At 46.5% G+C, this 62,350-nt stretch overlaps 8 protein-coding genes across 13 annotated transcripts in view; 6 read left to right on the plus strand and 2 right to left on the minus strand.

Moving 5' to 3' along the window:
* Positions 1-1,423, minus strand: part of fkbp11 (FKBP prolyl isomerase 11) — a 1,981-nt gene extending 558 nt beyond the window's left edge. The window contains exons 1-5 of the mRNA XM_060068560.1: positions 1,035-1,423; positions 833-895; positions 287-374; positions 164-197; positions 1-29 (exon numbers count right to left, since the gene is read on the minus strand). The exon at positions 1-29 is cut by the window's left edge and continues 42 nt beyond it. Of these exons, the coding sequence (XP_059924543.1) occupies positions 1-29; positions 164-197; positions 287-374; positions 833-895; positions 1,035-1,136 (316 nt within the window). The 5' untranslated portion in view covers positions 1,137-1,423. The remainder of the gene's footprint in view (positions 30-163; positions 198-286; positions 375-832; positions 896-1,034) is intronic.
* Positions 1,424-2,171: 748 nt separating this feature from the next.
* On the plus strand, positions 2,172-6,550 carry arf3b (ADP-ribosylation factor 3b). 2 transcript variants are annotated; one of them, XM_060068555.1, is made up of 5 exons: positions 2,172-2,275; positions 3,527-3,737; positions 3,815-3,925; positions 4,302-4,426; positions 4,628-6,550. In XM_060068555.1, the coding sequence occupies exons 1-5, from the start codon at positions 2,255-2,257 to the stop codon at positions 4,787-4,789; spliced, it is 630 nt and encodes a 209-aa protein (XP_059924538.1). In that variant the 5' UTR covers positions 2,172-2,254; the 3' UTR covers positions 4,790-6,550. The 2 variants fall into 2 exon arrangements, with proteins under 2 accessions (XP_059924538.1, XP_059924539.1); XM_060068556.1 differs by having other exon boundaries at positions 2,173-2,275; positions 3,545-3,737.
* A 2,030-nt stretch (positions 6,551-8,580) lies between these two features.
* Positions 8,581-26,427, plus strand: erbb3a (erb-b2 receptor tyrosine kinase 3a). Of its 2 annotated transcripts, XM_060068242.1 has the most exons (29): positions 8,581-8,943; positions 12,695-12,852; positions 13,194-13,380; positions 14,618-14,743; positions 15,174-15,239; positions 15,694-15,812; positions 16,131-16,272; positions 17,600-17,716; positions 17,819-17,936; positions 18,033-18,106; positions 18,208-18,298; positions 18,459-18,476; positions 18,597-18,814; positions 19,603-19,735; positions 19,875-19,968; positions 20,257-20,411; positions 21,137-21,190; positions 21,718-21,859; positions 21,954-22,073; positions 22,164-22,262; positions 22,360-22,545; positions 22,640-22,795; positions 22,996-23,071; positions 23,235-23,381; positions 23,495-23,592; positions 23,699-23,884; positions 24,017-24,085; positions 24,607-24,871; positions 25,204-26,427. In XM_060068242.1, exons 1-29 carry the CDS (start codon positions 8,859-8,861, stop codon positions 25,989-25,991), a joined length of 4,287 nt encoding a protein of 1,428 aa, XP_059924225.1. In that variant the 5' UTR covers positions 8,581-8,858; the 3' UTR covers positions 25,992-26,427. The 2 variants fall into 2 exon arrangements, with proteins under 2 accessions (XP_059924225.1, XP_059924226.1); XM_060068243.1 differs by lacking the exon at positions 18,459-18,476.
* A 6,337-nt stretch (positions 26,428-32,764) lies between these two features.
* LOC132470199 (THAP domain-containing protein 6-like) lies at positions 32,765-38,703 on the plus strand. The gene is made up of 6 exons (XM_060068551.1): positions 32,765-32,929; positions 33,453-33,645; positions 33,752-33,859; positions 37,058-37,268; positions 37,383-37,571; positions 37,703-38,703. Exons 1-5 carry the CDS (start codon positions 32,850-32,852, stop codon positions 37,499-37,501), a joined length of 711 nt encoding a protein of 236 aa, XP_059924534.1. The 5' UTR covers positions 32,765-32,849; the 3' UTR covers positions 37,502-37,571; positions 37,703-38,703.
* Positions 38,704-41,755: 3,052 nt separating this feature from the next.
* Positions 41,756-46,556, plus strand: crbn (cereblon). Its single transcript, XM_060068503.1, has 11 exons — positions 41,756-41,914; positions 42,278-42,381; positions 42,569-42,771; positions 42,902-43,051; positions 43,265-43,427; positions 43,576-43,638; positions 43,732-43,816; positions 43,915-44,030; positions 44,449-44,513; positions 44,835-44,966; positions 45,255-46,556. The coding sequence occupies exons 1-11, from the start codon at positions 41,848-41,850 to the stop codon at positions 45,436-45,438; spliced, it is 1,332 nt and encodes a 443-aa protein (XP_059924486.1). The 5' UTR covers positions 41,756-41,847; the 3' UTR covers positions 45,439-46,556.
* Positions 46,557-46,972: 416 nt separating this feature from the next.
* On the plus strand, positions 46,973-51,039 carry vhl (von Hippel-Lindau tumor suppressor). The gene is made up of 3 exons (XM_060068564.1): positions 46,973-47,418; positions 49,724-49,846; positions 50,217-51,039. The coding sequence occupies exons 1-3, from the start codon at positions 47,217-47,219 to the stop codon at positions 50,417-50,419; spliced, it is 528 nt and encodes a 175-aa protein (XP_059924547.1). The 5' UTR covers positions 46,973-47,216; the 3' UTR covers positions 50,420-51,039.
* A 4,296-nt stretch (positions 51,040-55,335) lies between these two features.
* On the plus strand, positions 55,336-60,277 carry tatdn2 (TatD DNase domain containing 2). 3 transcript variants are annotated; one of them, XM_060068458.1, is made up of 7 exons: positions 55,336-55,483; positions 55,925-55,967; positions 55,998-56,124; positions 56,262-57,484; positions 57,672-57,799; positions 58,554-58,737; positions 59,068-60,277. In XM_060068458.1, the coding sequence occupies exons 4-7, from the start codon at positions 56,327-56,329 to the stop codon at positions 59,206-59,208; spliced, it is 1,611 nt and encodes a 536-aa protein (XP_059924441.1). In that variant the 5' UTR covers positions 55,336-55,483; positions 55,925-55,967; positions 55,998-56,124; positions 56,262-56,326; the 3' UTR covers positions 59,209-60,277. The 3 variants fall into 3 exon arrangements, with proteins under 3 accessions (XP_059924441.1, XP_059924442.1, XP_059924443.1); XM_060068459.1 differs by having other exon boundaries at positions 55,925-56,124; XM_060068460.1 differs by lacking the exon at positions 55,925-55,967 and having other exon boundaries at positions 55,354-55,483; positions 56,045-56,124.
* ghrl (ghrelin/obestatin prepropeptide) lies at positions 60,270-61,664 on the minus strand. 2 transcript variants are annotated; one of them, XM_060068570.1, is made up of 5 exons: positions 61,243-61,664; positions 61,047-61,161; positions 60,634-60,708; positions 60,453-60,561; positions 60,271-60,348 (listed from the first exon to the last, which is right to left on the minus strand). In XM_060068570.1, exons 2-5 carry the CDS (start codon positions 61,152-61,154, stop codon positions 60,344-60,346), a joined length of 297 nt encoding a protein of 98 aa, XP_059924553.1. In that variant the 5' UTR covers positions 61,155-61,161; positions 61,243-61,664; the 3' UTR covers positions 60,271-60,343. The 2 variants fall into 2 exon arrangements, with proteins under 2 accessions (XP_059924552.1, XP_059924553.1); XM_060068569.1 differs by having other exon boundaries at positions 60,270-60,348; positions 60,453-60,708; positions 61,243-61,661.
* Positions 61,665-62,350: the final 686 nt, after the last annotated feature.

Here is a 62,350-nt window from a genome sequence, read left to right on the forward strand (position 1 = left end):
GGGATGGTATAGTGGCCTTGATCTTTTGTCTACATCATAAAAGACAAAAGAATGACCAAATTTAAAATACAATTAACATTCCAATGCATAAAATATTAGTTTTAATTCACTCAGTGATTTACAGGGATTCTTGCGCAGCATTTTACAGCCATGTCGGACTTACCCTTCACAAACTCCAATCAAGCTCTGCTCCAGCCCTTAAAAAGATAAGATAAAGTAAAGTCAACAGGCTGCTTCATGTAAAGCCTGGAATTTATGAACACTGTGAGAACAGCTCAGTTGTTACCGGGAATAACGGTCTTCTTTCCCAGCTCCACAAACAGAGGGTCGCGGGTCACGGAGGTGTCAATCACCTTGCCATCCATCAGTTTACCCTGTCAAATAAAAAAAAAACATTAAAATAACGTTCAATTTACTTTGCTTTACATTAACCCTAACCATAAGGACCATTGTATTGGTGAGAAGGACAAGTCTAATCTCATAGTAAAAGTTGCTTCGATGGTAGGGTCTCTAGTAGAGTCTAGTAGAGCCTCGGTTCGAGCTTGTCTCGGACTGCTGACGTGTTGCTCTCATCTGGCGCGTGAAGAAGCGCTTTGTCCGCGAGCACACAGAATGATCCGCGGAGAGAGCAGGCGCTCCCCGCCGCCGGAGAGGGGTCTCCCTCACAGGGGGTCTTAAACCGGTTTAAATGTGTCACTGCAGATGCACGTCATCCAGATGTTGACCCCAGTTCAGGCTGCGCTGCCACATACACAACCAGGGGAGCTGAGAACTTCTCCGCTCGATCCCCCTTCCCCTCAGCAGAACTCGGAGCGTTCAGAGAGTGGCTCACCGTGTAGTGGATCTGCAGTGTGTCCCCCATGGCCGACCGCACCAAGCAGCTCTCAGGGCTCACCTAGGATCGAAAAGTAAAGAACGGAGTGGGAGCTGGATTTATGAATGAACCGAGACTTCCTCCAGATGTGCGGGTCCTCCAGAACCTCAGCCGCCGACCGAGGTGTCGGCTGAGGTTCCAGATGTTCGAGGCTACTCACCAGGGTCTCCACGAGCAGTTCCTCCACAGCATTCTGTTCCTCTTGTGTGAACACGCAAGTGACGCTGGCCAGCAATACTAATATGATCGCCGCTGACTTCATTTCGAAAGCGTAAGTTGTGGAAAACGAGGAGCGTGAAAGTTGGGTGAATCGGTTCTGCAGCAGCGACCTCCGAGCTCCAGCTCCTCTAATGGACTGCGGTTAGAGAGGAACGCTGATGTGGTGTTAGATCTCCCTGATAACAGGTAGTTCACCGCGGACGTTATCCCGATCCCTGAATCGCCTCGACGTGACCGAGTCCAACATCTCACCAGCAGCACCCACAGGCTGTGCTGGGTAACCTCGCTCCCAGGCGTTCTCCTCTCACGACCCCACTACGGGACGGGATGCTCCAAAGGAGCGTTATTGGCGAGAGAGGGAGGGACTTCGGAAAGAAGGATTTCCGTTTCCGTTACATGTGTCTGTTATTGGTTTGCTAAATTATTGTAAAAAAAATCTTCCATATTTATTTCCCTTGTCGACGTTATTGTTACTATAATTTGGATGTTTTTCTCGCTACAGGGAATATCAACTGGCTTACACAGCTCCGGAAGTAAGGGAACTGAAATGGCATTGAAAATACCGGGATAACGCGATTAACCAGGACCCCCTCTCATCCTCTCTGATGGGTGGAAAACGGAAACCTAACAGTTACCTTTCATGAGCTCATAGCTAATCCAAATCTTTAAATGCCGACGATGACACTACGATATTCTTGGGAGTATGAATCTTGCAATGTTCAGATATTTCCTTCCATTCTAGGCTATAACCCACAAGCTTTATCCCCGTGTTTGTGTCTTAGACTCTATTATAGAACATATTCTAACATTAATCAATTGTATCCAATGAGTTGGATTTCAAGTCTCCTAACGAAATTAGGTAGTGTACTCACTGGTTACTAGTAACTACTAGTATACTGGTACTTTAAACGGAGCTATCGGTGGAGGCTTAGCTGAACTACAAACTAAGCACTAATAAATAATAATACGAATACGAATTAAAATAAATGAACATTCTTTCAGAGTGTCGAACTATTTTGGACATAATAATAATGATAGATATTAGTTAACGTTATCAGCCTACCGTCCAATCAGAGCCGCCTCTCAGACAAAAGGGGCGTGTCAGACACGTGCTATCGCGAGATCACCGCCATCATCCGCTAAATATCGCGATATCATCGTATGCGGCTTATTGCAGCCAAGGTAAGTGAGCATCATTCGAATAATAAGGGTTCGGTTAATCAAAGGTTATGATCAAGATACAAAGTAGTACACATTGTTCACATGTGCGCCAGGTGTTTTAGAAGGCTTGGCGGACGGCCTGCTGGGATTAACGTGTCATCATGAGCGGATGAATCGCAGGACATGATGGGCTGATCGCACTGTCAACAATTTTTGCAAATAAATTCTCGGATGCGATGTGGATGTGTGGGTCGCAGTCAATAATGTGATTGATACTCATAAATATGATGCACATCCATATTTAAATGTGATGGAGAGTGCTGCTGACCGCAGTCATCATCATGGTACAACGCATCCCACCTGTCAGGGTTATGCTGGGGCTCAGTCCGCTCAAGGAGGGGTCCGGACGGAGGCCCCTCCTGGGGCTCAGACGGCACCATGGGGGGGGGCCCCCCCGGGCTCTGAACCGGAGTGGTTCTCTGGTAGTGAACCCTTTCAGGACCATGGAAAGGTCTTCAGGCGGGGGAACATGTCTTCATTCACAGCAGCTGCTGCTTGGACCGTTTTGACATTAATGTTTAGCTCCCTGTTGTATTGTTTAAATCCATTTGTTCGAAGAGCCTTCACTATAAGGTATTCACCACTATCACCAAGAGTGGAGACATAGGCCAACAGTCATATGCATAGTTGCCCTACTTATGGGTATCAGCCTGGAATCATGGAACAATCATACAGGATCATACATCTCTCTCTCTCTCTCTCTCTCTCTCTCTCTCTCTCTCTCTCTCTCTCTCTCTCTCTCTCTCTCTCTCCTCTCTCTCTCTCTCTCTCTCTCTCTCTCTCTCTCTCTCTCTCTCTCTCTCTCTCTCTCTCTCTCTCTCTCTCTCTCTCTCTCTCTCTCTATCCTGAGAGTATGTCCTTGGAGGTATAAGACAGAGCCTATACAGACGTGTGGAATATGTGGTCCTATCAGTTCAGCATTATAACTATACATTATTTAATGATAAATTATGTTAGTAACACTATTCATGTAGTAACACTATGCATGTAGTCACACTATTCATGTAGTACCACTATTCATGTAGCCACACATCACTCCATTCATTTAGTCATACCATTCATATAATCCCACTATTCATGTAGTTGTACCACTCATGTAGTCACACCATCCATGTAATCACACCATTCATGTAATCACACCATTCATGTACGCACACCATTCATGTCACTACATGTTGTAGCTGCTAGTTTCCGATTGGTCCTGCTCTTCAGTCCTTCCTGTTCCTTCAGGTCGATTGGAGAAGAGAACCCTTCCAGGAGAACTGCGTGTTGATCATGGGGAACCTCTTTGGGAATCTGCTGAAGAGCCTGATAGGGAAGAAGGAGATGAGGATCCTCATGGTGGGGCTGGACGCCGCCGGGAAGACCACCATCCTGTACAAACTCAAACTGGGGGAGATCGTCACCACCATCCCCACCATCGGTACGTGAACACATGGCCCGTGAGAGGGCGGTCCCCTGGGTGGTGGGGGCGGTGCGCTCACCTGTCTCTCCTGGCAGGGTTCAACGTGGAGACGGTGGAGTACAAGAACATCAGCTTCACCGTGTGGGACGTGGGCGGGCAGGACAAGATACGCCCCCTCTGGAGACACTACTTCCAGAACACCCAGGGTGAGCCTGTCTGTCTGTCTGTCTGTCTGTCTGTCTGTCTGTCTGTCTGTCTGTCTGTCTGTCTGTCTGTCTGTCTGTCTGTCTGTCTGTCTGTCTGTCTGTCTGTCTGTCTGTCTGTCTGTCTGTCTGTCTGTGTCTGTTGGTCTGTCTGTATGTCCGGCTCTCTCACTCTCTCTATCTCTCTCTCTCTCTCTCTCTCTCTCTCTCTCTCTCTCTCTCTCTCTCTCTCTCCTTTCTCTCCTCCCCTCTCCCTCTCTCGTTCACCCTCACTCCCCCTCTCTCGCTCCCCCGCGCTCTCTCTCTCTCTCTCTCTCTCTCTCTCTCTCTCTCTCTCTCTCTCTCTCTCTCTCTCTCTCTGATCCCTCTGTTTGTTCAGGTCTGATCTTCGTGGTGGACAGTAACGATCGTGAGCGGGTGAACGAGGCACGGGAGGAGCTCATGAGGATGCTGGCCGAAGATGAGCTCAGAGACGCCGTGCTCCTCATCTTCGCCAATAAGCAGGTAAAACACACACAAACACAAACACACACACACACAAACACACACACATGCATATGCTGCATAGGGTCAGGGTTAGGGTCAAAGCCAGGGTTAGGGTCAGGCTTTGAGTTAGAGTTAGGGTCAGGGAGAGGGGTCAGGGTCATGTTTAGGGGTTAGCTGGATCGATGCCGTTCACTTCATCCAACTCTCCTCTCTGGACAGGATTTGCCGAATGCCATGAACGCTGCCGAGATCACGGACAAGCTGGGTCTGCACTCCCTCCGCCACCGCAACTGGTACATCCAGGCCACCTGCGCCACCAGCGGGGACGGCCTCTACGAGGGCCTCGATTGGCTGGCCAATCAGCTGAAGAACAAGAAGTAAAGGTCTTAACGAGGAGAAGCAGCAGGAGTGGACACTTGAGGTTTTTGGAAGTCCATGGGGGGGGGGGGGGGGGGGGGGATAGGGGGGGTTGTGTGTAATAAGTATGAGGGTGTGAGAGAGTGGGCACATTTCTACTTGTTTTCGAAGCTTTGATTTTTTTGCGGTTCTTAAGGAAACGAAATATCATATCTGTATTTATTTATAGCCACATTAACGCAGACACACCCACAGACACTCGCTCCTCCTGAGTGGCGTCTCACAGCTGTGATGGAGGAGCTGCTCTCTTGCTCTGTGGTCACAGGGTTCAGAAGAGCCCTCATAGCTTTGTGTCTTCATCATTCCTCCAGCGCTCATGCTCTCAGTATTTGGTGGGCAGTGGTGATGCACTTTGATACCCAGATGCACGTGTGAGTGGCCGTTAATTTCTGTGCGCTTATTAACAAGCTTTTGGCCACTTAACCACGACTCGTGACAGGGAACAGCCCTGGTTGCTCAGTCTGGACTGACGGAACCGCCATGGGCAGCGTGAGGTCCTGGTTCCTCAGAGCAGCGCGGGAACCTGGTTCCTCAGAGCAGCGCGAGAACCTGGTTCCCTCAGAGCAGTGTGAGAACCTGGTTCCTCAGAGCAGTGCGAGAACCTGGTTCCTCAGAGCAGCGCGAGAACCTGGTTCCTCAGAGCAGCGCGAGAACCTGGTTCCTCAGAGCAGTGTGAGAACCTGGTTCCTCAGAGCAGTGTGAGAACCTGGTTCCTCAGAGCAGTGTGAGAACCTGGTTCCTCAGAGCAGTGTGAGAACCTGGTTCCTCAGAGCAGCATAATGTACTCAGAATATAATCTTTCATCTTGTCATCTATTTAAGGTCTTGTGTGAAGATATTCGTGCACATGCAAAAGGTATATGATCGCAAAGAGATACCACACGCAATCTCACACGCACACGCACACTCATACCAGCAATATGTCCACACGCGCAATCTCACAAGTACACTCATACCAGCAATATGTCCACACACAAACTCACACGCACACACACACTCATACCAGCAATATGTCCACACACGCGTCATGTGTCATTAAGTATGCGTGGAATCACGTGGTCAGCTTAGGTTCATTATCTGGCGAGAATAATTAATCCCTCTTGACAGTTTATTGTATCTCTGAATGTTGATATATTTGATTAGTATATAAATGGCTGTTAACTTTACTTTGCCATAGATATGGTTGGTTGTTACAGGTGTGCCTGGTACGTAGAGCCAGCAGAAGACATAGCAGGGGGCATTGCAGTGTTAATACCAGATCTCACCACTTCACCACCGGACGCAGAGCCCCACTCAGACACCACAGACCTCCTCAGTGGAGAGATGTATCGGTGTCCTGGTAGATGGTAGTGTTACTGTATATATATCAACTTGTTACTGTAAGCCTACTGTATACAGCTCAATCAATTCAACCGCTACTGGGTTTTGTTGACCTTCAGACTGTTTTCAGTGGCTAAACCAGATGTCGTTCCTTGGATCTTGTTTCGGAAAAATCTGTTTATTTATATTTGATTGTAGAAGCGTTGTTTTATTAACATATGTTAACATAATGGAGGTGGATGTGTATTAAACAATTCTCCTATCATCTCTCGGTTCCTTCTGCTCCTAAAGGCCCACTAGTAGGTTTGGTGGTGGAGGTGGTGGGGAAGACACTGGATGCATGTTCAAATATGTATGTGATGTAACAGAATCCTGCTGTACTGAGAAATAAACCTCTTTTCTTTAAGATGTGTTTGAACGTGTGTCCGCTGTAGCGCTCTGTCGCCACCAGAGGGCAGGCTACAAGCATTATCCAGTACAAATAGTGAGAAGAATATTAGTGTCATTATTCAAATTGATGGAAACTTTGATTTAAAACTCTTAACTATTTATAATACTTTTTCGATGGCATTTTCATGGTTTTCATTTGTGTTGTCTATGCCATTTGTGCTATCTATGCCGATAGGCCTATATCTCAAAGTTGAAGAAACACAGGTTTAAACACTGGTTAATAAATAATAATAAATGAATAACATACTCCACATTGTGTTTAAGTGTGTGGCTCGCTATTTATCCAGGGCACATCAAACTGAAAATATGTCTACTTCCTTGAAGTGTAGTGAAAGATTAACCCTTTGATTTTGGCACACTCAAATTGTATTGTCTGGAAATCAATCACTGTTTATCACTTTATTCTTTCATAGTCTGCTAGACCTAAGATGTCATGAGGCATGCTGTAGACCTAGAGGTCTTTGAACCCTGTCGACCTAGGACCTGCAGGGTCTAGTTGAACCCTGAAGACCAAGGTCCTAGCAGTCTAGATGAACCCTGTAGACTTAGGTCCTAGAGGTCTGGTTGGACCCTGTAGACCTATAGGTCCCCGAGGGTCTAGTGGAGCCCTGCTGTGGTCCCAGGGCCTGCTTGGGTCCCAGGTCTGAGGAGGCTTTGTAAGAGGCTGACTGGGCCAGCCGGCCGGTCCAGGTTCCTTGGGCGGTCCACCCGGTTCCTCCACTTCAGTCAGGCTGTGTTTGTGTCACGGCTCCAGTGACAAAACAACCCCGGACAAAAGACTCAAACATTTCTCCTTAAGTACCTGGCCAATCATCTATCTTCGTTTGAAATGGGAGCACACGTTTGTTTCTCTTAAGACAGTGTGTTCCTGAAATAGGAATCCATGTTCTTAAGACAATGCGTTCCTTATCCGACTGTTCTCTCGGGCTGGAACTATATATCATTAGGCCTGCAGATTAATTAGGTTCATGGTTCAGTTTCGTTGGCACTACCTATAAGTCGTTATCTGTTGTGTCAAAGACATTTTACTGAAGTGATGGTGATGATACGCAATAACACTACTTGAATGACCTAACTCCTGACTATTTATTCATATATAAACGTAAATATATATGCATATATTTTTGTATTTAGTTCCACTTACTTTACATTAAATCACATTTGCAGAAAGCGACTGATTTCAATGGCAGTAAGTGACAGCCTGTTTACAATTCCGAAATCTGTGGTGCTGCTACTTATTTGAATTTAACTACACTTGTAGTAACTGTTGGTTTACAATTGTACTAAGTAACTGCCTGTTCACATTCCCAATTCGGTGGTGTTCCGTAAGGTTCATAATCAACCAACACTGGTTGAGTCCATACAACTCCTGTGACCGGTGACCTTGGGTGTCTTGAAAGGCGCCTCTAAATTAAATGTATTATTATTATTATTATTATTATTAACTCCCTCAAGATCACTTGGTCTAGTTTTTGCTTAGTAAGTACATTTTATATTAATGATAATATGTCATTCCATTTGATTATCTGATTTAACTCCAATTAGAGTGGATTTAAAATACAATGTGATTAATCGTGAGTTAACTCACCAATACTATGTGATTAATCGCTAGGTTACATTTTTACCGTTTGACAGCGCTCATATGTATATATATGTATGTGTTTATGTATATGTATAGATAAATGTATATGTATATGCATATATATATATATGCTGGCTTGCACATAAAACAATACCGTTTTAAGAGAGAATAAAGAGAGAGATAAAGATAAAATTGTCAACAAAAAAAAGACAGAGTGGCTCTGTTGTTGTTGTTGTTGTTGTTGTTGTTGATCTCTAAACCTGTTTTGCAGCATCGTGTGTTCTTCATAGTGAGGCTCTAGTTCAGAGTCCTGTGAGGTCCATGCGAGCCAAGCCCTGTTGTCACGTCTGTCATACCCTTCAGTTAAAAACACGCTCGGCCTGTGATTGGTTGGAGGCGTCGCGCCAATCAGTGTGAGCAGTAGTGATTTTACGCACGCACCCAGAATGCGCTGGACTAGTATCCAGTCTCCAACCGGACCTCTCCCGAGGATTTATTTTACAGCGAGGTAGGATTTTCGTATTGGAATTTTAAAAACATTAAAGAAAATTGAAGAAGGAAGCGTGAACACCAGAGACGACATGGACTGCCTCTGAGCAAACGGATCACACTTTTCATCGAGAGAAGATAACCAAGAACTCATGGTTGGACTTTGCGTACAACCGCATTTCTTCGGATAAGAATGACCCCATTCGACTATAAGCCTCTACTCCTACACATCGTGCTGCTATGGTTCATCCAACCATCCTCCCCTCAGACGCAGGAAGGTAGGTTCGAAATCCACCTCCAAATAGTGGAGACAGCGTCATTCAAAACGTCTAAATAACACAAACAGTGAGCGACCAGTTATATGAACTCCACATATGACCCGATTTGTTTCGCACATTTTCCCGATCTTACGGGAAATAGTCTCCAAATCATTGCTGGGTTCAAAACCAGTTCTCCCTACGGAGAACCTGTTTGCTGTGCGTCAGCCGCACCTCTCCGTGTTTGCCCCGGTGATCCGTCTCTGTCTCCGGCTCACTTATCTCCACCCACCGGTGGTATCGGCTGATAACCAATCTCGGAGCTTTTTTGTTCAGAAAATAGCAAGCCGGGAGACTTGTATTCATAATTTCTTGACTTTACGTGTTTCTGCTGTGCCAATAAGAAGAATATATCCATAGGCACATGGAGGTGTGACTCATGTCTCGGTGACTCGGTGACTCGGTGAACTCTGCCTGTACAACGTGGCTCCGGTCACCTTCGGTAAATAAAGCGGTGGGCATTGAGGGAAATAACAGGGAGAATTCAGTTCCGAGCGCATTCCAGTTAAATGAGGAACACCTGGAAATAACAAAAACGATGTATTAGATCGAATATATGTGATGATGATTAACTTCAACATATTTATATATCTGGTCATTTAAATGATGCATCATTATGCTGCTTGCAGTATTCAGTACGAACTACTGCGGTACCGGAATGCAAAGCAGGTTGTGTACATGTATACATATGTATTCATGTATACATGTACACAACAACAGCTGGAGAAATCCATGCAGGTCCTTCCTGGTTCGTATTATTTTCAAAACAGGTGTGATGGAAATACTGCTGATCTGTAAACGGTCAATGGATCTGTCCATCACCGTGCAGAGGAGGTCCTGACAGCAGGTGTCCCCTTAAGGTCAGGGCTCTCTAGATCTCGTCGGGGTCCGGCTTTATTCTGGGACTACACTGTAATGATTATGAAATAAAGAAACAGCAGTTTGAATATCATATACCTTTATAAACAATGCATAAGCAATATGAGCAATATGTAATGATATATTTCCCGGCCCCCCTGAGACCCCTGGGGGGTGTGAGGTGGGGGGAGGGCGGGGTACCGTACTAACCTGGGCTGGTCCCCCAGGGAGACCGCCGCCTCTCATCCACACAGGACCGGTCCGAGAATACTTTAATGCACATCACTACCTGTCGCCAAATAAACAGGTGGGCTCATCAAAGAGAGAGGCAGGGATTAATGATGACATCGACGTGTGATACATTCTACTATGATTCATCTCTCGTCACCATCGTGTCCGATGTGTTTGTATCCTTCAGGATAAATCACTGTGCTTTTTGTGTGATCTCGGGGGAATCTGCCAATCGTGGTTATTATTGGTGTGGCTTTGTGTTTCAACACACACAGTCATGCGTCAGAACGTAAAAATGCCGTCGGGCCTGTTGACTCAGTAGGCCGGCGCGGAGTGAGGCGATCCCTGATCTCTCCCCCACACGGCTCGGAAAACAAGCGTCTCCCCTCCAGGCAGCCCAAGGTCCAGTCCGCCGTCCGAACCGGGCCCTGACGGCAGGCGTCCTCTGCCTCTCTCTCTCGCTCTCTCTCTCTCGCTCTCTCTCTCCATTTAGCACAGGTGTGCAGGTGTCGCTGGGTCTGTGCACGTCACAGCGTGCACAACACGGCTGTGTGTGTGAGGGACAGGTATGCGGTAATCTCTTGCCCCCCCCTGTGCCAAGTTTCTGTTTACGTCCCGTCTCCTTTATGAGTTGTTTGTTCCCTCCTCCGTCGCTTTCGGCTGAATCTCAACGCCGCTGAACCTGAGTCTCATTGATGTGTTGGGTTACACTTTAATACAGAGGGCAAGGAGGGCTGCTGGGGCTCCACATCAGGTTAGGGTGGGTGTGTGTGTGTGTGTGTGTGTCGGGGGGGGGGGGGTATTAGGATATTGTTATAGCTAAATACAAAGACTAATGGGGAGAGGGGAAGAGTCTCGGCCACAAATCGTGATGTTCTACAAAAGACACTTGTTTCGCGCCGCTTCATAATAGGCCCATTGTATGTGTGTGTGTGTGTGTGTGTGTGTGTGTGTGTGTGTGTGTGTGTGTGTGTGTGTGTGTGTGTGTGTGTGTGTGTGTGTGTGTGTATGCATATGCGTGTCTGTGCGTGCGTGTGTGTGTGTGTGTGTGTGTGTGTGGTTTGTGGGTGTCTTGATGTGTAACCCGTGTGTGTGTGTGTGTGTGTGGTTTGTGGGTGTCTTGATGTGTAACCCGTGTGTGTGTGTGTGTGTGTGTGTGGTGTGTCTGTGTGTCTGGATGTGTGTATCTCCAGCCTTCCCTTTCTCTCTCCCGTTCTGCGTCCTCTGTCTGCCAACACGAGAGAGAGAGCGGCTCTGAGAGAAACCCACTCAGCCTGTTGCCTCGCAGTGCGACGTGTGAACAGCCACACAATGCTGTAGGTGTGGACCTGTTGTCTGGACGTCCGCATTCCCCCCTCCATTGCATTCGCCTCTGAGCCGGCTCTGTGGTGACATATTGTGTTCTCAGCCCCCTTGAGCTCGTTATGAAACGTGCAGGTGTTCACTGCGTTTCCCAGCAGCCCATTGAAGCGCACGGCTGTCGCTGATAACACAGCGACACTCCCAGGGCTACGCAGGCCGCAGATAAAAGCTCACCTTTGAGCCGATTGGCATTGTTTCACTCCCAAGGCCTTGGACTGGCTGCTGTCAGAGTTTGAAGTTTCATGGAACGCGTGGGCGCGACTCGGTCAGGGAAACCCATCTCGCTCGGGCTTCAAGTATTTGTTTATTATTTCTGTGGGCCGTTTTGAGAGTCCATTTTGTAGCGTTGGCCCTGCCCGGGCTGGAACAGGGCTTTTGAACCCTTCTGTTTCAAAAACACAATAAAAGTGCCTGTTATCTAAATGATGGTTGTATAACGCTTATTGCTACATGCAATCACAGTCCCGCTGGCCTGAACACTGTGGCCCTCATAATGTTTTCCTGATTCAGCCTCCTCTGATTTTATGATGTGTATCTTTTGAATCTATGCCAGGCCAAAGTGCTCAACTGTTGACTTGAACACATAATCCTGTAGGTTTGGAACTGGATTATCTTAAGAAAGGTTATGAAGTGGGTTACAATCGCTCACTGTATATCTAGATGGGGTGGAGGAGAGAGACTGAGCCAACGTGTGAATTGATTTGCGGTTCACTCTGGCCACTCATGTGGTTTTCTGTCAAACGTTAGACTCACCATCCATGGTGTCGCCCCTCTTCCTACTTTCTTCCTGCGCTAGTCTTTCTCTTCCCATGTCCCTCCTCCTCTCTGTCTGCCTCGGACAGAGATTTGAATAGCAAAGCAGTCGCTGGCCGCCCATAGACAAGGCCTTGTATGTTGTGCTCGTACAAGCCTGAGTTTGTTTACAGTTACAGTGCTCTCGTTGATATTGTGCCTTTAAAACAAAGTGCCATAGAAACGTCCACATAGAGTGGGACTCATGCGTGCGGCTGTGCCTTCCCTTCACATGCTTTAGATTCTATTCACATGGGTTCGACCTCGTTAAACCCATGTTTGTTTTATTTTTATTATTTATTCATTTTGTTTGAATCGGCACAAAGAAATAAATTGTGAAATATGAATGTAGAGGATTGTTGATGAGTAGATAGCTGTATTGTACGCCTGGTGAAATCAGTAGTGATGTGCTATCTTGATGTTGGATCTGCGAGGTTCGGTAATATAACACACTTCCTTCTTCCTCTAGTAACGGTTTGCTCCGGGACCAAGAACGCTCTGAGCATGACCGGAAGCTCAGACATGCAGTACAAGCTCATCAAGGAGATGTACACTGGCTGTGAGATCGTCATGGGCAACCTGGAGATCATTATGATGGAGCCGTCCAGGAACTTCTCCTTCCTGCAGGTGAGCGCTGACGCCAGGGCAACCATCAACAACACCTAGCTCCCCCTTTTCCCTGTGTTTCCAAGGTGATAGCAGGTCTTCCACAGTGGCCTTGTTTACCTGAGGAATGTGGATTGAAACAAAGAGGAGTATACAAAGCACTAAACGTCCGTGCAGTAAACACCAGTAAACACTAAGTCACCAAGAGAACTGAGCCCCCTTAGAGACACTTTGATTAAATCGCACCTGTCAGCTTAAAGCAATGTAATAATGAACAATGTTTCCCACATGAATTAACACCCCCCCCCTCATCACTGTTGCTTCTCTGCGTCCTCCCGCCCTCCCTCTGCTGCCCCCTGCAGTCCATCAGAGAGGTGACGGGCTACATCCTGATAGGTTTGAACCAGTTCAGCCGTCTGCCCCTGGACAACCTGCGCGTAATCAGAGGCACCACGCTGTACGAGGGCCGCTTCGCGCTGGCAGTCCTGGTCAACTACCAGAAGGACGGGCAGTACGGCCTGCAGGAGCTGGGGCTCACACACCTGACAGGTAGGACTGTAGGGCCTCACACACCTGGCAGGTAGGACTGTGTAGGGCCTCACACACCTGATAGGTAGGCTGGACTTCACACACCTGAAAGGTAGGACTGTGTACGGCCTCGCACACCTGGCAGGTAGGACTGTGTAGGGCCTCACACACCTGATAGGTAGGCTGGACCTCACACACCTGAAAGGTAGGACTGTGTACGGCCTCGCACACCTGGCAGGTAGGACTGTAGGGCCTCACACACCTGACAGGTAGGACTGTAGGGCCTCACACACCTGGCAGGTAGGACTGTAGGGCCTCGCACACCTGGCAGGTAGGACTGTAGGGCCTCACACACCTGACAGGTAGGACTGTAGGGCCTCACACACCTGGCAGGTAGGACTGTAGGGCCTCGCACACCTGACAGGTAGGACTGTAGGGCCTCAAGCACATGGCAGGTAGGACTGTGTAGGGCCTCACACAGCTGGCAGGTAGAACTGTAGGGCCTCAAGCACATGGCAGGTAGGACTGTGTAGGGCCTCACACACCTGGCAGGTAGGACTGTAGGGCCTCACACACCTGGCAGGTAGGACTGTAGGGCCTCACACACCTGACAGGTAGGGTAAGACCCACACTGTCTAAGAGAGAAGAAGAGTAGCATATCTTCAGCGATCTTTCTTCCTCTGGTCGGTCAGGGGTCACTGAAGGTGTGTAGGCGAGCGGAGCGTCCCAGTGCACACGTTAACGGCGGCTCCCACACCCACGTAGAGCCACCACTCCCTCTGAGTGGCGGGAACCTCCCGGAATGTCTGGGCTCCCAACTGCCACTGAAACATGAGCGCCGGTCTCGTAGCGCATCGTACCACATTGTAACGCATCAAACCGCAACATGCCGCATCAACACACGTGTGCCCGGTATCAGCTGCAAGTCGGGGCTCGTTGCCTGGTGCTAATTGTATTTGACATTAACTTACCTTTGTGTGTGTCTGTGTGTGTGTGTGTGTGTGTGTGTGTGTGTGTCTCTCTGTGTGTGTGTGTGTGTGTGTGTGTGTGTGTGTGTGTGTGTGTGTGTGTCTCTGTGTGTGTGTGTGTGTGTGTGTGTGTGTGTGTGTGTGTGTGTGTGTGTGTGTGTGTGTGTGTGTGTGTGTGTGTGTGTGTGATTGTGTGTGATTGTGTGTGTGTGTGTGTGTGTGTCTGTGTGTGTGTGTGTGTGTGTCTGTGTGTGTGTGTGTGTGTGTCTTCTCCCTGTATCATCTGACAGAGATCCTGGAGGGAGGTGTTCAGATCATCCAGAATAAGTTCCTGAGCTTCGCTCCTCAGATCAACTGGCTTGACATCGTGAAGGACTCCTCGAGTGAGATCATCTTCAACGACAACGGACCAGAGAGTGAGTCTCAGCGGGGGGACGGGAAGGGCTTGGGGCACCTTTTGCCTTTTGCATTTGAATACACTCCCCTCTTACCCCTCCCCTGTACCCCTCCTACACACTTACCGTAGGTTGTACGTCCTGCCACTTAATGTACACACTTATTGTATGATGACCGTCCTGGCACTTAATGTACACACTTATTGTGTGTTGTACGTCCTGGCACGTACAATATAGTAGGCTACTTAGCATGGCGTAGCGTCTTATCCTAGCTATCTTTGTTGTATACGGTGAATTGGTTAACCTAGCGATTGTTATTGCTTGGCCCTTGGTTCTATGAACCTCCTTACTGTAAAGTACTTAATGTTAGCCGCTTCGGATAAAACTGTCTGCTAAAAGAACTAAATGTAAATGTACACTGAGGCTGATGGAGTCTTACCTGTGGTTTCAGAGAAATGTCATAAGGCCTGCGGAGACGTGCCCTGTTGGGGTCCAGAGGCGGACGGTTGTCAGATCCGTGAGTACTGGAGAGTGTTGATGATTCTTTCCCCTCGGTGCTGTGTCATCGGGCCAGCTAATGCCCTTCTATCTCTAGTCCCCAATACTGTAGCTAACACCCCTCTAGACTGTAGCTAACACCCCTCTAGACTGTAGCTAACACCCCTCTAGACTGTAGCTAACACCCCTCTAGACTGTAGTTAACACCCTCTATCTCTAGTCACCAAGACTGTAGTTAACACCCTCTATCTCTAGTCACCAAGACTGTAGCTATCACCCTCTCTCTCTAGTCACCAAGACTGTAGTTAACACCCTCTATCTCTAGTCACCAAGACTGTAGTTAACACCCTCTATCTCTAGTCACCAAGACTGTAGTTAACACCCTCTATCTCTAGTCACCAAGACTGTAGCTAATGCCCCTCTTGACTGTAGCTAAAGCCGAAGCTCTGTAGCTAACCCCCCTCTGTCTGTAGTCACCAAGACGATCTGTGCGCCGCAGTGTAACGGCCGATGCTTCGGACGCAGCCCGGGCGACTGCTGCCACATGGAGTGTGCGGGGGGCTGCACGGGACCCCATGACACAAACTGCTCTGTAAGTACGCAGCAAGTCGTCACGGACATACATGGATGTATCCATGGAAACACGATCTTCTTGTCTTTAGAAGGAAATGATACCATTTAGATTAAGATTTAACTTAATCCCCCCCCTCCCCCCCTGGGTGGATGGGCTGGAATGGTGACCTGTGAAGACCATTGAGACTGAGACTGTGATCAGGGGCTCTACAAATATAATAGACTGGACTCTTATCTCTAAAAACAACAACAGACCTACCGTGCGTTAGGGCTAGGGTTAAGGTTAGGGTTCGCTAACCCACAGAGTCGTAGTGACTCAGGTGTTTCCATCCTCCAGGCCTGCAGGAACTTCAACAACTCGGGCTCCTGCGTGCCTCAGTGCCCCAAGACACACATCTACAGCAAGCTCACCTTCAAGCTGGAGCGGAACCCCAGCGCCAAGTACCAGTACGGTTCCATCTGCGTGGCGCAGTGCCCCTGTGAGTGTGGGGGTGGAACCCAACACTCAACACACAACACCTGACTAACCCTTACCCCGATCTTAACCCTGGCTCTAACCCTAACCCTGACACTATCCCAACACACAACACCTGACTAACCCTTACCCCGATCTTAACCCTGGCTCTAACCCTAACCCTGACACTATCCCAACACACAACACCTGACTAACCCTTACCCTGATCTTAACCCTGGCTCTAACCCTAACCCTGACACTATCCCAACACACAACACCTGACTAACCCTTACCCCGATCTTAACCCTGGCTCTAACCCTAACCCTGACACTATCCCAACACACAACACCTGACTAACCCTTACCCCGATCTTAACCCTGGCTCTAACCCTAACCCTGACACTATCCCAACACACAACACCTGACTAACCCTTACCCTGATCTTTACCCTGGCTCTAGTCCAACAAACAACAAACCTTGACCCTAGCCCAACACACAACTAACCCTGACCCTAACCCTAACCCTGACACTATCCCAACACACAACACCTGACTAACCCTTACCCCGATCTTAACCCTGGCTCTAGTCCAACAAACAACAAACCTTGACCCTAGCCCAACACACAACTAACCCTGACCCTAACCCTGACACTATCCCAACACACAACACCTGACTAACCCTTACCCTGATCTTTACCCTGGCTCTAGTCCAACAAACAACAAACCTTGACCTAACTCAACAACAGCACCCAACTAACCCTGACCCTAACCCTAACCCTGACACTATCCCAACACACAACACCTGACTAACCCTTACCCTGATCTTTACCCTGGCTCTAGTCCAACAAACAACAAACCTTGACCTAACTCAACAACAGCACCCAACTAACCCTGACCCTAACCCTAACCCTGACACTATCCCAACACACAACACCTGACTAACCCTTACCCTGATCTTTACCCTGGCTCTAGTCCAACAAACAACAAACCTTGACCTAACTCAACAACAGCACCCAACTAACCCTGACCCTAACCCTAACCCCTACCCTAACGCAACACCCAACTAACCCTTACCCTAGCTCAACACACGACACACAAAACCCAACTAACCCTGACCCTAACCCAACACACAACTAACCCTGACCCTGACCCTCACCCAACACACAACACCCAACCAACCCTGACCCTCACCCTAACCCTAACTTTAACTCAACACACAAGCCCACAGCACTCGTCTAACCCCTAACCCTAACCCAGACTGTATCTCAACCCACCAGTCCAAGCGGAGCCCCAACCCAATCAGACCAGGTGTAACCGTGGTGGTGAGCTCTTCTCTGTGTCGTTCACTGCACAGCTAACTTCGTGGTTGACGAGAGCTCCTGTGTGAGCAGCTGCCCCAAGGGCAAGATGGAGGTGGAGAAGACGGAAGGAGTGAAGAGGTGTGAGCCGTGTGGAGGACCCTGTCCAAAAGGTGCCGACCGCCTTAACCCCTGAGCAGTGTCTGAGTCTCCGGTGTGACCCCCTCTCTCGTGAGGACTCTCCCGGTGACAGGCGGTGTGCTCTGTCCCCTCAGTGTGCATCGGGACCGGCCCGGCCGAACGGCAGACCGTGGACGCCCTGAACATCGAGAGCTTCAGGAACTGCACCAAGATCCAGGGAAGCCTCCACTTCCTGGTGACCGGGATCAAAGGGTAGGCGGGACCCCCCTGGACACCCACAACGACACATCATCCGTTCATGATGATCATCAATATCATAATGATGTTCACGTCATTCCTTCCATGCAGGGATGATTACAAGAACATTCCGGCCATCGACCCTGAGAAGCTGAAGATCTTCAGCACCGTCAGAGAGATCACAGGTGTGTGTTATTCCTTTTCCTGTGTCTTGTTTTAATATCCGTCACTAAAGTACGTTCTGCCGTCATAATAAACGTCTGATAAACGAGGCCTCTGTCCCCAGACTACCTGAACATCCAGTCCTGGCCGACCAACATGTCAGATCTGTCCGTGTTCTCTAACCTTCAGACCATCGAGGGCAGGACCCTCTACAAGTAAACACTCGCCCACCTGTTTCTTCTACCTGTTTGATCTCCTTGTATGTGTAACCGGCCCGCCGAGAAGAACACCACCAGCATGCCTCTAATATCTTCATTTGTCTCTCACACCGTTCCCCTCGTCCCCTGTCCTACGTCACCTCTCCCCGTCCCCCAGAGGATCCAACTCCAAAAGGTACATCCTTCCCCCCCCCCACCCTACTCCCCTCGTACCGGATCGTATTGGCCTGTACCTTCAGAGTCCCAGCCCACCGCAGCCCCACTAACCCATCTCCCCCCCCACCTCCTCCACCAGGGGGTACGCTCTGCTGGTGATTGGGATCAAGTCCCTGACGTCTCTCGGGCTTCGGTCGCTGAGGAAGATCAACGACGGCGGTGTTTACATTACGAGGAACCAAAAGCTTTGCTACCAAGAAAACGTCAACTGGACACGCCTGTCCCCCAAGAGCTCCCGCCCGAGGGGCCGCATGAAGAACATCGACGTCAAGGAGAACGGGGCCCGCGCCCGATGTGGTGAGAGGAGGCTGCCGGCGTCCTCCAATCAGGGCTCAATAACTTAGGCTAGCCTAAGTGAGCACTAAGGTTGGGATTAGTGAGCATTAAGCCTAGCCTAGCCTTAGTGAGCACTAAGCCTAGCCTAGCCTTAGTGAGCATTAATCCTAGCCTAGCCTTAGTGAGCATTAAGCCTAGCCTTAGTGAGCATTAAGCCTAGCCTCGCCTTAGTGAGCATTAAGCCTAGCCTTAATGAGCTCTAAGCCTTAGTGAGCATTAATGCTAGCCTAGCATTAGTGAGCACTAAGCCTAGCCTAGCCTTAGTGAGCATTAATCCTAGCCTAGCCTTAGTGAGCATTAAGCCTAGCCTAGCCTTAGTGAGCATTAATCCTAGCCTAGCCTTAGTGAGCATTATTCCTAGCCTAGCCTTAGTGAGCATTAAGCCTAGTCTAGCCTTAGTGAGCACTAAGCCTAGCCTTAATGAGCTCTAAGCCTTAGTGAGCATTAATGCTAGCCTAGCATTAGTGAGCACTAAGCCTAGCCTAGCCTTAGTGAGCATTAATCCTAGCCTAGCCTTAGTGAGCATTAAGCCTAGCCTTAGTGAGCATTAATCCTAGCCTAGCCTTAGTGAGCATTATTCCTAGCCGAGCCTTAGTGAGCATTAAGCCTAGTCTAGCCTTAGTGAGCACTAAGCTTAGCCTTAGTGAGCGCTATGCCGAGCCTAGCCTAGACTCAGATCCCTTCATTAAGAACTGCTGTTCGGCGTGGAGGCGTCTTTTTTTTTTAACGCTTGACATCCGTGTGTGCAGTTAAAGAAGGCCACACCTGCGACCCCCTGTGCTCCTCTGATGGCTGCTGGGGTCCGGGGCCCAGCCAGTGTCTCGCCTGCAAGAACTACAGCCTCGGAGGCACCTGCGTGGAGCAGTGCATGTTCCTCACAGGGTCAGTGTCTCCACAAAACGACAAACACGAGGAATCTCATAATTGGGGAATGTGCGGCTGTACAGAGAGCATTTAGTCGTGTTATCTTCGGTCGGCGGTGTGCTGACCAGCTGTCCTCCCCGTTCCCTCCCCCGCGCAGTGACAGGAGGGAGTTTGCGACGGCTGAAGGAGAATGCGTGCCCTGCCACGCTGAGTGTGAGCTCCAGCATGGGAGGCCAACCTGCACTGGGCCCGTACGTTCCTAACGCCCGCGTTACACTACAGAACACTTAAGAGCGTGGCTCACATCATAGCATATAGCTCCAGGCTTTCAATGCTGCTTCCTCAAGTTCCTCAAGGTCATGAAAAGCAGATCTCAGACACCACCTAGTGGTGCTTCACAAGAGAAATATCTCTCTCTATGTGGATCTAGATCTATATATAGATCTGTATATAGAGATCCATATAGACAAACGTGCATATTAAACATAATCTTCTACGATCTATCTCTTCCTCCTGCCTGACTGCCTCCCGTCCACCAGGGGGCAGACCAGTGTGTGGCGTGTGCCCGGAACAAGGACGGCCCCCACTGCGTGTCCACCTGCCCCAAGGGGCTGATGGGAGAGGGGGGGGTCATCTTCAAATACCCCGACAGACAGCACAAGTGTGAGCCCTGCCATCTCAACTGCACCCAGGGGTAAGCAGGGGCGTCCGTACATACATACATACATACATACATACATACATACATACATACATACATACATACATACATACATACATACTGTACATCCATCCATACATACATACATACATACATACATACTGTACATACATACATACATACATACATACATACATACATACATACATACATACATACATACATACATGCATGCATGCATGCATGCATACATACATACATACATACATACATACATACATACTTACATACATACATACATACATACATACATACATACATACATACATACATACATACATACATACACTCTGTACAGGACTTGAGTTCCAGGAGCAGGAGGGTAGCTCAGTGATTCCATTAACATTGAGTGTGTTTAGCAGACGCTTTCATCCAAAGCAACTTACAAGAAGCACATTTGTCAGAAGAAAGAGAAACAACAATATATCACTGTCGGTACAGTAAGCCAAGCACAACAACCGTGAGGTTAACCCCTTCCCTCTATAGTATACAACATAGATAGCTAGGATAAGATGCTATACAATGCTAAGTACTATTAGCATTGTGAGCTCGATCCACCAGTAAGCGGTATTATGTTACCAGGAGTTTCCCGACTGATGGGTGGGACACTTTGGGTTCTTCCAGTTAGGCCCACCTGAAACCACTCTGCCGTGGCGTGGTTCCCCTAAGTTCCCCCTCTTCCTGTTTCCTGTTACCAGGTGCGATGGTCCAAACATCGGAGACTGTCTGGAATCCCGGGGTTCCATGTCTAGGTGAGTTTAGTTTTTCTAGCTCCTAGTCAAATGTTTGATTTGATACGCTAAATAAATACGGTAACACTTTACAGTAAGGGTACATTCAATTACCATTAATTCACATTAGTTAACACAGTCATAAGCATTATCATCTAGCCTAGTTGCCAGGGTTAAGGTTAGGGTTAGGGGTCGCAGGTTAGGATTGCATAACCCTAGCCGTGTTAAAGTCCAAATGTGTTACGTTTCAGCTAGCTCATAGGTTAAAATATCCTGGACATATCAGTTGATAGTGATTTCAATAATCGTATCAATAAAATCACATCCAATAACCAATCCAACAATAACCCGTGCCTCTCTTATGCTTACAAGAATCTTACTATCGCCACTCCTAAACCCCTCCCATTCACCCCAAGCCCCTCCCACTCACCCTAAACCCCTCCCACTCACTCAAGCCCCTCCCACTCAGGGTCATTTATGCAAACCAAAAATAGACATTCAACAATCAAGTGGAAATTGTGCAATTTTCTTTTCAAATCTCCGTCCAGCCGAACGACCACGGGCATCGTGGTGGGAGTCATCGCCCTCCTCTTCGTGTCGTTCTCCATCTTCGTCCTGACCGTTCTCTACCGCCGCGGTCTCGCCATCCGTCGCAAACGAGCCATGAGGAGATACATGGAGAGCGGAGAGGTCAGTGACGGGCCGATCCGTAGCCTATCTCCCGCTCCTCATGAGTGTGTGTTCTTTAGGTGTATGTGTTCACACCTCCTCTGTGTTCTTCCAGAGTTTTGAACCACTGGATCCCAGTGAGAAAGGAGCAAAGGTTCACGCTCGCATCCTGAAGGTCACAGATCTCCGTAAGATCAAACTCCTTGGCCAGGGCGTGTTCGGAACAGTCCACAAGGTAACGCGTTTAATCTGCACCTCCCTGTAAACTAACTACAGGTCATGGTCCATCCAGTAACTATATCATGTGTTGTTCTCCTTAATTCAGGGCATCTGGATTCCTGAAGGGGACACGGTGAAGCTTCCAGTGGCGATAAAAACCATCAGTGACCGCACAGGGCGCCAGAAGTTCCATGAGATAACAGACGTAAGGCAACTCCAATCCAAACCCCTTTTGACAAACAGTATATTTGTGTATGGAACCACGGAAGTATAATAGTAATGTTTGCCTGTGCATGTTGCAGCACATGTTGTCCCTGGGTAGTTTGGACCACATCAACGTGGTCAGGATCCTGGGCATCTGCCCGGGGGACAACCTACAGCTGGTCACCCAGCTCAGCTCCCAGGGCTCGCTGCTGGAGCACATCAAGCATCGCAAGAACAACCTCAGTCCCCAGAGGCTGCTCAACTGGTGTGTGCAGATCGCCAAGGTGAACTTCTGCTCTCGTGAACATGTCTCCAGGTGTGTTGGAACGTTTGCACTCTTCCAGGTAACCAAGATGCTTCCCTAAATGTATCTTTCAGGGCATGTACTACCTGGAAGAGCATCGGATGGTCCATAGGAACCTGGCGGCAAGAAATGTGCTTCTGAAGAACGACTACATGGTCCAGATCTCAGACTACGGCATTGCGGACCTGCTCTACCCAGATGAGAAGAAATACTTCTACAACGAAGTCAAGGTCTGTAGTCCACCCATAAAGGGGTTTATTGCTCAGCAAAGAGCAGTTGTCCTGAAGTAAAAAGATCAAAGTTTATCAAAACAGGACTGCTGCTTGCTTTCTGAGCTATAACCCAAAGAACATTTTGATAATCATTGACCCCGAACGTTAACACATCCACCAGGGATGAAATCAAACCCTAATGCCTATTTTTTTTACAGACGCCAATCAAGTGGATGGCCTTGGAGAGCATCTTATTCCGCAGATACACCCATCAGAGTGATGTCTGGAGCTACGGTCAGTCCAGCTCTGTACCATGATAAAACTTAATAACATAAAGAATCGATGGTAGATAACTGCTGTGTTGGTTGGATAGTTTATTGGACTGCATCGTTGATTGTTATCAAATAACTGAAATATAACTTGAGAATCATGTGAATCCTCTATTGGTGTCTTGCAGGTGTGACCGTATGGGAGATGATGTCGTACGGGACCGAGCCCTACCCAGCCATGCGTCCACAGGAGGTCCCTGACCTGCTGGAGAAGGGCGAGCGGCTGTCCCAGCCAACCATCTGCACCATCGACGTCTACATGGTCATGGTCAAGTGTGAGTCCCTCTCCATGTCTTCTGCTGTCCCTGCTCAGAAGAACGCATTAGAGCTCAGCAGAACCACAGCGCTTCTCAGGTAGTTCATTTCGGGACTCTTGTTTCGTCCACAGGTTGGATGATCGATGAGAACGTCCGTCCGACCTTCAAAGAGCTGGCCAATGAGTTCACTAGGATGGCCAGAGACCCCCCGCGGTACCTGGTGATCAAAGTGAGCACCTTCATCACCTCCATCCACCATTGCATGACGACTTCAACATGACTTTGTAATTCATCGTCGTCTTCTTCTCATTCTTCCTCCCGTGGTCTCGCCCCAGGGCGACTGCAGCGCGGCAGACTTGGCCCCCGACGACCACCTGCAGCGCTCAGCCGACCTGGAGGAGATGAACGGAGAGCTGGAGGACCAGGAGGCCGAGGGCCTGGAGGAGGGCCCCTCCACGCACCATCTCTACATGTCCCCGTCACGGAGCATGTCACGCCTCTCCAAGATGGAAAGCATGAGGGTCAGTGTCGTAGGGACTAAGGAACGCACGCATGGTGTTGCCCATTTATCGTTTAAGGGCACTGCGTCGTTTCGGTTGAAGGACTGCCATGTGTTATAAATAAACATGAACTTCCCCTCCTTTCTCCTGAAGATGATCCAAAACACATCAAGCATGGCTGGATACCTGCCCATGACCCCGGGGGTGGACTGTCCAGGACAGGTGGGTTATATCAGCTCCTGTGAATGAGAACTTGTGAATATAGCGGTTGGAATTAGATGGTATCCAGTGAATCATCTCCATGTTAGGGCCTGGTATTAGATGGTATCCAGTGAACCATCTCCCTGTTAGGGCCTGGTGTTAGATGGTATCCAGTGAACCGTCTCCCTGTTAGGGACTGGTGTTAGATGGTATCCAGTGAACCCTCTCCCTGTTAGGGACTGGTGTTAGATGGTATCCAGTGAAGGCCTGGTATTAGATGGTATCCAGTGAACCATCTCCCTGTTAGGGCCTGGTGTTAGATGGTATCCAGTGAAGGCCTGGTGTTAGATGGTATCCAGTGAAGGCCTGGTGTTAGATGGTATCCAGTGAAGGCCTGGTATTAGATGGTATCCAGTGAAGGCCTGGTGTTAGATGGTATCCAGTGAAGGCCTGGTGTTAGATGGTATCCAGTGAAGGCCTGGTGTTAGATGGTATCCAGTGAACCCTCTCCTCGGTCCTCATAGTCTTCTGATCCTCTGCAGGGCGCGTGGCCGTCCCGCTCGCGGCTGAACTCGGCCCGGACAGTGTCTGAGAGCTCCGAGGGACGCGGCACCGTCACGGACCAGGACACGAACGAGGACTTCTACCTGACCGGGAGCATGAGGAGGAAACGCCAGCGCGAGGACAGCGCCTACCTGTCCCAGAGAGACAGCATGTCCGGGGGGCCCCCGCAGACCCCCTCTCCGGACATCCACAACGAGGAGGATCAGAACGGATACGTGCTCCCTGGGGAAAGCCCAAAGAGAGGTACCACCACTGGGTTGTTCTTCTCACTGCTCCACTGTCCGTTTATCTGAATCTTAAAACACACAGGATCTACTGCTGACAATTGTTGTTACAATTATGAATCCTTAATTTAACCGGGCTGAAACACATTGACATTCAACACGAAGAATAATTAAATAATATAAAATCATGAGATGAATAATTGATAGTACACAGAGGCGTATCTCATAAACACACTACAAGATACAAACCTTCCTTAATCCATCGATGACTGATGCTGTAAATGAGATCTAGACTAGAGTACTAGAGATCTATTCCATACCAATACTAACTGTCCAAATGTCGTTTCCCAGACACCATGCTCTTCGTGGCCCAGGTCACTCCGTTCAAAGACCGGATGTGCATCGTTCACTCTCAGGGACCCCCCAGCGACCCCGACCAGGAAGACTACGAGTACATGAACAAACACACGGCCTCCCGGGCGGCAAAGCCCCCGGGAGGCCCGCTGAAGGACGGCGGCTCCTGGGTCCAGATGAGGGACCTGGGAGGTCACCCTCCACGCGAGGACCAGGACGCCCTCCGAGGCTCGACCTCAGAGGACCGGGCCTCTCTGGAGTACGAGTACATGGACATCAGGGGGAGTGAGGTGGAGGAGAGCCTCCCTCTACAGACGCACGAGGCTCCCCCCAGATCCACGGTCCTGGAGAACGTCTACAGGGAGGTGCTGGAGGAGGTGGAGGAGGACGACTACCAGGAGGCGGAGGACAACTACCAGTACACCAACCGACAACCCAAGCTCCGACAGGCACTGGAACAGCGGAAAGAGGGGACGGGGACGGGGCCGGAGCCGGGCAGGGGCCAGAGGGAGGTGTGTGAGTATGAGGACATGAACTCGCTGAGCGGGGAGCGAGGAGGGGAAGAGATGGCCGTGTACCAGAACCTGGGCGGGGAGGAGGAGGAGGAGGAGGAGGAGCGTGCTGCCCAGGGCAACGAGGGACGGCGGGCCTCGGGAATCGACCCGTACGTTAAAGTACGGGCGGGGGCCGCGATCGGAGAACCCGTCGGGGTGGACAGATCTTTTGACAATCCTGACTACTGGCACAGCAGGATGTTCCTCAAGTCGAACGCTGTGCGTACATAGGAGGATTGAACCAAGGAGCCCAGGTCTCCGGTGAATGATTGCATGAAGGACCCTGAAGTGGGACACAATCAGAAGCCCCCTCACCCAGTGCCCCAGGACCCCTTTTGTATTTTTTGACCTTTTGGTATTTCCTGTTACACTACCGGATGTTTACAGACTTGAGCTTCTGAGTATTTTTTGCTAAAATGGCACTGAATGAACCGATGCAACAAAAATGGCCAGATTACCAGCTTTAAGCTTTATGAGCTTCTGTGTTTACTTATTGAACAAATGAATGAAATCTTTTTTAGCAGAGTATTTTGGGGGACTTTTAATTTTCATGTTTTCAAACCTCTCTCAAATCATGATATTGGCCTTTTATATACGTTTGGTTTACACACTTAATAAACCTTGAATATTATGATCTTGGAATAAAACCTTTTTCACTTACACTTCACTGAACCTGTCTTGTAGTTGTCTCTTTTTTTCTGATGAAGGGTTTCAGGTTACAATGTACCACACACCATCTTATGAAAGAAGATAAGCAGAGTCATTCTGCCGAACGCTTCTCTACTAAATGGACACAATCGATTAGGACAAGTCGGAAAATAAATAAAAATTAAACAGCGTCAAATCATTTTGATTGGCTACCCGGGAAATCAGTTGCCAGGAAGGAGCAGAAGGAAGTTGGGTTTGAGGAACACAAAGTTGGCTTTGATGGGGAGGACAAGATCTGGGATGTCTCCTTACTGCAGACTTCAGTGTCTTGAATAATCCCTTACAGTGAATAACCCTTAAATCTGAAAGGTCTTATGAATGAATGTCTGCTCAGGGGATGACACACAAGGGACTGTGAGCAGCAGTGTGGTTTGGAGATGAATGCCTCACCCGGGTTTCTCAGTGAGGCTGAGCCACTCTTTGAATTTCCCTTTGAGGTATTAACAATAAAAAAAGATTTATACCTACCAGTCTATTGTAGAGTGTGTGTGGAGATAGCTGGTTGAAGCAGCCTCACCTGGCTCGAGTCCGTCTGATTGGACGGGGGCTGGGTGAGGCTGCATACCTGTTACACGTGGAGCGATCCGAGTGCAACAGGTTAAACCAGCCTGGAGGCGGGCACATGGAGCACACCTGTGTCGTTATCTGCAAGCCTTACAATGAACCACGGCTTCAACACCGCCACCCTTCTGTCTTGAGGAGCCCAGTAAAGCCACCTAGGTGGCGTGGAGCATCAACATTTTACAACCAGGGGATCGCAGCAACACGGGTTCGATTCCTTCCCCTCGTCATCTGCTCCATGTCCTCCCCTCTGTCTCCCATACCTTCCTGTCTTTCTCACTCTATCATAATGCATAACAATTCATAAAAAAATCGGGAAATAAATAAATAAAATAAATATATATATACTACAACCATTTCTTAAAGGCACCCAGTGCAACTTTATGTAAACATTCAATGAAAAATAAACATTCAATTTCTAGTCTTTTTTACACGTAGTAAGTTTCAATAACTCCATACCATGACATATCGACATTCAAGGAGCAAAGATGAGACGTCGTTGTGTGGTGAGAACTGATAGAAAATCGTAAACAACAACAATCGCCGGTGGGGAGAAGCCATTTTTCCATTGACTGGAAGCCTGCTTTATTTATTGTAGGTTACAAAAAATAAAGAAAATGGCGGCATTGTTGTTGTTATCGATTTTGTATCAGTTCTCACCACACAACGACGTCTCATCTTTGCTGCTTAAATGTCGGTATGTAATGGTATGGAGTTATTGAAACTTACTACGTGTAAAAAAGACTAGAAATTGAATGTTTATTTTTAAGCCTCGAAAGTTGCACTGGGTGCCTTTAAGTCCTGATGACGGCCACAGGGTTTGTCCTCTGCAGTCCTCTCAGAGCTCTTGAAGAAGAGCCTGAAGCCCGTCGAAGCGGTCGAGGGAGCAAACGGGGGCTGCTGTGGTCCGACGGGGGGCTGTGTGAGGAGGAGGGGAGCTGGCCTCAAGCTGATGGTCAGGGCATCGTGTGGAACATGTGTTACATTGAGCCCACTTTCTGTTTTTGAGAGCAGATCAACCTCATGGTGGTGAGTGAGGTCCCCCCTTCAATGTAAAGCGTCTTTGAGTGTCTAGAAAAGCTCTATATAAATTCAATCCATTATTATTATTATTATTATTATTATGTTCAGTTTCCATCATTCCTTTGTTTGAGATGTGTAGAAGACGCTGGACCACCCACTCAGGATACGGTGGGACGCACACTAGAAATGGGCCATCATCCATCTCCACGTTCCACCCAAAGCACAACAAGAAGAACGGAACGATGGAGCCTCTTCATCGGTTGGCTCTTGGTACCTGTGATTCTGGAGTCTGAAGATAAACTTTCCCTTTACAAATGTGAAGGATGTCCTCTTAGTTTGGAATGCTGAAGAAATAAAAAGCTGTAATCACACCTGAATCTTCAAAAACAATCTGCCTTTTAGACTGAAAAGGCATGCATTTAAACAAACATCAATTTCAACCGCTTCCTTAACTCATTCTTCTAATTGCAGTCCAAATATTGATATTAATACAGCGTGAAGATAACAATTCTAGTATCGCCATTGATCGTTTTTTTATGTGACATCTTATTTTCTTTAGCATACTACAATAATATATAGCATGTATATCGTTTTTGACCACTTTAACATTCCAATCTACTTTGGCAACACTGAACTATTGCTGTTTCTATATAGGGGAGAGTGGGGGTAAGATGATCCAGGGGGTAAGTTGACCCACCCCCTGTTTTTTGGCAACTGTACACATTTGTCGTTATTTGACCTTCAATTCAGAAAGCAACCATTGGTAAAGTTGCAAGTATGTTTTTTCACAGTAAAAAGTTTTCTGCTTGTCAAAATAAGTTTTTAACATATCAGGAAAAATGACTGCTGCGTCAAAGCAAATTTACCCCTGCTTAAAAATATATGTCATGCACGTTGGTGAAAGAAATATCGACGTATTTTTTTCTGGATCAGACTCTATGGGTAAAAAAAAAGAAAAAAAAAAGGGGTTATAATGACAAACATTTTAAGAGAAGTAAAACACAAGTGAAGTAGTTGGAGACATCAGAATGCATAAACACATTGTAAACTGGGTTAGTTAAAGCTGTATTGGCCACGTCTCCCATAATAAATGGTATGGCCTTTTAAAAAACAAGAACGTCTTCCCATAATGACACATTATTTCACGATAAACTACAAAATAATACATTAGCCTAGTACTACCAACCTCACATCCCAAACTCCAGTGCGACCCCATTATTTCATATAATTTAAGTTATCCTTTAATTCATTTAGGCTTGTATGTCAATCGAGGGGTGTAATTGTCATTTCCATGCCAACGATTTAGTAAATGAATACATTTCCAATTAATCTAGCGCTTCCAAAATGCGGCAGAACGTTTCATCGCAGAGCATCCACGCTGAACCAGACGTTGAACTACATTTCCCTACGACTGAGGGTAAATGGGCGTGTAGATACGGTGACCGTTTCCGCATAAATAGCGCCCTCTCCCGCTGTATCATCCTCTTTCGGCTGCTCTCCTCGCTCAGAGGTACGTGCCGAAATGGCTCCCGAGCCGAAACAGAATCCAACTTAATCAACCAATTCTAATTGTCATCTGCAGTATCTAATCACCTTTTCCTCTTCCTTCTATAGACTTATCTCCACACGATGAGAGCCAAGGTAAGCCAAATAAAATAAATTGTTTTTTTTTCGGTTGTCCCTAAAATGGTTCCTGACAATGGACCCTGCAGTCATCAGGGTACCGCTTCTCCCCCTTTACTAGTTACTAATGGCGTATTAGTATTTTATTTGCTTAACATAGCCTACGGTCAGAATGAGCCTTTTAACATTATTATTACATGTGCATATCTTTTAACTAACCTGATTTATTCATGTTAATATGAAGCTACCCGTTGTGGTTGCACTGGGCCTGCCTCGCTGCTTTAGGCTAACTTGTTAGCTTCAGATAGCTTATACCAACATCACATGCAGGACCTCAATGCACCCTGTTGTTTGAGGCGTACATTTAATGCATGCTGAGGTTTATATTTACAGCTTTGTATTAGTTAAGACTAATTGGTTGGCCATAGGCGGCAGAGGATTTCTGCTCCATAACACTTTATGTCCATAACATGACTCCCTATCACTGTTACAGTAACAGTGATGGGGAGTCATGTGATGTGTTAAGTTATAGTAACTTACTATAACATGCCTATAACACAAGTGTTGTGAACATTTCTTAATCACACGGGCTGTCCATAAGATCTTGTTTAAAGACACCATAACACTTGTCTTTAACACTGTTACTAAAGCTTGTCTTCACGGGGTGATGCCTAATGTGTGCTGTTTTTGTTTTTCAGTGGAGGAAGAAGCGCATGCGCAGGTAAGAATACCATTCAAACCAGAACACTTGATTTGTCAATTGTTAGAAAATGCTTGTCTTAATAATGGGGCCTGATTAACTCTGCATGACTGGGTTCCCATTAGCATTGGTTACAAAGTTCAGTCCTTAACATGCATCATGCTCAGCCAGAGTAGTCTAAACGGGACCCTGAACAGCGACTATTGATTCAGGTTTGCCGCACCCTGTCAAGCTCGGAGGCGTGGACTGTCAGGTGGCCTGCAGCCATGAGGCTAGTGGGAGCAGGTGTCCATGTTAACTAATCAGTGGCTGATTCTATGCTCTATGATTGCTACAGTTTGGTCATGGCCAATGACATGGCCTGTTGCTCTGCTTAAAGCGTGACCTTGTTACAATTGTAAAAGTCTGTTGCAGGACATGTATAGTAGAAACTAGTGTAAAAAAAAAATAGATAAAGCTTTTATCCCTGATGCATGACGGCAACACGCATATCTAGTGCTTGGTATTGCTGTATCTTACTAAGACCCTACTGAGTAAGGCACTCCTCAAAGGGTGGTGCTCCCTGGTATAGTGTACTGCTTTAAGGGCAGAAAAACTAATCTGGGAGTTTGTGTCCATTTTGGGATCTTGTGTCCAGTTTCTAACCAGTTTCTTGTTTCCAACAGACTGAAGCGTAAGAGGAGGAAGATGAGGCAGAGGTCAAAGTAGACGCCCTCTCCCAGCAGCTGTTCCTGTCCTGTGTGGTGAAGCGGTGATCGGGCCAGGCGTCCAGAGTGGAAGCAGCATGCGTGGAGCCAGTCTTCAAGAAAGAATACGGCCCAGCGCTGGATTGACACACTGACCCTGGACCAACAGATGTGGATCTCTGCGGGACGAACCAATCTTTTAACACCAGAACCAAAGCTGTTTTTAACGCCATAATAAACTTTGGTTACCACATAACTGAATCTGTGTGATACTTGCTCATTAGACAAATAAGCCCTGAGTCAAGAGTTTGGCTCACAGAGAATAATTACATTTCTGGATTTTATCCAGAGCAACTTGTTGCATTTGTCAGTAAAGTGTCTACAGTAAGGATGCTCACAGGAAAGTGCCAAGAACTTATGGCTATTGGCTAGGTTAACCAATAACTAGGAGCAAGGGTATCATTTCTATTACTTGAGTGACGGGACATGCTAGAGTCCATGTGAACTATGAATCCATCGCTCAATTAATCACTGGCAAGCGTTCATGTCAAAAGCTGATTGTATAGTTCATAAAATGAAGGACTGAAATATAATTACCATACCTGACACATTGTATTTGGACAAATTGGCTGAATAATCAAGCACTCAAAACTACTTGTCAATGGTCAAGGAAGTGGAAGCAATAATTGATTACATTTTAAACTAGGAAGGACAATATTAAAGATGAGTCATGGAAGTATCTGAGGCCTCATATTGGTCCTGTCTGTCTTCGACAGCTGCTGCTGCTGGAACAGAGACTTCCAACTCTCCAGCAGTAGCACCCCAAGGTCAGATATGCGCCCAGCGGGAAAACTGATGATGTACCCAAGAGTTATTGCTTCTGACAGTTTTTCTGCTCTATCCAGCATTAGATCAGGTAGGTCGTCTTTTAGAATGGGTCTAATCAATGAAATATTTTTTATAATGTACAGACTGCAAATGAAGGGCATATTTACATGTTTTATCTGGGTTCCTGCTCATGTTGGTGGGAAGGGAAATGAGTTGATATTCTGGCCAAACAAGCACTCAAGGTATTACATGTAGATCTCCAGGTTCGTCAGAGCAAAGCTGAGGTAAAATCCTTTATCAGGACATAAGCACAAAATACATGGCAGGAGCATTGGGGCATGAGTGAAACAGGCATTTGTACAGTATCCAAAGACATGTATGTGATGGGAGGAAGGTGGGCTTCAAACGTAGGGATGAAAGTATAATCACTCGTCTTAGAATCGGGCATACAGGTCTGAACTATTCGCTGCATAAAATAGGCAAGCATCCTACTGGGAAATGCCAACACTGTTACCAGCCAGGAACCGTTGAGCATGTTTTATTTAATTGTAGTGAGTACAATGCCCAGAGAGACCACCTTTTTCAGACATTAAGCAAGGCAAAACACACCACTTTTCATTATCAGGGCTTTTGGGGAAAACTGCAGGCAATGCCTATCACAGCATTTCTAAGTTCCTAAGGGAAATTGGTTTAGTAGAAAGAATCTAGTTTTGTTTGGTTTATTTTATTTATTTTTTATTGATAATTTTTTTTCGTATTTTGATTTCCTTTTATTAGATGCAATATCTCTCGTTCACACTCCAGTCCAGTTGGTGGCGGTAATGCACCTACAAGTTGGTTTGCTAACCGCCAATAAAACCTAAAGAAGAAGAAGAAGAAGAAATGCGGCTGCCATCTTGAAGTGGGGAGCTGGGAGCTAGGTCCATTGCAGCAACAGGTAGCGTCTACAGCAGAAACAAGATGCCGGGCTGGTGTTCAGCGTATTCCTGCTCAAATCAGCGGACCGTCGACAATAGGAATCGGGGGATTACTTTTCACAAGTAAGATTTAACATTACCGCACTATTGGTTGTATTTTGTGAAAAGAATATTACCAGTATTTTTGTCTTCGATAGTACTGAAATCGTAGCCAGCTAGGCTAATAAACAAGAGTATGACCGTAATAGAATTGATTGTCAATTAAATGAAAAAAATACCTACTTTAATAAATAAATGATCAAGATAATGATTGTAAAAGCAAACGGGGGTAAAAGTTAGGACCAAAGTCCAGATTGTGTAGGGTGGCTAATATATGTTAACTACTAGACAATCAGAAGGACAGTGGCTATACAGTATAGCTAATCTAGCTTTCCAACCCATTTTTGTGTATCCCACCTTCGTGAAATTTGTGGGACAAAATGTGTGATAAACAGGTAAAGGCCCTGCCACACTTACCTGACACCTGGAAAGGGGTCATTTTGGGATTACTGTTGAACTAGGCTATGTGTTCACCCGGCTATGAACTGAGACTTGATAAATCATATTCCATAAACACTGACCTAGATTACATCTGACACTTTTGAAGGTTTCCCAAAGACAAAGATTTGAGGAAGAAGTGGGAAGTGGCTTTGAGGAGAGAAGGATTCACTGCAAGTGATTATTCAGTTGTCTGCAGTCAACATTTTAAGCAAGCTGAGTTTGACCGGACGGGTCAGATTGTCAGACTACGTGATGGTGTTATTCCATCCCTCTTCAATTTCCCGGTTCACCTCCAAAAAGTAGGTGTATCATCATTAAGCTATTAGCATTAATAAATGTAAATATTCTATTGTCAAACTAGCTTATCCTTTTATATATTGTATTATGCATGTTTATTCATTTCAGTTGGTAAAGGGCAGGGCTACGTCTACCTCCAGAAGAGCTGAAGAAAGCCTGTCTGTGGCCTCTAAGGATTCCCCAGAAATGACGTCCTCCCAACCTCAGCCTAATGATGTGAGTATTTCTACTTTAAACATCATACATAATGTTCCTGGACATTAATATCTCACTTGTTTTGCTGCCACTCATATTAAACACTATTGCATATTCTCGAAGAAAGTTGTCCAATCCCGGGTTGCTTTAACTCACTTCATTTATTATAAAGTCGTCGGCATGTTTCGGCATGGTAAGTGAAGCTATACGGAGGGAATTGAATCTAACACGTGTGAGAGATAATAACTCTGGCTACTTTCAGCCACGGGCAGAGGCCTGTGGCTGTCCGCGGGTGTCGCTGAAAATCTCTGGCTACTATGGGCCATCGGTCCTCAGGTAGAGACCGTCAAGTGGGCGTGGCCTAGTGGGCGTGGCCGGGGTGCCGTAATAGAGTGGCGAAGTCACGCCCTTTCCGGTAGGGCTCATGGGACCTATGAGATCGAAAAATATGAATGGGTGTCAATGGAGAGAAAATAATTATTTTCTGGTCCCAGTCTTTATATGCCCTGGATTACACATATGTTGTTTGTGGATTTAAATGATAATTTTTCATGCAAAGAAAACTAAAAATGTTCGTGAAGTTTGATAATTTTAGGTTTTATGTGAGGCCGCTTTGTGAACTACAGCTCTTCGCTGCTCTCGACGCATATGATATACGTCACCACACCCGCCCTTGGAACTCGGCACAGAGATGGCGATCTCTCTGCCCCACTTCACCGCTTTTTCCAAGGGGAGGATAAAAGCATCGAAAGAGGTGAAAACCATTATAAGTCGGGGCACGTGCAGAGTTTCAGTTATGCTGATGGGAAGATTGTCGGTCTTCTCCACGCCAGTCGAAGGGAGCGTGACGTCACATACGAGCCGTGTAGTCTTTCTCGTTGTGTTTTCTCTACAGCCTTTATCTGAACAATTGCACAATAAACGGTCGAACTCTTTGCATGAAAAATTATCCTTTAAATCCACAAACAACATGTGTGTAATCCAGGGCATATAAAGACCGGGACCAGAAAATAATTATTTTCTCTCCATTGACACCCATTCATATTTTTCGATCTCATAGGTCCCATGAGCCCTACCGGAAGGGGCGTGACTTCGCCACTCTATGGCTTCGGCTTCTTTATATATTTAAAGGGACACTGTGTAAAAATTACTCCCATCTAGTGGTACAATTTTATATTGCATTCAAACTAATAGTGCTCGCTTGTCCAAAAACTACGGTGGGCAGTATGTGCCAAGAAGCTGTGACATGACACCTACTAGGCTACCTCATCGAGTCATTCGAGTGATGATGAGGTTCGTGGACAAATCAAATCAAATCAAATTTATTGTCATTTTGTTGATTGAACAACAAAACGAGAAGGCGTTTCTCACGGATCAAGATCAACATACATTTCAAACAAACAAACAAACAAACGTCCCAATGATGAATAAATAAATAAATAATAAATAAATAATAAATAAATAATAAATAAAGTCCAGTGAGAAGATCTGGGACGCTGGTGCATTGAGCATCCTGACAGCTTGAGGTAGGAAGCTGTTCCGCAGCCTGGTGGTGGAGCATCTTAAGCTGTGATAGCGTTTCTTGGAGGGTAGGAGCTGAAAGAAGCTGTTCAGTTTGTTTACGTCCACCCCGTCTCTGCTGCTTCCTCCTCCGGGCAGTTGCGGGCACGGTGTCACAGTGTCCGTTTGTGTGTTTGCGTAGTATGTCCAGATGCCAGCGAATGCCAGTGATGTTACTCGCTCTCAATGTCCTAATGTTTAATATTGTTTCCCTGTCATAAACTACGTTCGTAGGACGTCTCACACATTCAATCTCAATCTCACAGATCTCAAGAGGGGCCGCTGCGACTGTACGCGCCGCCAGTTAGTCGCCCCAGTCGGCAACGAGTTTATTTCCTCGTCTCCTATCCTGTTCCTAATTCCTCCTCTCGATCTTCTTTTCCTCCGTATTGTCTTCTTTATCAGAGTTGTTGGTATGAAATCCAGTTATTCGGGTGATAAATCAACTGTCTGGCAAGCGAGTTGAAGCTCCAGATGGTCCGCTCTAGCGTAAGTGCGTCTTGGTGGATTTGGATACGTGGTGACCCCAGCAGAGAATAAACCTTCATAACTTGATGAAGAATGGCTTTTGAATTCCTCCAACGTATTTGACAGTATCCATAAGTCATAAGAATATTGTCACGATTTAAACTCGACAAAAATATGAAAAGTAAATTAAATATGTAATAAAGTAGCCTTTCAATGACAAGTCGCTCAAACATAGGAGCGCCCATCTCGTTGCCATGGAAAACCATGTTATACATGCTTACACATCGTCGTTTTTTTGGCGTCTGATTCCTTCTCCTGTGGCGTGGCATAACTATTGTCTTTCAAACAAATGCGGTGCATGTTCAAATTTGCCGGTAAAACTCGTCTCGCTAAACTAAGCTCTGTTCCACCGTCACGCTGGCTCAGAGTGAAAACGCGTTTGCAATTCCTGTACGACGTAGTGCTTTTTGACCCTCTCGGCAGCTCATAGACCGGAAGAAAATGGAAGCCTCCATGAAGCTTACCCATCCTATGTAACCATATTGATATTAATATTAATTATTCTTCGCTCAGGAGGATAAGTGAGATTTTTGGCAGAGATAATTTTACACCAATGAGGACTTATTTATGAATGAATATGTTGATTTGAGGTAATAAATTACTCAAAATATTACATAGTGTCCCTTTTAAAAGGCGCTACCATCTGTAGCTGGAGCAGCCTCCAATAAGGTCTTGCTCCCCTTGTGGCTATGTATAGTATTTACGGCTTATATGTTTGGTCCTGCTTCATTGGGTCTATGTATGGGTAGCTTAGATTCTTAAAATACGTAACAACACTCACAAATAACTGGCTTAGATAGCTGATGACTGTAAGAAAGAATGTGGATGTGGGCCATAAACTATTGGTGTCAAAGTGATGTTTGTGAAGTGAAACATTACTCAAACCATGTTCATCCCTCTTTCTACTAGGACCATGTCTAGTGAAACATTACTCAAACCATGTTCATCCCTCTTTCTTTCTACTAGGACCATGTCTAGTGAAACATTACTCAAACCATGTTCGTCCCTCTTCTTTCTACTAGGACCATGTCTAGTGAAATATTACTCAAACCATGTTCGTCCCTCTTCTTTCTACTAGGACCATGTCTAGTGAAACATTACTCAAACCATGTTCGTCCCTCTTTCTACTAGGACCATGGCTATGCCTTGCCTGCTACTCCTGCCGCTGTTAAGGCCAAAGTCAATAAACATTTGGCAAGAGTGGAAAGTCTGGAGCGAGAAAAGAAGAATGCCATGTCCAGAGAAAAGAGGGCAAAGACCACAGTGAAGGGTCTTTTGGAGGATTTGAGGGAAAAGAACCTCATTAATGAGGAGCTCAGTGAGAAGCTTGCATCCTACTCAAGTAAGACAAAATTAGCATTTTGAAATTCATGTACATGTTATTGTTACACTCTTAATTAAACTCCTTGGTAATTTTCTGAAGGAGACTAATTCATCTTTGCTTATAACATTTCAGATCTTAAGATGGACTTCGTGGCAAAGCAGGGCCATGAGTACGCACAGGACTGCAGCTGTGCAGCCCTGTGCTGTGTGCCGTTGGAGCTTGGTCAGAGATGCCGTGCCATCTTCATTTGACAAGAACTTCCACCTTCTGACCCTGAAAAACAACAGCGGCCTAGTGATTCCATCACTAGGCACAGTGAAGGTTTGATTTTATTATCTTGTTTTTTTTTTAAATATTAAAGTTGCTTTTTTCTTATTTTCTCTGTTCTGTAAAGTGTCTTTGAGCACTGTGTAAAGCACTATATAAATATAATGTATTATTATTGTTATAAGGTGCTGAGAGCTGCAGAGAGGGTGATCCGCCAAGCTTCAACAATGCAAGCTCAAGCCCAAGGTGTTGACAGTCCTACACATCGTCCGAGGGGAGATTGGAACAGAGAATGTATTTCTGCTTGGGGAAAACATTGAGTAGACAGTTTGGAATTGACAACCACCATTTGGACTTGTTATCATTGGTTGTGTCTGTTTCATAAGCTAAGGCTGCACCACATTGCCAAACTCGCCTCTTTTAAACTTCAGAAAGGAAGCACAAGAAAGAAGCTATGCAAAACAGTCCTCTTTCAGGGGTTTTAACCCTAACCCTGGCTGCTTTTTTTTTTTGTCAAAATAATGTTCTTATTTTGAAGTTGCTCCTAACTGCTTTAGTTTTGTTTCTGTTGGAATTATCTTGTATTCAGTGTGTTTCAGGTCCTACATGTTTTTAAATGGTATGACACCAAGTACATGTAGGAATCAAAATGGTAGGTATTTTAGTGTTGTGCATGTTACAATTTTGCATGTGTTCCATTGTTCCAAGTTATTGTTCAATTGTCTACAAGAATGGGTCATTAGTGTTTCCCCTATATGCATTTGCGCAGAAAAAAATTGTTTCTGCCAAGTTCAAGGCACATTTGCACAATGATCTGGTCTCAGCAGATACCTTGACTCTGTCCGATGACTCTGTACATTTTACCAATGCTCCAAAGAAATCTAGGGGAAACGCAACATTACCGATGGTTGTGATGGAAAATTCAATTACTGCTTTGAATGAACAAAATCGCATGGTGCTTTTGTGCTTTGGTTTTCGCAATGATCAGAGTATGATCCTTGATATTTTACATTCACATTGCCTTGCATAAACTACATTGGTCAGTCTGCATTTACCCTGGCTGCTTTTTGTTGTGTTTTGAATTTCACTCGTTCTGGTATGATCATTTTCCTGTATTAATTCCCACCTGCAAACTCCAGTCCAATCCATCCACAAATAAACATTCCACCAGCAGATTTGTATAATTTATGATGCGTTCTCATTTTAGGCAAGTATTAGACAATAATTTCTTAACAGTATAATTGAAACCATGAATAAGTCATTCAAGTAACAATATTCAAATAGGCCTAACATTGTTGGGTAAGACAGAATTTGGTTTTATTCTGAATCCAGTGAAACAGATTGGTGGTTTTAGCCGATATAAAAACTTTCAGGTGTTTGTTTTGTTTAAAGGCCCACTATGCAATTTTTTTAGCCAAAATTACATTAATTATGCTGGTTGAGAGTTATTCTGATGGTTCTCCAACCATTCCTGGGTCGTTTGGTGGGTGTGTCATTGCCCCATGTCACCTCTCCAAGGAAAAAGCGCATATGCAACTTGCTCTGTTCGGACCGACACAATCCGGATGTGACGAAGCGGAAGTATCCAATCGCGCCTCGAAAATGTAGTCATATTGTATTTTCGAAAATGCTTTACGGCACAGACACACACCCAAACATGGCACCGGCTAGATATAAACAGCCAGTTACGAGGTAATTGTTGCATTCATCATGGATCAATCGACTGATAAGGGGCCCTAGAGGCGACTGTCGGTGGAACAAAAGAAGAATGGACCAGAAAAGAGATCAGACACGTCACACGAGTGAAAGTGGAACTATGCAACTTTTTTGGCTTGATTTACCTTAATATAACAGGCTAAAACCGTTATAACAAGAGTCATTGCGATGGTTCTATTATACATTTTTGTTTGATTGTTCGTTGTTTCGACTCCCCCCTTGCGCATCTTGGCGGAGAAAAGGAATATGTTTCTGCCGGCGACCCGCCGCCCACTCTCGCGGGAGTCTCGGGTCTCGCAAAGTAACAAATTGCTTTACGGCACAGACCCCCAAACACGGAACCGGCTCGATATAAACACAAGTAACTAAGGGATTGTTACATTCATCATAGATCAGCCGACTAAAAAGAGACAGAGAAACCCAATGTCGGAGGAACAGAAGAAGAGAAAAGGGAGACGGACCGACAGAGAGGCCAGACACGAGTAAACGTTGGGCAAGCTTTTCAGGAATAGCGTGAACTGAAAGAAAAAGAAGACTGCAAATCAGACGCTGACTTGGCCGTGTTGCTTTTATAATTGAAAGTACCCTTGGGTGAACTTTGTCTTTGTGATATTCTTGATGTTGATAGTCTCTGTACAAATGTGTTTGCTCAACCATTTTGTTGTGAGCCCTGTAAAAATCGTTTTCTCAACCGTTTTGTTGTGTGCCCTGTATGTTTCTAGCTTGCTTGGTTGCAACCATATAAACACCTTTGTTTCCATGGGTGTTTTGCTGTTCGTCTGTCTCGTCCCCCAGATACAGACTGAATCCCCGAATCCAGGTTCTTGTTTATTTAGATTATTATGTTGGCCAACACTCTTACACTGATTGTTCTGTTCAACCTAAGATAGTTGCATAGTGGGCCTTTAAATATTTGGCAGATGCTTTTTTCCAAAGCGACATACATAAAATAAAAAAAATACATTTAATACAATTACTATAAAACAATCATTCAAGAATGTTGTTAATACAAGTAAATATATATATATATATAAAACAAAATATCAATGCAAAGTGTCAATACAGAATAAACTGCTGCTGCAGCAACAGTCTTAAGGTCCCTAAGATATATACATATCTAATGTATTCATACATTGTTTATGCAGGATATGTCATTGTATCATCTTCAACTTAAAAATAGCTGACCGTTTTTTTATCCCTTCTCTGGGATTATGTTCCCAGTCTGGTCACTTAAAAGCATATCAGAATATTATATTACTGTTAAGCCAACTGAATAATAAAACACGCCAAACCATGTGTCCTTTATCATAGCTACACGTATGACAAAAAAAAACGTGGTATTCAGTGAGGTATGATTAATTAAATGCGCCAAAAATTCATTGCTCCTGCCAAACTGATTACACTGGAGCGGATCACCATTCCAAATTGGCGGCCCCGCTTCTCGTCAGCGCAGTAGCAGGCAGTAGCGTTCGATGCTCCGTCTTCCGTCTATGATATAGTAGGCCTATGTCTAACTAACTACGTCAACTTTTTCTGTCGTTGGTAAATATAAAGCGAAGGGGACTGCACTCAGTCGGCGTTGCCAGGTTGAGCCAGATTTCTCGCCCAATCTGGCGAAGTGTTGCCAAACCGGGAGGGAAATCTGGCAACGTTGACGCAGCATCGGCCTTGTTCACTACCTCCGTCCGTCGACGGATCTGACTTTGCATGGGGCGCTCGCGAAATGCATTGTGGGTCCGTCCGTCCATTCGGCTCCGTGGCCTGCGTCAAGAAGTTGAGAAATGTTCAACTTTTGAGGCAGCGCCGGATCCGTCGGCCAATCAGATCGCGGATATGCAAATACTCTCCATGCGTTTCCTGGATCCAGTTTGCAATAACAAGCAGGAAGAAGCAGTAAAAATCCGGCCGTTATATTTTTTTAAAGAAATGTGGAATGATAGGATTGTTTCTAGGCACCTGTTTGTTTCATCTTTAGTATTGATATCCACACATCGGCTTTGTAGCGGGAAGCGATTTGATTGGCTGCAGTATGCGTCTAGAGACTAGTCCCCTATGCGTCAGACACGCCCTCGGTCATCCGTTGACGGACGCATGTAGTGTGAACAAGCTGTCTGCGTCCTGCAAGACGGAGGCGTAACTTGTAGGAGGCGTGTCTTGTACTTTTCCAAATCGTGGAAGTATTCTGTATGTAGCAGTCGTGCACCGCAACTCGGACCTGAAATATTAGGCGTTATATAAAGATAATGCACCCGACCCGCTCATTTAAAATATGCTCTTGATTAGCTTAATCATAGCCTTACTGGCTTACTGAAACTGACATCCCTGAGTCATATGCATTTAAGAAAATAATTTACAGATTTACAAGACTTTTTTTACCGCGAAAAGAGGAAGATCTCGCGTGGACCGCGATTTAGAAAAGTACAAGACACGCCTCCTCCTACTACAAGTTACGCCTCCTTGCAGGACGCAGAAAGACCCTCCTCGGATAATGCAGGATAGAGAACATGTTTATCCAATGCCCGCGTCGACCCCTGGGGGCGGCAGAGAGCAGTCAGGGTGATTGTGTCCTACTGCCGAAACACGCGAAGAAGAACCTGGATGTAAACACAAGAACATGGCGGACGAGAGGGGTGACAATAACATCAACGAAGACATGGGCAACCGGTTACAGCTCCTACCTGGTCAGAATTAAAATGTCACACAGTCGTACACACAGGGCCACAGGCCACGTAACGCGTTGTTATAAAGATTCGATTTTATTCATCCTACTTTTTGCGTAATTAATCGAAAGAACATCAGATCGCAGCCGTGTGGACCAAAATAAAGACTTGTTTCACTTTTGTTTTCGCCGTTTTATAATTTATGTGTACAGGAGAAAGCGATTTCGATGTTTCAACAGGACCACTGCGATCCTTATGTTATTTGATCAAGCACTTAACTAATCAATGACGAAGTGAAGCTAGACCGCCATCTTGCATTCGTACGGTTTGCATGCATAAGTACATGATTTAATCAAGTATATAACATATATTTTACTTATCCAGAAAATGAAGAAGAAGAGAATGACATGGAGTCTGAAGACCGTGATAACGAGAATGCGGAGAAGCCCGACATCAACTTTGATCCCAGCCTCCCCACCTCCCATTCTGTAGGCGATGACACACCACCGCTGTAGTATTCAACTGTTGCACTTTCAGTCTTTATCACACATAAATATAATTGATATGCAAATATATATTATTTTTTTTAGAAACTCGAGATTCACCCTTAATTAGGTGGTTGCCGTTTGTTTGGTGAGAAGATAATATCTGTGTTTCGTCACATGTGGGCGACAGTACTTGGGTGCAGACATGGAGGAGTTCCACGGCCGGACGGTCCACGACGAGGACAGCTGCCAGACCATCCCTGTGCTGCCCCACACGGCCGTGATGCTGCTGCCCGGCCAGACGCTGCCGCTGCAACTCTTCAGGCCCCAGGAGGTCAGCATGATGCGCAGTGTCATCCAGAGAGACCGCACCTTCGCTGTCCTCGCACACAGGTACCAGCCAGCGAAACCCCCCCATAAACGCAGAAATAGAGTCCGGGCTCCAGGGGTACTTTTGTATGTTAATCATAGGTGATCAGGACCGATTCAAATTGAACTAAGTTTGGGATATTCCTCCGTTCAGTGACGCGGGCGAGTCGGAGCCGGAGTTCGGGACGACGGCGGAGATCTACGCTTACCGGGAGGAGCAGGAGTACGGCATCGAGACGGTCAAAGTGAAGGCGGTAGGGAGGCAGAGGTTCAAGGTCCACGAGCTGCGGACACAGGCGGATGGGTGAGTGTGTCAACGGGCCGGGATTCTAAAGGGTACTCGTCAGAAACGAATGCACATGGTTGCGCCGTGCGTCGTATGGCACACCATGTAGTATAGAACAATGAGCAGCATTCCTCAGAGGCATCCTTGGCAAAATCAACATCGACATCTAGGACCTACGTCGGCCATTGCTGCCCTCTTGTTTATTGGTCTTTCCTTCCTCCCTGTCTCCAGGATCAAGCAGGCCAAGGTGCAGATCCTCCCAGAGTGCGTCCTCCCTGATCCCCTGAATGCGGTGCACCTCGTGGCCCTCTCCAGACGACACAAGCACCCCTCCTCCCGACCATCAGCCCAGAGCGGCCTGCAGGCCCAGTGCTGGTGGGCCTCCTACCGGCAGGTCAGACGCACGTCTTATACAGAATACACCAGGTTTAGTCAGTTATTTTTTCTTGGGATATTTTGGTGTATCTAATATATTGACTCCAACAACACATTACAATCCAGACAAAAATATCCCTTGTGTGTTTTTGTGTCTCCCGCTGCAGAGAAAGTTTAGCTGTGCCAACCTGACTCCGTGGCCCCCGTGGGTCTACGCGCTGTACGACGCTGTAAGTGTTCCCCCCTTCTGTTCAATGCTTCATAAGTCCAGGAACATCCAGCAAAATACACACAAGTTACAGTTTCCTTGCACTGTCTTGCAGGAGTCTCTTATGAACAGAGTGAGGAAACAGCTTCACGAGTGGGATGAGAATCTGAAGGACGACTCCCTGCCCACCAACGTCATAGGTCAGCCTCTGCAGAACACGCGCGTTCACCCACCTGTGTTGGCTCGCGGTCCCTGTAACCTTCCTCATCGTCTCTGCCTGCTTCTCTCCTCCTGTCAGACTTCTCCTACAGAGTGGCAGCGTGTCTGCCCATCGACGACGCTCTAAGGCTGCAGCTGCTGAAGATCGGCAGCGCCATCCAACGACTGCGCTGTGAGCTGGACATCATGGACCGGGTAACCGTCCTCTCTAGCGCCGCTGCCGTCCTAAGGGACCCCCTTTCCTGAAACGATTTTCATAGCACAAACAATGTAGTTCTCTGAAGAGCTACTTTGAACTTAGTTTCCTCCCATTCACTGAACATGTACACATAGTAGAAGTCAAGAGTTCTTCAGTGAGGTCATCCATACCCCTGTACTTTTATTCAAAAGTACACAATTTCATTATAAATATGACCAAACGCATAACACACTGTAGCTCGGAGCTCGCCATTTTAAATATGAGGAACACATCCACACACTCTCTAGCTCTCTGTATCCCTGAGCTCGCCTACAGGGCCCATAACCCCTGCATAGACACAGAGAATGTTGTCATTAGCTTAATGTGATTAACATGGTGAAGCAACTTTCTTGTTTGCCACTCTCTCCTCCTCAGTGTACCTCCCTCTGCTGCAAACAGTGCCAGGATACGGAAATCACCACCAAGAATATGATATTCAGGTAAGACCGGAAAGTTTTTGCTCATCGTATTGGCCTTGGGTGACGTCACGCGTTCATACACACAGGGTGTGTGTGGCTTCATAGCGGCCCTGACCTCTAACCTGTCACTCTGACCTCTGACCTGTCCCTCTGCTGAATGAACAGAGCAAGCTTCGCTCAACAGAGGGTTCAGTAAAGTGGTGGACAGACGGACCCTGAGGAAGGGTCTGAGGACAGTGAGCCGAGGTCAGGGACAGAGGTGCTAATGGAGGCTGTCTGTAAGCCACCGTGTGGCGTTCAGTTGTTAATAAGTGGGCGGGGTTGCCCTCTCTGTCTCTGCAGTCTGTCTCTGTACGGCCCCATGGCCGCCTACGTCAACCCCCACGGCTACGTCCACGAAACCCTGACGGTGTACAACGCCAGTAACCTGAACCTGGTGGGCTGGCCCTCCACCATGCACAGCTGGTTTCCAGGGTAACGCCGTTCATCCACACATCCTCATCCACTCATAGGTGGGGGCTACCTGGAGGGGTAAGGTAGACTGTGGGCTGTATGGTAGCTGATGTATTGACCCCTGAACCACCTCGCTATAGGTCTGTAGAAGAGGATGAAACAAGCAGGAGGGAGGGAGCTTTTAAATGTAGTTTGGCTCTAGTTGATGGTAACACCTACGAGGCGGTTAGATTAGGGGACCAGGGGAGAGGTCCCCCCCCCACAGTAGGATATGGTCCACACTGTGACTACGTTGTCTTGGGTCCACAGGTACGCCTGGACCATCGCTCAGTGCCGGAACTGCGGCTCCCACATGGGCTGGAAGTTCACGGCCGCCAAGAAGGAGCTGTCCCCCGCCCGGTTCTGGGGGCTGACGCGCTCGGCCCTGCTGCCCCGCATCCCCAAGGGCGAGGGGGAGGGCAGCGGGGAGGGGTCCCGGCTCCTCTGCCTGTGAGGGCGGACCACCACCCCCATCCCCCCCCCCCCCCCACTAGCAGCACCACCACCACCATCACCCAGTCAGGATGGGAGTTCCTCCCGCCTCCGCCTGACACCTCACCACTCCATCTAAACCAGACCAGGGAGAGTCGCCTTCATACGGCCTACAGCAGCAGAGCAGAGCAGAGCGGAACAGGTAGAGCGGCTCTTCGCGGAGCGGCGCTAAGAGCCGTGTGGGCACACTACCACTAGCGGCCACAGGGAGGGACAATGACACTAAAAGAAAAAGAAAAACATGACCATACTACAATATTAGCATGCTAGTTGTGAATAAAGCCTCCTGCTGCCGCCGCCGCCGGTACACCTGTTCTTGTGGCTTGTTGAAATTGCCTGCTATGCTTTTATCATCACGGGATCCCTGACTCCGCCAGAGAGGTCGGAACTCTGAGGGACTTTCTCAAAGTGTCGTTTCTCCGACATTCGGTTTGACGTGACTTCAGAACATCGGGGGATTGTGGGGTGTTTACTGTTATTTTGGTTGGATCTATTTCAGGAGGATATTTGTGAGCAGGAACTGAAATGTTGGTTAAACACATGAGTGGTTGTCGTATTTTGTACGAGAAGGATCGGGAATGTCTTTCCATCAATGGGGATGGATGCTTTATATTTTACTGCCATGTTTTGTAAAGAAATGAAAAAAAAAAAATGAAAAAGCTTTTGCCTTTAATTACACAGAAAGTTAATGACCTGGGGAATGAAAATGAACTTGGTCTTCTGAATGATAAGGTACAATTATCTAAGTCGTTCACACTTCAAACATCTTGCATTATTACGAGTACAACTAACCTGTGTAGATTCTGTGTATATAAGAGATAGCCGGTCAGTGGCTAATATATATGTTGTTCTGCTGTGTACAATGTGAAACCTTATCTCATAGCTGTTGATTTGTATCAAACCCGTCTGACGCTGATGTACAGACTGACACTGATGGACAGAGTGGAATCAGACAACTGTACAGCCGAAAGGTTTGAAGGTTTGGCTCGTGGAACCAAACTCTGGGTTCCAAAATCATGAGGATGAAAATGAAATGGGTGGTACCATTTAAATAAATAAATAATGTTTTTGCTTCTAGAATGTGTTTGAGTAAAAATACAGCAAATTCCAGATAAATCTGAAGAAACTTGTTGAAGTTCCAAACAAACACGTGAACAAATCCATATCTGAAGTCAATACATGGACCTTCGTATGCTGCTCATCTCCTATCATACAAACTGCTGTCAGGTATAGGCCTATCATGATCAAGATGACTGGTATATGGTATTTATTTGTTTTTATTATATTCTGTATATCTGTATAGAAGGCTAATACACACGCGTCATCTTTCTGGCCTGAACAAAACAATTCTGACTGGGGAGCTAGGGCCCGACTGTGACGCAGTACTTCGAAGAACGTCGACAAAACCCGAAGACCACCACCTGCCAAGCCATTAGTACCCGCCCAGCTGGGGGCGTCTCCTTTCCCTGCGTTCGTCCAATTAGGACGTCGTTCGCCGTCGCATGACGTTTTTAACCGGAAACCGTGATGTAAACAGCCGTGGAAGAAAATACACCCAGTAAAACTTCTCAAAGCGTGCAACATTTAAGATTGTAACATTTATACAATACGGATATCGGTCAATAATACGGATGTTTTTAGAATCAAATCATTTGATTCCGACCACCGAAGCCGACATACTAGTCCTGTCTGCTCTAGACCGCCCGGTAGCCTCCTCTAGACCTTCCTTCCAGTCCCGCGATGCCACAGGAGGCTCCAGAAGACGCAGGAGAACCAGTGCTCCCAGTTCTCCGCTCGTTGAACACCGGGATCCCAGTCAAAGCGGTGTTCGCTAACCACAGCCACCGCGTCGTGCAGCCCATCTGGATCGACTACGACGGGAGACCCCAGCAGTACAACGTCATCCAGCCCGGGACAGGCCGCAAGATGAACACCTATGTCGGTATGTGTGTGCCTGCTTGTGGTGAAGGAACAAGAATCCGTGAGCAAACAGGACAGGACTTCATCTACTCACTGTGTGTGGACTGGAGCAGTCAAGTCCAACACTGTTGGCAGAACTGTGTAACGTTACGTCATCAACACTCGTGTGTTCATGTTCCCATCACGTTGTTAGTTATAACAAGTTCACTGGAACTACCCCTAGTTGGCCTACCCATCAGCCTTACACGTTGTTAGTTATAACCAGCGCTACTGCAACTAACCCTAGTACTCATCAGCCTTACACGTTAACCAGCTCCACTAAACTAACCCTGCTACTCACCAGCCTTCGCTCCAGAGTCGTCGCCTGAGCACTACTGGAGGGGCACGGACAACATCAGGGTTATAAACATTGGACAACAGCCTAGTACACACTCATCAAAAACACCCCTGGACAACATCAGGACCGCTGACAGAAGCACTGCATTCGGGCAACAGGCAGAACTGACAAAACGCTATACTGTCACGTAGCCTACACAACACAAATGCAAATAGACCCAGCAAACATCAATCAACAATCCATCTCCAACGTCTGAGTATTCTGTCCTTCCATTCGTTTGCTCATTTGCGTCTTTCAAGTCTTTCACGAATGCAAGTTGCACCAACCTGGCCTTTCTCTCGTGTAGCATTGTGCGTCTGTGTTCCGAAAAAACATCTCTTGCTTTTTTGACATTAAAAACTCTTTAGCAACTTCGAACTCAGATTCCACCTCAGTCGAATGCGACAGGTCAGGCCTAAAATGTAAACTGATAAAATGGCGAACTGATATGAGGGGCCGTTTAGGACATAACTAATAATAATAATAATAATAATAATAATACATTTCATTTAGAGGCGCCTTTCAACACTCACACACATACCTATGAAACACTCTTACACTCACTACTGAAACGCTCACACACTCACTACTGAAACCCTCACACATACATACATACTCGTCTGAAACACTTACACATACATATGAGAAACACACACGCATACATACATACCTCTGTGGCATATACACATACATATGAAATGCTTACATTCATACAAGTGAAACATTTATACGTATCTATCTGAAACACTCATGCAAGCACATATTTGTATAAATGTTTCAAATGTACGAATACGTTTTTCAGTTATATGTATGTATGCTCTTACATGAGGATGTACAAGCGTTTCACATGTAGTATTCATACCAGTAATTTCAGTAGTGACGGTGAGAGCGTTTCAATAGTGAATGTAAGAGTGTTTCATAGGTATGTGTGCATGAAATTCCAAGGTCAAGGTCGGCATTTAAACCGGAAGGCGGGAACAAAGAGTGCCGGTTTCTAAGCCAACGGTGAAGAGCGTGACATTTCAGCCAATCTAAGCAATTGGCGCGCTCTGGCTGTTCAAAAATGCACTCTTTGTTCCCGCCTTCCGGTTTAAATGCCGACCTTGACCTTGGAATTTCATGCACACATACCTATGAAACACTCTTACATTCACTATTGAAACGCTCTCACCGTCACTACTGAAATTACTGGTATGAATACTACATGTGAAACGCTTGTACATCCTCATGTAAGAGCATACATACATATAACGGAAAAACGTATTCATACATTTGAAACATTTATACAAATATGTGCTTGCATGAGTGTTTCAGATAGATACGTATAAATGTTTCACTTGTATGAATGTAAGCATTTCATATGTATGTGTATATGCCACAGAGGTATGTATGCGTGTGTGTTTCTCATATGTATGTGTAAGTGTTTCAGAAGAGTGTATGTATGTGTGAGTGTTTCAGTAGTGAGTGTGTGAGCGTTTCAGTAGTGAGTGTAAGAGTGTTTCATAGGTATGTGTGTGAGAGTGTCTCAATTAGTTATGTCCTAAACGGCCCCTCATAAACTGATAAAATGCAGCTACACTAGCAACTATTTGGATTCAAACTAGCAACTATTTGGATTCTTGCGCGCAAATGTAACAAGTTTACTCAGCAACCAATGAGCATTGACCATCACCGAACCTGGCATGTACAACCAAAATTATAGGATTTCCCATTGTATTTCTTGTATTTCATTGAAGTTACAGTTTGCACATTTATTCTAATAGTAATAATTATAACTAAAAATTATTATTTATTTTTTTGTGCCTGACTGGGCTAGGGGGGGGGGGGGGGGGGGCACCAACGGCCGCTAGGGGGGGCACGGCCCACAAATGCCCCACCTTGCCGCCGGCAATGATTCGCTCTAACCAGCTCCACTGGACTAATAACCCTGCCTGACCCGTCGTTATCCCAGGTCACCCGTGGCTCTTCCGTGATGCGGACACCGATGACCCGTTGAGGGTCAACAGCAAAGAGCTGTTCCTGCCTAAGCCAGCGGAGGACGGAATGCATTCATTCGCCAAAATCACTCTACCAGGTGAGGTCATCAGGTTGACTCCGATATTTCAGTGGTTACAAACAGGGCAGTTATTAGGAAGTCTATATTTGTTGTGGGCAGGATCGTTTTCTTTTTGATGATTTCAAGATGGTTTCAAGATGCCCAAGACATGTCTGATTCTTCATTAAGTGTACCTCTATTTACTGTAAGTGACACGTTATGGTCAAAGAGTATCCCAAGTTCAAAACGGGGATAATTAAAAGTTAGTTTATTCCATGTTCCCTAATCAGAACTTTAAGTGTACATCATAAGGTGATAATGTAATTTTCCTACTGATGGTGTTGCGGCGGACATCGAAAGGTGATAATATCAGTATAATGCTGGTGGTGTTGTGGCCCTCTGTCCCCAGTCCTGAGTCTGAAGGAGAGAGCTCTGCAGGCGGTCCGGCGGCTGGTCCGCCCTGAGGACTACAGGAGTCTGGAGATCGGCCGCAGCCTCCACGAAGATCTGGAGGACCAGCCCAGCGTGCTGAAGGACATGAGGCTCATCATCCAGAGGGTGGAACAGCGCCTCCTAGAGGACGGGCAGACCAGGAGGCAGGACCCTTATTAGAGCACTTCTTTAAGGGTCACTGGAGACTGGAGCCTTGGCACACTGACTCGTGAGGCACTGCAGTGTGGATACTGGAGTCTCCCCTCACTGAAGGCACTGACCCTTAGAGCACTTCTACTTCTCACCAGGAGCCTGGACCCTTAGAGCACTGCAGTATGGATGCTGGAGACTTCTCACCAGAAGGCAGGACTCCTTCAGAACGGCATTATGGATACCCCCAGACTACTGACCAGTGAATGCTTGCGTCAAGGATTCAATGTGAAGCGGGCGCAATTGAGAAAGTGTAAATGGCAATGTCTCATTTGAAAACCTTGGAGATAGTATACCTTCTCTTTCTTTGAAAGAAGTGTCGCTTTTTCAGCTGAACCATCATATTCTATTCTTGTACCTATCTCTTTCCTAAAAGGAAAGATTTGTATCTATTCCTCTTTGCCTGCATACCAATGTGCTTCATTATACGATCGCAATATTGCAATCAAGCTTTATTCATCTAACAAGGGGCCATTTGGGGATTATTGTAACCAGGAGAAAAAAACGTCCCCACTTTAAATAGTTATAAATTATAAATATATAAATGTATTCGCAAACATCTAACCTAATAAATATATTTTCCCAGCAAACTTTTGATTTATCGTTATGCATTCATCTTGGATGCTTCCCCTTTTTAATCTTTTCCTCTCCTACCTCACTTCACATTTAGCTTTTGAACTGCACAGGCTTGGTTCTAAATGTACCTTTTTGAAGAGTTCTGCTGTGCTTCCCGTCTCTGTATGCTATGCCCCGGATGTAGGTACATAGTGAACCCCACCTGCTATAGTGTGGTGAACCCCACCTGCTCTACTATGATGGACCCCCACCTGCTCTACTGTGGTGGACCACCGCCTGCTATAGTGTAGTGGACCCCCACCTGCTCTACTGTGGTGGACCACCACCTGCTATAGTGTAGTGGACCCCCACCTGCTATAGTGTGGTGGACCCCCACCTGCGCTAACATGGTGGACCCCCACCTGCTCCAGTACGTTAGACCCCCACCTGCTCCAGTATGTTAGACCCCCACCTGCTCCAGTATGTTAGACCCCCACCTGCTCCAGTATGTTAGACCCCCACCTGCTCCAGTACGTTAGACCCCCACCTGCTCCAGTACGTTAGACCCCCACCTGCTCCAGTACGTTAGACCCCCACCTGCTCCAGTACGTTAGACCCCCACCTGCTCCAGTACGTTAGACCCCCACCTGCTCCAGTACGTTAGACCCCCACCTGCTCCAGTACGTTAGACCCCCACCTGCTCCAGTACGTTAGACCCCCACCTGCTCCAGTACCTTCTGCTCCAGGAGAAGTCGCCCGGTCTGACTCTTTGTCCGGCCGGCGCCCGGCTCCGTGTGAGGCCTTCATTCCGGACGATATAGGCCGGGGTCTGTTACCAGGCAACAGGGAAACAGAACCCTGCTCTTTGTGAAATGAGCTGGTTGGAGTAGAAATGCAGTCTGCCGGTACGAAGAGAAACAATGGCTCGAATGTCTTTAGACAGCAACAGTGAGTTTTTGAATCGTCTTCTCTTTGCCTCCAATTTATTAATCTGTATTTTCTTGCTGCAGAATGCTGACAGGGTAATCCTATGTTGGTGTAACTCTCTCCACCAGCATGACCTCATGGCCAAGAAGCCATCCTGTGGTGTTTCCTCGTCTCCACACGGACCATTGGACCGTCATGAAGACAATGGTCAGAAAAGACTGGGTTAAAGGGCATAATTGTTTTGGATCTTAAAGTAATATTACAATAACAGGCTTTTTTTTTTTCATTATTCTCAACTAGGTACCAACTTGTTATGGTCTTGTTCCGACCGCCATGTTAAAGAATGAAGGTCAGTAGAAATACACAAATGACACGTCACCTGAGTCTCCAGGCTTGTACTGAACATCATTTTGGGCTGTTCATTGATGACGATTTACTGCTGTGCTGCATCATTTCGGACCAATAATAACATCTCTCTTGGTTATGGAGACTTCCGTGTACAGGATTCAGATGTGGCCGCTCACGCAAGCAACTACTCCCTTCTACCTCGTCTGACTTTGCAGAGAGCAGCGACGGCACTCAATAACTCGCTTGCAGAGCAAGGTACGAGTTCAAACTGTTTGATGAACCAAATGCACAGAATAACAGGGTCATTCTGAACAATGCAGTTCTTAGGACATGGCTGCAACAACTAGGCAGAAGGCTAGGTATATTTCTCTGAAAAAATAGCAAAGAAAATAACTGAAATATACATAACAGTAAAAACACTTGCAGCCGTTTAAAGAGGAGACATATTATACCACCAGGTGGCAGGCAGGCAGAGATGAAGGTGGACACGCCCACTAGTGATGTCATATGGGGCAGATTTTCGAAATGGCTTGTAAGGACTAATCACACTCACACCTGGTGGTATGTCCCTTTTAAGAGAATGGAAGGATTGGGAATGAGGATGGGAGAAGACTGTTCAATATACTAAATATAAATTGTAGGAGTGAATTTCGGTGATGTATGTTCATCTGAGTTCTCCATTAGTGAGGGTTACAAAGAATGTCACATTTCTATTCAGGTGCGACCCTTAGGCCCCCCAAGCTGAACCTGGTTTCCCCTCGGAACAAGCCCCCGTACAGGAGCGAGTTTAACGAGCGGGCGAGGAGGGGCTTCTGCTATTGGCTGCTGGAGAACACGCCCCCAAAATGTAAATTTGAGAAAATGGATGAAGTTAGGTTGATGGTTTTGAAACTCCACCAGTGTAATATCTATCATGCATACAATGTTGCATTCTTTTTAGTTATTAGATTTATTGGACCAGTAACCTGATCAAAAGGCGGAAGTCAGATTCTGCAACAGTCTAAAGCTACGTTAAAGTAGGGCTACGTTAAAAACAAACAACCTTATTATTCAAATTGAAGATTACTTAAAGGATTTTCTCTTGAAGCAGACAAATAACTGAAATAGGCGCTCACCGGACTCATTCATTATTTATATTATATATATATTTGACAAATGTGTGCATCACATAAAATAAAGCAATGGTGGGAGAACGATATCATCAGAAAAGGGGTTACTTTCTGAACTGTCTTTTCATTTAGACACACAAGCAATACAATCCTGTTCAGAATCATCTGCACAACGAGCATGTAGACCGGGACCTTCGTATCACTGACATTGATTATCTCTGGTGGGCCAATGTTACGTTTGTCTTTGTTTAGGTCACAGATCCAGCATCGGCACCTATAAAACCTCTCTAGGACTACCGAGGGTTTGAGTCGAAGCTGCTGCTCACACGCACACACAAACGCAGCAATAAATAAAAATGAATTTAACAAAAAAATGAAGACCACTTGGTTAATTTCTTTCTATTTTCTAATTGCATTTCTTGGCTTCTCTAGACTAGAGCAGTCATGAGTCAATCAACTGCCAAAAAAAAAAGTAAGCAGTAGACTCGGCCTACTGCATCACATCACTCGAGGTCATGTTAATTAGGCCAATCTTTTAATCACTTAATTAGGTTGATTAAGTAGGCCTATCATCTCATTCTTTCTACATGCTTTTTTTTTTTTAATTCTAGAGGCAGGCGTCAATCGCACTGCTTGTAGGCAGCGGGGTTCCGTCATGTCCGTCCGTCTGCTCTGTCCGCCCGTCTCTCCTTGTTTCCGCTCTGTCTGTCTGTCCTGTCTATTCGTCTCTCCGTCTGTCTGTCTTCCATTCCCTTCGGTCTCTCCGTCTTCTCTCCCCTCAATCAAAGGAGGAGGGTGGGCTGTCCGTTGTTGTGCCGAATTTCGACCCCCCCCCGCATATTACACCCCCCCTTCGCGTGAACGCGCATTCGCTTATTGTCAACGCCCCATACATTCATTTAGTTTGAGGCGCTCTTCCTTCTCACAATATTAGTCAAAATTAGTGTTTATATTGTATCACAACATCAGAAGTTGAGCAACATATCACAGAAAGCGATGGCATATTTTAGGTTGCAAGTTTTAAGACGAACACATCGCAATGGAGCCTCCGACGACCCATGTACGCTACAATATTCACGATAATGAACTACGAGAGCACTCGTAAATACGTAATAGTTAAAAGTAATAAATGTATGCATTATGTTATTTACTCATATTAATTTTGACAACCTCTTGGTAGCCTACCCTAGAAAGCACATTCAACTGTGACTGATCCAAAACGAAGGAAATCCTTTACTATGTACAGACCCAGTGAGCACAACCTCGCCTTCGAGAGAGTGAAGGATATTGGATATATTTGATATATATTCAATATATATTGAATATATCCAATATATATTTTCGATATATTGAATATATGTATAGGTACTGGATATATTCAATATCCAGCCAATTTCGCCTGCCATATTCATCACCCCTCTCCTATTTCTTGGGGGGTTGTATTCCGGCAGGCTAAATTGCCTGCCGGAATACAATCCCCCCTCGGAGGTTCCATTGCGATGTGTTCGTCTTAAAACTTACAACCTAAAAATGATATACGTCACCACACCCGCACTTGGAACTCGGCACAGAGATGGCACATAGAGATGGCACATAACTAAAACTCTCCACATGCCCCGACTTATAGTGGTTTTCACCTCTTTCTATGCTTTTATCCTCGTCTTGAAAAAAAGTGACGTATATCATATGCATCGAGAGCAGCGAAGAGCTGTAGTTCACAAAGCGGCCTCACATAAAACCTAGAATTATCAAACCTCTTCACGAACATTTTTAGTTTTCTTTGCATGAAAAATTATCATTTAAATCCACAAACAACATATGTGTAATCCAGGGCATATAAAGACTGGGACCAGAAAATAATTATTTTCTCTCCATTGACACCCATTCATATTTTTCGATCTCATAGGTCCCATGAGCTCTACCGGAAGGGGCGTGACTTCGCCACTGCGCGTTCACGCGAAGGGGGGGTTGTAATTTGGTTGTAATATGCGGGGGGTCGAAATTTGGCACAACACCGTCCGTCCTTCCGTCCGTCGCTCTTCCCCTCGCTCAGGGCGGGCTTCTCTGAAGTGTCAGTTCACCAAACGACACTCGGGTATTTAACTTGTCTAAACTAACCGTGTACACTTTAACATGAACCACATCGAGGCCACCAGTCATTCTGACCAAACCTTGGAGACACATTTTGACATGTTTAATGAGTTTAAAAAGATTAATATGAATAAGTTGAACTAGCTGGCGGCATACAGCTAGCGGCTACATGCTAATTCAAAGCAAATAAATTACACATTAATGACAACCTGAACACACCATCCAGGCCTGGGAACACTTAATTTCTGTTTTTATATTCTAAACGATGGCTTCTTTTTTAAGTATTTTATACATATTCATACTAAGGGTTACATTGACAACAATCAATACCATATGGTTTGAGACTGAATGTCACATTACAGGGAGTCAGGCGACTGCTAATGCTACCAAATCGACGTGTGATCGATATTTTAATCAGGTATTAATCAAGTGTAATTTTAATCAGGTGTTCAAAATGGGCAAAAACAAAAGAGCGTGAAGCTCGATCGGTCGCGGATCGGAGTGACCCGCCCCGAGAGGAAAGGGGGACTAACCAAGGACCGGGTTGGTCTTAATGAGTCCCCAGGTCTTTGCTGTGCCTGGACACTCCCAAACGGAAGGCAGCCTGTCCCATCCAGGCGCTTCAGATATCAGTTTACCCCCAAGGTAGGCTCACTTATTCAAGCTTCAGTTAACTTGTTTCACACATTCAAACAAGACAACTTAAAAGTAATATTTTAAGTGCCTTACAATGTAAAAATCGTTCTGACTTCAGTGTTTAATTTTAATTGCATTCTAACTAGGACTCTCCTCAGTCCACTGGCAGAGAGGGGAAACCTCTGTTTTGTTACCTCGCTCTTTCATCTCAATGAAAAAGGTTGCGACACCGGAGGATTGCTCAAGGGCTTCTTTCTCCATGGCACTGAATGCAGCCATTGGCCGGAAAAGAGGGATGACCCGGGGGAGCCGAGTGTGGACTGAGCAGTTCAGTTCGGAGCCCTTCTCCAACGACGACCGTGACACCGGTTGCTGCTCCCCTCCTCCTGAGAGTGACGATGAACCCTCCGACCTGCTGTTTGGGGGTCAAACGTCTCCCAGGCTGCCGTTTGTGGAGACAGAGACCGAAGAGCGGTCCAGCCTGAAGCCTAAACGCATGGCGTTTTCCCCCCAGCCCTCCAGCTACCCCTCGGGTAACCATGCTTCTCCTGTCGCTGCCCAGGGCGTCGCCTACCCCTCTCTGGCCTCGTCCTCCTCCCCTGGGCAGATCGTCCGACACGGAGACACGTCTCCCCAGCTCCCCCAGAGAACCCTCTTCCTGTCCCCCAGGCAGCCGTCCTACTATCCAGACTATACCACACCACCACGCGAGGAGCCCTTTGGAGGGCGTCCATCTCCAAACACTCCCCCCCCCTCTTCCTCACATGATCCTTACGCCCTGCCCACTTGCTCGGGGAGATGTCTGCCGTCCACGCCAAGCGCCCTCCCCCGCTCCAGCCTGTTTCTCTCTCCTCTCTACCCCTGCCTCACCTCCGTCACGCCTCGCAGGCATTCAGACGTGGGTGTGGACCTGCCCTTCTCCCCCTCCTATTACCCCAGCAGCCCCACCAAGAGGCTGTCCACCGGGGCGGAGCCCCTCTGGACCAGCAGCGCGCCGGCGGGGGGCCACACAGGGTTCATAGACACCCATTGTCACCTGGACATGCTGTTTGGGAAGGCGGGCTACCGGGGGACCTTCAGTCGCTTCAGGGAGATGAACCAGAGCACCTTCCCAGCGGAGTTCAGCGGCTGCATCGCAGACTTCTGCAACCCCCGTCTGATGCTGAAGGAGGCGCTGTGGGAGGGCCTGCTGGCGGAGGACCAGGTGTGGGGGGCCTTCGGCTGTCACCCCCACTTCGCCAAGGAGTACTCGGATGTCCATGAGCGAGCCATCCTGGGGGCCATGCGCCACCCCAAAGCCGTCGCCTTTGGAGAAATCGGTCTGGACTATTCTCACAAAAACAGCACGCCAACTTCAAAGCAGAAGCAGGTGAGGTCCTCTTTAATAGGCAGAATGGATTGAATGAATTTCCCTCATGAGATTAATTGAAACTTGATCATGATAGTTTTGTTCATGTGTCTAGAAATGGATGGAGGCTACGTCCTCGTCTGGTCACATTAACAGTCTGTGATTAGTTTGGACGCTGTGAAGGTCATCTTCAGTTTGGCTCCCCCAGGTGTTTGAGCGCCAGCTCAGGCTGGCTGTGTCCATGAAGAAGCCGCTGGTGATCCACTGTCGAGACGCAGACGACGACCTGCTGGTCATCATGAAGAAATGTGTTCCTCGGGACTACAAGATCCACAGGTATGCATGTGACACCTCCGTGGTCTGTAGTCTCACCGGGTTCGTCATCACGCCCAACGAGGAATCCTAATGTAGTTTCAGAACTGAACGTTGTTTAAGGCCTTGACTAGAGGGGTACAACCGGTAGGGTCGGTGAAGTGGCCCAATCAAACAACACTGAATCCATTCTAATACAAGGCCTTTTTACAACCACAATATATAAATCACGACTAGTAATTCTTAAAATATTTTTTAACAATATGGTATATTGTTTCTCCTTCTTCTGAAAAATTTACTTATTGTAAGTCGCTTTCTGGTCCAAGATACCCTCTCTTCCCAGCTGCCGTGCTGGAGTGGGACTGAAAGTGTTTTGGTAGAGGACTGTCTCTTCTCCACTGTGACTGGGCCCCATAATCCCTACTTGCAACTAGTATGCAGACAACAAGCTTTACACAGTAATATACGTGTTGGCACTGGCTTTACGAAGGGTGCGACTCCCTAGCTCACTTGCATCAGTGTTCCTCAGTCCTACAAGGTGTGCTCCAGCAACACGGGGCCCACTGAAAGTCTTAATATAAATGCAAGCCACTTATTTTTGTGTAATCAGAACCCCCCCAATCAGCCAAACTGTGTACCAAGGAAAACATGGTCCTCTCTTCCCCTACAGAAAAAAAGATAGAAGCGTCTGCTAAATGTCCTCCATGTAAATGTTATTGTAGGTTTGTGAGACGGCCTCTCTGCCCCTGTTGGTTCATCTCTCTTCTCTGCGCTGCAGGCACTGTTTCACCAACAGCTACCCGGTGATCGAGCCGTTCCTGGAAGAGTTCCCCAACCTCTGCGTGGGCTTCACGGCGCTGATCACCTACCAGCGGGCCGCCGAGGCCCGGGACGCGGTCCGGAGGATCCCCCTGGACCGCATCGTCCTGGAGACCGACGCTCCATACTTCCTCCCCAGACAGGTAGAGATTTTCCAAAACCATTTTTCTTACCTTACCGATTCCTGAACTCGAGTGTCGGCCGATAACGAGTGTAGATACCGATACAGCATCTAGCATTGTAACTCCTAATAGCACTTGTTCTTATTGAAGCGTTCTCTTACGATGACGGCAATGTTTAGTCGGTTAATTTACTGTCGGATGCAGCATGACATCGTAGTGTTTGATGTTCTCTACTTGTGTAGTGAAAGAGCTAGACATGTGATGATGTCGGACCGGCGCATTGCATACTCGCTGATACCGCGTTTCAGGCAACATCGGAGGAACGTCTCTGTGCGCTTGTGTGTTCCTCAGCTTGGCAAAACGGCCAGTCGATTCGCCCATCCGGGAATGGCCATCCACACGCTGAGGGAGATCAGCCTGCTGAAGGGCCAGGACCTCCCCACGGTGTTCACCGCGTTGCGCGCCAACACCAGCGCGCTGTATGGGGTCTGAGCGCCGTCGCCATTAGCATCACCAGCGCGCTGTACAGGGTGTGAGCGCCGCCGCCGTTGGCTACACCACCATGCTTTATGGGGTGTGAGGGCCGCCGCCGTTGGCTACACCACCATGCTTTATGGGGTGTGAGGGCCGTCGGCGTTAGCATCACCAACTCACTGTATGGGCCGGGTTGTGAGCGCCGCACTAAGCAACACCATCTCTATTCCTTTAGCATTAGCCCCTTTAGCACTGAGAGACCTGAGAGAGCGTTTTTTTGGTGGTTTCGCCTGTTTGGTGTTTACCAATTTTCTAATTATCTTTTGTAATTGAAATTGTTCGTATTTGTCCTGTTGTTTGAACCGGTTCTGGGCCGTTCCGGCCCATCAGGAATGACTTCTTGTATGACTCTAGTGCAGCCGGTTCTTGTTCTACTTTTCATACTTCCTATTCAACATTTGAAAAGTTTGAATTGTACATCTACAAGTCGTGGATTTGCAACCATCAATTTCTACTCAAAATGTCCTGACCTCTTTAAAGAGCAGTTTGTTAACGTTTGGTTCTTCATGCTCTAGTTTCACATCCTCTGGTGTCCTACTGTTCATTTGGCATGGTGTTGTAGTGATGGAATAAATTTGAAGCTACCTTAATCAAAGGTTTTCTTCCTATTGGAATGGAGTCTGGTTTTAGTCTCCAGGGCCTCATTCAAGGACTCATTCATTAGAGCTGTTTGTTAGCACCTCAGTCTTTCTCCAGTTCATCTCTTCTATCCTCTTCTTCAAACTGCTTATGGCCTTATCATCTCTTCTAGGTGTGTTTAAATGAGTGAGGAAGCTGGGTTAGGATTGTGTGCACAAGCATTAAACGGTTGAAGACTACTGGAGGTTACCTTGATTGCAGGCACCAGGCCAGCTTCGGACTAATTTCACAGCAGTCAAGTTCATATACATCAGAATTCTATTCTATTCTTAATATGAGGAACAAATGAGTACTGTGTCATTTGCCCTAAATGTTGCACATACTTTTCTATATAGCCCTTATAGATGTGACATGCTCAAAATAAAACAAAACAAATGGATAATTTGCATAGATTTTCAGACTTTAATTATTAAATTGATGTGAACATGCTTATTGATGTCCAGAGCTTTGAAGGTCACTCTGTAACAAAACAAAAGATTTTATGTAAATAACAAGAGTTGCAAGTTATAGTATATTTGAACGAGTTTAGTAGACTGAGAGAGTAAAACGAGAAAAAAAATCACCTGTGGCATCGGGGTCTCCCATGATGTTCTGCAGCAGTTGGTGCAGCGCCCGGTAGACCTGGAACTCCTCCTCATGCAGGGTGAGGCCGACCTCGAAGGGTGCCGCCACCTGCTGGGGGGAGGAGAGATGGCTGACCGGGTCTGAGAGCAGCAGGGGGCGCTGGCTGCTGTCGTCGCCTACCGTAGCGTAGCTCCTGTCATGCAGCGGGGGGGCCAACTCCATCACTTGACGACCGACGCGAGGCTTTCCTTTGTCCTGAAGGGGAAACGTTTATATTGTTGAACGTGCAGGGCGCATTGATGTCAGGACATCACTGGGTTAAAACGGCGGCAAGGAGACCTTCAAATGTACTGAAGTGGATTAGGGCCACGGGAATTTTTGAGTTCTGAATTTTTAGACAACATTCTGAGATTTAAATCATAATTTTAATCTCAGAATTCTTATTTGAAAATCAGAATTCTGAGATTAAGATCAGAACTCCAAAAAAGACCGCCCTTAATCCTAATCCTTTACCCTTACCCCTAACCCTTATCCTATCCCTAACCCTTACCCATAACCCTTACCCTTACCCTCACCCCTAGCCCTTACCCTACCAGGGGTTTGTGAGCAGGGCTGAGGAAGGTGACGCCTGCCCGGGACAGCTGGCAGCAGAAGGCCAGAGAGCACAGGAGGAGGATCACGGAGACGGCCTCTGGCTTCATGGCTGGGCTGGGGAGAAGGAAGGACCCATGGAGGAAATTAGCAAAGGCACGCGTTGATGGTGGTTTCTGTGAATGCAGTCGTACTCACCAGTGGTTCTGTTCCTGGTGTGGTTTGAGTGCGTCAGGTCCAGGCTACATTTATACCATTTGCCCTCATTGTCCCTCGTGTCAATAACCAGTTAATGTTAGATATTGTTTGACTTATCAAAGGATTTAATCGATAACAAAGCAGGCATTGCTCTGTTGTGACCTGCAACAGGCCTTCTTATCAGACCATGGTCCATTAACGAGCCCATCAAAACAGGGATGCAGCGGTCGCTGATACAGGTTGCCCAACGACTGGAAGTTAGTTCCAATTTATAACGCTTTTTATATGACTGGGATAGACTGACTAAAATAAACCATTTGAAAATAACAATTCATACAAATGTCTGATGATAATAACGCATTTATAGCATTGGGCGACACAAATCCAACCATTAAATGTTCATAGAATTAGAATTGAGGTTAACTTTAAATTCACTTTAAATTCAGCTTATTAAATTTAGTGTGTGCGCACACATGTTTATGCACAAATTGTAAACATCTCTGATTGTGTCAATATGTATCATACAAATATGTCACGTTAGCAGAGCCGGACAGTAACGGAGTACATTTACTTGAGTACAGTACTTAAGTACAATTTTGAGGGATCTGTACTTTACTCGAGTATCATTTTTTGGGAGTACTCATGACTTTACTCAAGTAAATTTGAGAGGCAAATATTGTACTCTTTACTCCGCTACATTTCTACCCATAACCGTGAGTACCCGTTACTTCTTCTGAAAAATAAAAGGAGAAAAGAAAAATCAAGGAAACCCTCAATTTGTTGTTTCCCTCTCAAACTTGATTCCCTCTCAAACTGATTAGGACAGCCTTCAGCCTATCAGCAATCACCTTCGCTTTCCGCCAAAGTCAAAACAAAGATTTAGATGAGACGATTGTTGATTTGAATTTTCTTTTCTGTTATTACATATTTATGTAAGCTGAGCAATTGTTTTTATATTCTTGAGTATACTGTTATACTGTATACTATTGTGCTATTGCCATGGTAAAAAGATAAATTACTTGATTTTACTATTCCTTTTACATTCTCCAAGGTATTAACATTTTTCATAACTCCATGTAGGATATTTCTATACATAAATGTAAGCACT

The sequence above is a fragment of the Gadus macrocephalus genome, chromosome 13 (assembly GCF_031168955.1).
Source record: "Gadus macrocephalus chromosome 13, ASM3116895v1".
Classification (NCBI taxonomy): domain Eukaryota; kingdom Metazoa; phylum Chordata; class Actinopteri; order Gadiformes; family Gadidae; genus Gadus; species Gadus macrocephalus.

Bases quoted from the DNA above. Each gene is read 5' to 3' on its own strand.
- arf3b (XM_060068555.1), top strand. From the start codon at position 2,255: ATGCGGCTTATTGCAGCCAAG. The intron at 3,926-4,301 runs GTGAGCCTGTCT...CTGTTTGTTCAG, and splicing joins CTACTTCCAGAACACCCAGG to GTCTGATCTTCGTGGTGGAC. The intron at 4,427-4,627 runs GTAAAACACACA...CTCTCTGGACAG, and splicing joins TCATCTTCGCCAATAAGCAG to GATTTGCCGAATGCCATGAA.
- erbb3a (XM_060068242.1), top strand. From the start codon at position 8,859: ATGACCCCATTCGACTATAAGCCTCTACTCCTACACATCGTGCTGCTA. The intron at 23,593-23,698 runs GTGAGCACCTTC...GTCTCGCCCCAG, and splicing joins CGCGGTACCTGGTGATCAAA to GGCGACTGCAGCGCGGCAGA. The intron at 24,086-24,606 runs GTGGGTTATATC...GATCCTCTGCAG, and splicing joins GGGTGGACTGTCCAGGACAG to GGCGCGTGGCCGTCCCGCTC.
- LOC132470199 (XM_060068551.1), top strand. From the start codon at position 32,850: ATGCCGGGCTGGTGTTCAGCGTATTCCTGCTCAAATCAGCGGACCGTC. The intron at 32,930-33,452 runs GTAAGATTTAAC...ACACTTTTGAAG, and splicing joins CGGGGGATTACTTTTCACAA to GTTTCCCAAAGACAAAGATT. The intron at 33,860-37,057 runs GTGAGTATTTCT...TCTTTCTACTAG, and splicing joins CCCAACCTCAGCCTAATGAT to GACCATGGCTATGCCTTGCC.
- crbn (XM_060068503.1), top strand. From the start codon at position 41,848: ATGGCGGACGAGAGGGGTGACAATAACATCAACGAAGACATGGGCAAC. The intron at 42,772-42,901 runs GTACCAGCCAGC...TCCTCCGTTCAG, and splicing joins TTCGCTGTCCTCGCACACAG to TGACGCGGGCGAGTCGGAGC. The intron at 43,052-43,264 runs GTGAGTGTGTCA...CCCTGTCTCCAG, and splicing joins CTGCGGACACAGGCGGATGG to GATCAAGCAGGCCAAGGTGC.
- vhl (XM_060068564.1), top strand. From the start codon at position 47,217: ATGCCACAGGAGGCTCCAGAAGACGCAGGAGAACCAGTGCTCCCAGTT. The intron at 47,419-49,723 runs GTATGTGTGTGC...TCGTTATCCCAG, and splicing joins CAAGATGAACACCTATGTCG to GTCACCCGTGGCTCTTCCGT. The intron at 49,847-50,216 runs GTGAGGTCATCA...CTCTGTCCCCAG, and splicing joins CGCCAAAATCACTCTACCAG to TCCTGAGTCTGAAGGAGAGA.
- tatdn2 (XM_060068459.1), top strand. From the start codon at position 56,327: ATGAAAAAGGTTGCGACACCGGAGGATTGCTCAAGGGCTTCTTTCTCC. The intron at 57,485-57,671 runs GTGAGGTCCTCT...TGGCTCCCCCAG, and splicing joins CAACTTCAAAGCAGAAGCAG to GTGTTTGAGCGCCAGCTCAG. The intron at 57,800-58,553 runs GTATGCATGTGA...TCTGCGCTGCAG, and splicing joins CGGGACTACAAGATCCACAG to GCACTGTTTCACCAACAGCT.
- ghrl (XM_060068569.1), bottom strand. From the start codon at position 61,154: ATGAAGCCAGAGGCCGTCTCCGTGATCCTCCTCCTGTGCTCTCTGGCC. The intron at 60,709-61,046 runs GTAGGGTAAGGG...TTTCCCCTTCAG, and splicing joins GCCCTGCTCACAAACCCCTG to GACAAAGGAAAGCCTCGCGT.